General features: G+C 46.8%; 1 protein-coding gene across 1 annotated transcript; it reads left to right on the top strand.

The window, feature by feature from the left end:
* The first annotated feature begins 55,248 nt into the window (after nucleotides 1–55,248).
* On the top strand, nucleotides 55,249–58,637 carry LOC123074004 (F-box/FBD/LRR-repeat protein At5g53840). The gene is made up of 5 exons (XM_044496969.1): nucleotides 55,249–55,551; nucleotides 56,499–56,838; nucleotides 56,934–57,773; nucleotides 57,846–57,989; nucleotides 58,266–58,637. The coding sequence occupies exons 2-5, from the start codon at nucleotides 56,506–56,508 to the stop codon at nucleotides 58,575–58,577; spliced, it is 1,629 nt and encodes a 542-aa protein (XP_044352904.1). The 5' UTR covers nucleotides 55,249–55,551; nucleotides 56,499–56,505; the 3' UTR covers nucleotides 58,578–58,637.
* Nucleotides 58,638–72,089: the final 13,452 nt, after the last annotated feature.

Below are 72,089 nucleotides of genomic sequence, written 5' to 3'. Positions count from 1 at the left end.
AGTCATCCTTGTCCATGTCCCGCTTAAAGCAAGATATCAGATTCGGAGCAGCGAACTATGCACATAGAATGAATCGAGTGCGGGGAAACAAACAACCTGAATCTCAGGGACTCCGTCAACACACGCCAACCAATAGGGAGAAAAATGAAGAGCGAGGATTGATGCATCTAGAGACTCTAGACGACAAATGCTACTAGGGTTGATGCGCAGAGGCTCGCTAGCACCGGGGCAAGAGAGATGAGGCCGCAAAAGGAGGTCACGGGGAGAAGAGCGAACAGCGTCCTTTCCTTCGAGAGGCAAAGTGCAAGAGCATCATTTTAGTTACTCTCACTCTCAGTGGACGAGGGTATTTTGGGTAAGCAGCTGGAAGGATGTTGGGGCTTGTCCGCCACTTCCTCCTGAGATTTCCTTCCCCTCCCCGCCTTCAAGAGGCGAATGGAATAGGATTCTGGGATTTCCTTGACGCGAACCAAACAGGATTCTGAAATCTCCGGATTTTCCCCCCTCCCCTTCCTGCCAATTTGGTCATCTCGGGAGCTCGACGCGCGTAGCAGTTTGTCGTGCCACTGACGATGCCGGGCTGGAGTGAGCAAGATGCGGATTGATTCCCTCTCTGGATTGATTGCTAGTAAGGAGTCCTGGTTGTGAAAGCTCGAGGCTGGGTGGGTTGTTTGGTTCCATGGGGATTCGATTTCCCTCTAATCTTGGTAGGGAGGAACCCTTCCACCAGATGCTTGTTTCGATTGGGTTCTTCAGCGCTCATGGTTGATCTGACCTGACCAACTTTTCCCCCGGTTCATCGGGGAATTAGTTTTATGCCTACTTTCGTGGTGGTATGGTACTTGAATAGGTTCATAGAATTCTACTGTAGGATATAATCCTTAGCTGTTTGTTCCATAACCACACACATCTGGTCCCAAACTGAAATATTTCATACTTGAATCTCTGCATCAGCGGAATCTTGTTCAACCAGAAATTGACGGACACCTCCTAAAAATGATTTTTGACTCACACCTTACTTTCTAATAAAGGGGATGATGCGTTCAAACAAACAAACAAACATGACTCGTCACTCCTCAGATGTCTCTTTAGCTCTGGACAGTGTGCAGCAGAGACCCAAATGGGATGCGCATTCAGGAATTGGTCGCGATGAAAATGGTCATCACTAGAAGCATCCTTGTCCATGTCCCGCTTAAAGCAAGGTGTCAGATTCGGAGCAGCGGACTATGCACATAGAAAGAATCGAGTGCGGGGAAACAAACAATCTGAATCTAGGGGACTCCGTCAATACACGCCAACAAATAGGGAGAAAAATGAAGGGCGAGGATCGACACATCTAGAGATTTTGGACGACGAATGCTACTAGGGTTGATGCGAGAGAAGTGGTACCGTTGGTGCGCAGAGGCTCGCCGGTGTAGGGTGAGACGGCAGTGTGACCGCCGCCGCTGGCGCGAGTAAGTCGAAGCTGCAAAAGGAGGTCACGGGGAGAAGAGCGAATGACGCCCTTTCCTTCGAGAGGCAAAAGGAAAGATCGTCATTTTAGTTACTCTCACTCTTAGTTGACGAGGGTACGTAATTTGGGTAAGCAACTGGAACCTCCCCGCCTTTGAGAGGCGAACAGAATAGGATTCTGAGATTTCCTCGACCTGAACCAAACAGGATTCCTGAAATCTCCGCATTTTACCCCTCCCCTTCATGCCAATTTCGTCGTCTGCTACTTCATGAGCTTGCATTGGTTTTTCCCTTGAACAGGAAAAGGTGATGCAGCAAAGTAGAGTATTTCCCTCAGTTAGAGAACCAAGGTATCAATCCAGTAGGAGAAGAACGCACAAATCACCTAATACATGCACAAACAATCAAACACTTGCACCCAACGCGATAAAGGGGTTGTCAATCCCTTCACGATCAAGATTACTAAAACTTGAAAGCAAATAAAAGTAAATAAATTGCAGCAAGGTATTTTTAATACATAGATCTGAAAATATAATGAGAAAAATAGACCCGGGACCATAGGTTTCACTAGAGGATTCTCTCTTGAAGGAATATATCACGGTGGGTAAACAAATTACTGTCGAGCAATTGATAGAAAAGCGCAAAGTTATGACGATATCCAAGGCAATGATTATGCAATATAGGCATCACGCCCGTGTCAGGTAGACCGAAACAATTCTGCATCGACTACTATTACTCCACACATCGACCGACTCCTGCCTACATCTAGAGTATTAAGTTCATGAAGAACATAGTAAGGCATTAAGTAAGATGACATGATGTAGCGGGATAAACTCAAGCAATATGATGAAAACCCCATCTTGTTATCCTCGATGGCAACAAATCAATACGTGTCTCGCTACCCCTACTATGTCACTGGGTGAAATCACGCAAGTCTAAACCCAAAGCTATGCACCTCTCCCATTGCAAGAAAAACCAATCTGGTTGGTCAAACTAAACCAATAATTCGAAGAGAAATACAAAGATACCAAATCATGCATATAAGAATTCAGAGAAGATTCAAATAATATTCATAGATAAGCTGATCATAAATCCACCAATTCATCATATCTCGGCAAACACACCGCAAAAGAAGATTACATCGGATAGATCTCCAAGAACATCGAGGAGAACATGGTATTGAGAATCAAAGAGAGAGAAGAAGCCATCTAGCTACTAGCTATGGACCCGTAGGTCTGTGGTAAACTACTCACGCTTCATCGGAAGGGCAATAGGGTTGATGTAGAAGCCCTCCGTGATCGAATCCCCCTCCGGCAGGGTGCCGGAAAAGGCCCCAAGATGGGATCTCACGGGTACAGAAGGTTGCGGCGGTGAAAAAGTGTTTTCGTTGATCCCTCTGATGTTTCTGGAATATATGTGAATATATAGGAGGAAGATCTAGGTCAGGGGGTCACCGAGGGGCCCACAAGGTAGGGAGGCACGCCCTACCCCCCTGGGCGTGCCCTCCACCCTTCTGGCTGCCTTGTGGCTCTTCTGACTTGCACTCCAAGTCTCCTAGGTGTCTTCTGGTCCAAGAAAAATCATCAGGTTTTATTCCGTTTGGACTTCGTTTGGTATTCCTTTTCTGCGAAACTCAAAAACAAGGAAAAAATAGAAACTAGCAGTAGGCTCTAGGTTAATAGGTTAGTCCCAAAAATATTATAAAATAGCATATTAATGCATATAAAACATCCAAAACAGATAATATAATAGCATGGAACAATCAAAAATTATAGATACATTGGAGACGTATCAAGCATCCCCAAGCTTAATTTCTGCTCGTCCTCGAGTAGGTAAATGATAAAAACTTTATTTTTGATGTGGAATGCTACCTAACATATTTATCCATATAATTTTTCTTTATTGTGGCATGAATGTTCAGATCCATAAGATTCAACAAGCATACTAACAAGGCAATTATGTCTTCTCAAAATAACATGGCCAAAGAAAGCTTATCCCTACAAAATCACATAGTCTGGCTATGCTCCATCTTCATCACACAAAATATTCAAATCATACACAACCACGATGACAAGCCAAGCAATTGTTTCATACTTTTGTTGTTCTCAAACTTCTTCAACTTTCACGCAATACATGAGCATGAGCCATGGATATAGCACTATAGGTGGAATAGAATATGGTGGTTGTGGGGAAGACAAAAAGAAGGAGATAGTCTGACATCAACTAGGCGTATCAACGGCTATGGATATGCCCATCAATAGATATGAATGTGAGTGAGTAGGGATTGCCATGCAACGGATGCACTAAAGCTATAAGTTTATGAAAGCTCAAAAAGAAACTAAGTGGGTGTGCATCCAACTCGCTTGCTCACGAAGACCTAGGGCAATTTTGAGGAAGCCCATCATTGGAATATACGAACCAAGTTCTATAATGAAAAATTCCCACTAGTATATGAAAGTGACAACATAGGAGACTCTCTATCATGAAGATCATGGTGCTACTTTGAAGCACAATTGTGGTAAAAGGATAGTAATATTGCCCCTTCTCTCTTTTCTCTCATTTTTTATTGGTCCTTCTCTCTTTTTTTTCATCCGGAGTCTCATCCCGACTTGTGGGGGAATCATAGTCTCCATCATCCTTTCCTCACATCAGACAATGCTCTAATAATGAAGATCATCACACTTTTATTTACTTACAACTCAAGAATTACAACTCGATACTTAGAACAATATATGACTCTATATGAATGCCTCCGGTGGTGTACCGGGGTGTGCAATGAATCAAGACTTACATGTATGAAAGAATTATGAACGGTGGCTTTGCCACAAATACAATGTCAACTACATGATCATGCAAAGCAATATGACAATGATGAAGCATGTCATAATAAACGGAACGATGGAAAGTTGCATGGCAATATATCTCAGAATGCCTATGGAAATGCCATAATAGGTAGGTATGGTGGCTGTTTTGAGGAAGGTTTATGGTGGGTGTATGGTACCGGCGAAAGTTGCGCGGCACTAGAGAGGCTAGCAATGGTGGAAGGGTGAGAGTGCGTATAATCCATGGACTCAACATTAGTCATAAAGAACTCACATACTTATTGCAAAAATCTATTAGTTATTGAAACGAAGTACTATGCGCATGCTCCTATGGGGGTAGATTGGTAGGAAAAGACCATCGCTCATCCCCGCCCGCCACTCATAAGGAAGACAATCAATAAATAAATCATGCTCCGACTTCATCGCATAACGGTTCACCATACGTGCATGCTACGGGAATCACAAACTTTAACCCAAGTATTTCTACAATCCACAATTACTCACTAGCATGCATGACTCTAATATCACCATCTTTATATCTCAAAACAATCATAATGAATCAAACTTCTCATAGTATTCAATGCACTTTATATGAAAGTTTTTATTGTACCCCTCTTGGATATCTAGCATATTAGGACTAAATTTATAACCAAAGCAAATTACCATGCTATTTAGAGACTCTCAAAATAATACTCCCTCCGTTCCTTGATATAAAGTGTATAGATTTTTGAGAAAAAACCCAAAATATAAGGTATATTGCATTGCACCACTCGTTTGGATATTTTTTTAGGGATTTGATTACATTTCCCTATATCAGGCAAGCTCCTCTATTTTCTCATGTCAATTAGTTAGGTGTAATCTTGCCCAAAACATGTGAAATTTTCCCTCTACGCACGTTCTTTAATTTCTGTGCCAAAAACTATACACCCTATATTTAGGAACTGAGGGAGTATAAGTGAAGCATGAGAGTTCAATAATTTCTATAAAATAAAGCAACCGCCGTGCTCTAAAAAGATACTCCCTCCGTCTAGTAATACTTGTCGCAGAAATGGATCAATGGATGTATCTAGAACTAAAATACGTCTAGATACATCTATTTCCCAGACAAGTACTTCTGGATGGAGTAAGTATAAGTGAAGCACTAGAGCAAAAATGCCTAGCTCAAAAGATATAAGTGAAGCACATAGAGTATTCTAATAAACCACGATTCATCCGTGTCCCTCTCAAAAGGTGTGTACAGCAAGGATGATTGAGGCAAACTAAAAAGCAAAGACTCATATCATACAAGACGCTCCAAGCAAAACACATATCATGTGGTGAATAAAAATATAGCCTCAAGTGAAGTTACCGATAGACAAAGACGAAAGAGGGGATGCCTTCTGGGGCATCCCCAAGCTTAGGATCTTGGTTGTCCTTGAATATTACCTTGGGGTGCCTTGGGCATCCCCAAGCTTAGGCTCTTGCCACTCCTTATTCCATAGTCTATCAAATCCTTACCCAAAACTTGAAAACTACACAACACAAAACTCAACAGAAAACTCGTGAGATCCGTTAGTATAATAAAATAAATCACCACTTTTGGTACTGTTGTCAACTCATTCTTTACTTATATTGGTGTAATGTCTACTGTACTCCAACGTTTCCATGGTTCATATACCCCCTGATACTAGCCATAGATTCATCAAAATAAGCAAACAACACATAGAAAACAGAATCTGTCAAAAATAGAACAGTCTGTAGTAATCTGTAAACTTCGAATACTTCTGTAACTCTAAAAATTCTTAAAAATTAGGAAAACATAGGCAATTTGCATATAAATCTTATGTAAAAAATTCAGATTAATATCACACTTCTGCGAATAATTAAAATTATTTTACTGGGCGCAAAAGTCTCTGTTTTTCAGCAAGATCAAAACAACTATCACCATAAGTCATCCCAAATGTTTTAATTGGCTCAAACACTAATTAAAACACCAAAACACAATTATTACAGTAGCATAATTGTGGGAACAGAAGAAAACAGAAAGGAAAAATATTGGGTTGTCTCCCAACAAGCGCTTTTCTTTAAAGCCTTTTAGCTAGGCATTGAGATTTTAATGATGCTCACATGAAGGATAATGATTGAAGCACGAAGAGAGCATCATGAAACATGTGAAAAAAACACATCTAAGTCTAACATACTTCCTATACATAGGCATTTTGTAGACAAACAAATTATCAAGGCAAGCAAAAACTAGCATATGCAAGGAAGAAGAAAGAATAAAAAGCAATCTTAACATAACAAGAGGTACGTAATTTAATAACATGAAAATTTCTACCACAATATTTTCCTCTCTCATAATAATTACGTGTGGGATCATACTCAAATTCAACAATATAGCTATCACATAACATATTCTCTAGATGATCCACATGCATGCAAAGTTGACACTCTTCCAAGATAGTGAGATTAATATTAACTAAAGTCATGACCTCTCCAAACCCACTTTTGTCAAAAAAATTCATAAGATTGATCATTCTTCAAAGTAGTGGGATCATTATTACCTAGAGCTGACACTCTTCCAAACCCACTTTCAAAATTATTGCAAACATATTCATCATGAGGCTTAAATAAATTTTCTAGATCATAAGAAGTATCACCCCAATAATGATCATTACAATAAGTAGCGGACATGGCAAAACTAGCATCCCCAAGCTTAGGGTTTTGCATATTATTAGCACAATTGACATTAATAGAATTCATAATAACATCATTGCAATCATGCTTTTCATCCCAGGAGCTACCGTGAATCACTTCATGAATTTCTTCTTTTAACACTTCATCACAATTTTATGACGATATCCAAGGCAATGATTATGCAATATAGGCATCACGTCTGTGTCAAGTAGACCGAAACAATTCTGCATCTACTACTATTACTCCACACATACACCGACTCCTGCCTACATCTAGAGTACTAAGTTCATGAAGAACAGAGTAACACATTAAGTAAGATGACATGATGTAGCGGGATAAACTCAAGCAATATGATGAAAACTCCGTCTTGTTATCCTCGATGGCAACAAATCAATATGTGTCTCGCTACCCCTACTATGTCACTTGGTGAAATCACGCAAGTCTGAACCCAAAGCTATGCACCTCTCCCATTGCAAGAAAAATCAATCTAGTTGGCCAAACTAAACCAATAATTAGAAGAGAAATACAAAGATACCAAATCATGCATATAAGAATAAAGAGAAGATTCAAATAATATTCATAGATACGCTGATCATAAATCCACAATTCATCGGATCTCACCAAACACACCACAAAAGAAGATTACATCGGATAGATCTCCAAGAACATCAAGGAGAACATGGTATTGAGAATCAAAGAGAGAGAGAGAAGAAGCCATCTAGCTACTAGCTATGGACCCGTAGGTCTGTGGTAAACTACTCACGCTTCATCAGAAGGGCAATAGGGTTGATGTAGAAGCCCCTGTGATTGAATCCCCCTCCGGCAGGGTACCGGAAAAGGCCCCAAGATGGGATCTCACGGGTAGAGAAGGTTGCGGTGGAAAAGTGTTTTCGTGGATGCCTCTGATGTTTCTGGAATATATGTGAATATATAGGAGGAAGATCTAGGTCAGGGGGTCACCGAGGGGCCCACAAGGCAGGGGGCGCACCCTACCCTCCTGGGCGCACCCTCCGCCCATGTGGCCGCCTCGTGGCTCTTCTGACTTGCACTCTAAGTCTCCTGGGTGTCTTCTGGTCCAAGAAAAATCATCGTGAAGGTTTTATTCCGTCTGGACTCCGTTTGGTATTCCTTTTCTGCGAAACTCAAAAACAAGGAAAAATATAAACTGGCACTTGGCTCTAGGTTACTAGGTTAGTCCCAAAAAAATATAATAGCATATTAATGCATATAAAACATCCAAAACAGATAATATAATAGCATGGAACAATCAAAAATTATAGATACGTTGGAGACGTATCATCGTCTCACGAGCTCGACGCGCATAGCAGTTCGTCGTGCAGCCGACGATGATGGGGCTAGAGTGAGTCGGGCGCGGATTGATTGCTGGTAAGGAGTCCTGGTTGTGAAAGCTCGAGGCTGGGTGGGTTGTTTGGTTCCATGGGGATTCGATTTCCCTCTAATCTTGGTAGGGAGGAACCCTTCCGCTAGCTGTTTGTTTCAATTGGGTTCTTCAGCGCTCATGGTCGATCTGAACTGACCAACTTTGCCCCTAGTTCATCAGGGAATTAGTGTTATGCCTACTTTCGTGGTGGTATGGTACTTGAAGAGGTTCATAGGATTCTATTGTAGGATGTAATCATTAGCTGTTTGTTCCATAGCCACACACACACCTGGTCCCAAACTGAAATATTCTAGAGTTAGATCTCTGCATCAACAGAATCTTGTTCAACCAGAAATTGACTGACACCTCCTTCAATTTTTTTGACTTACACCTTACTTTCTAATAAAGGGGAGACGATGCATTGAGACAAACAAACAAACAGGACTCGTCACTCCTCAGATGTCTCTTCAGCTCCGCACGGTGTGCAGCAGAGACCCAAATGGGACGCGCATTCACGAATTGGGCGTGATGAAATCGTTCATCACTTGAGTCATCCTTGTCCATGTCCCGCTTAAAGCAAGCAATCAGATTCGAAGCAGCAGACTATGCGCATAGAACGAATCGAGTGCGGGGAAACACACAATCTGAATCTTGGGGACTCCGCCAACACACGCCAACAAATAGGGAGAAAAATGCAGAGCGAGGATCGATGCATCTAGAGATTCTGGACGATGAATGCTACTAGGGTTGATGCGACAGAAGCGGCACCGTCGGTGCGCAGAGGATCGCCGGCGTAGGGTCAGACGGTAGGGTGACCGCTGCTGCCGTCGTGAGTGAGACGAAGCTGCAAAAGGAGGTCACGGGGAGAAGAGCGAACGGCGCCCTTTCCTTCGAGAGGCAAAGGGCGAGAGCGTCATTTTAGTTACTCTCACTCTCAGTGGACGAGGGTATTTTGGGTAAGCAACTGGAATGATGTTGGGGCTGGTCCACCTCTTCCTCTTGAGATTTCCTTCCCCTCCCTGCCTTCGAGAGCTGAACGGAATAGGATTCCGGGATTTCTTCTACGCGGACCAAATAGGTGTTGGGGAACATAGCATGCAATTTCAAAAAAATTCCTATAATCCCGCAAGATCTATCTAGGAGATGCATAGCAACGAGAGGGGGAAAGTGTGTCCATGTACCCTCGTAGACCGAAAGTGGAAGTGGTAGCTTAACGCGGTTGATGTAGTCGAACATCTTCTCGATTCAACTGATCAAGCACCGAACGTACGGTACCTCCGAGTTCTGCACACGTTCAACTCGATGATGTCCCTCGAACTCTTGATCCAGTAGAGTGTTGAGGAAGTAGATGAGTTCCGTCAGCACGACAGTGTGGTGACAGTGATGATGAAGTTATCCGCGCAGGGCTTTGCCTAAGCACTACGAAAATATCAACGGAGGTGTAAACTGTGGAGGGGGGCGCGACACACGGCTTGGAACAATTGTGTGTCTAGGAGGCGCCCCCTCCCACGTATATAAAGGAGGGAGAGGGGAGGAGGCCGGCCAGGGCGCGCCCCAAGTGGGGAGGAGTCCTACTAGGCACTACTATGGAAAACCTTATACACAGAATATTACCAGCAGCGCGGTCTAAAATAAGGCGCTGCTGCTATTTAGCAGCAGCACGTGTAGAAAAACCGTGCTACTGCTATACAAGTAGCAGCAGCATGCTAGGGATAAAACGTGCTACCATTAAAAATGCCACGACGTTCCCACCATATTAGGTATAGTAGTAGCACCTGTTTTGCAGGCGTGCTACTGCTATTGAACTTAGCAGTAGCGCTTTATCATCTCTCGCGCTACTGCTAAGTTCAATTTACCTTCCCCAACCGGTCGCCCCCACTCTCCCTCTCCACTATCACTCCCCCGCACCCCCCGTCGTCCGCCGCCGCCGCCGTTCATCGACTACCGTCGTCGCCCGCTGCCGCCGATGCTGCTCCTCCTCCTCCACTGAGGTAATCTCTCCTCCTACCTCCTCATCCTCCTCCCTCCTCCCTACAGCACCCCTCCCTCCACCTCCGGCCGCCCCCTCCTCCCTCCTCCCTCCTCCTCCGGCCACCCCTCCTCCCTCCTCCTCCTCCCCCCTCCACTCCTCCTCCGATCGCCCCCTCCTCCCTCCTCCCTCCTCCTCCTCCCTCCTCCCACCTCCTCCTCCCTCCATCTCTCCTAAAACCTAAACTTTTTTGTACTGTTCTTATATAATGTAGTTTTTTACTATTTTTAGTAAGAAAATTAATTATTTTTATTTATAGTAAGTGCTTAGTTGAACTAGTTGAATTAATAGAACTAGTTTATTTTTAGTAAGAAAATTTAGGTATATGAGATTTGATGATCTAATTAAAATTTTACTATAGAACTAGTTTATTTTTAGTATGAAAATTAATAGAACTAGTTTATTTTTAGTAAGTGCTTAGTTTAACTAGTTGAATTAATAGAAGTAGTTGAATTTATGTCATTATCACTTTGTCATCAAAGAATGCTATATGAGATTTGATGATCTAATTAAAATTTTACTCAGTGGAATATGCAGGCTTTGTAGAATCGTGTCTCCTTGGAGTGATCGTCATCTGATAACCCACAAGTATAGGGGATCAATTGTAGCCTCTTTTGATAAGTAAGAGTGTCGAACCCAACGAGGAGCTAAAGGTAGAACAAATATTCCCTCAAGTTCTATCGACCATCGATACAACTCTACGCACGCTTGACGTTTGCTTTACCTAGAACAAGTATAAAACTAGAAGTACTTTGTAGGTGTAACGGGATAGGTTTGCAAGAATATAAATAGCACGTAAATAAATCTAGGGGCTGTTTAGATAAAGACGCAATAAAGTTAGTATAGCGAGTGTGGAAAAGTGGTGGTAGGAGTTGCGAAATTGTCCCTAAGCAATTGACTACTTTACTAGACCGATAGCAGGTTTTATGTGGGAGAGGCCACTGCTAGCATGTCATCCCTGACTTGGAATTCTATGCACTTATGATTGGAAATATTACCAAGCATCCCCAACTACTAACGTTCATTAAGGTAAAACCCAACCATAGCATTAAGATATATTGGTCCCCCTTCAATCCCGTATGCATCAATTTCTATGCTAGGTTGAAGCTTCTGTCACTCTTGCCCTCCAATACATAGTCCTATCAACATACAACTAACCCTATGGTGTGATCCACGCGCGTGCTCATATGATGGGCACCAAAGGACAGCAACGTAACCACAAGCAAATTAAACCAATCATAGCAATTCACCAATTACCGATAGGACAACGAAAATCTACTCAGACATCATAGGATGGCAACACATCATTGGATAATAATATGAAGCATAAAGCACCATGTTCAAGTAGAGGGTACAGCGGGTTGCGGGAGAGTGGACCGCTGTAGATAGATGGGGGAAGGTGATGAAGATGTTGGTGAAGATGGCGAAGGTGTTGGTGTATATTGCGGTGACGATGATGGCCCCCGCGACACTCCGGCGCCACCGGAAGAGAGGGGGAGAGAGCCCCCCTTCTTCTTCTTCTTCCTTGGCCTTCTCCCTAGGTGGGAGAAGGGTTCTCCCTCTGGTCCTTGGTCTCCATGGCATGGGAGGGGCGAGAGCCCCTTCGAGATTGGATCTGTCTCTCTGTCTCTCTCTGTTTCTGCGTTCCAGATTCTGGCCTTTCACCGTTTCTTATATTCCCGGAGATCCGTAACTCCGATTGGGCTGAAATTTTAACACGATTTCTATCCGGATATTGGCTTTCTTGCGGCGAAAGAAGGGCACCAACTGCCTTACGGGTGGCCCACGAGGGTCAGGGGCGCGCCCAGGGGGGCAGGGGCGCCCCCTGCCTCGTGGCCACCTCGGGCACCGTCTCGCGTGGATTTTTCTTCCGGAATTTTCCAAATATTCCAAAAATAAGCTCCATCCATTTTTATCCCATTTGGATTCCGTTTGATATGGATATTCTGCGAAACATAAAACATGCAACAAACAGGAACTGGCACTGGGCACTGGATCAATATGTTAGTCCCAAAAATAGTATAAAAAGTTGCCAAAAGTATATGAAAGTTGTAGAATATTGGCATGGAACAATCAAAAATTATAGATACGACGGAGACATATCATCATCCGAGCTACCTCTACTTCCTCTACACCCGAGTCGGTGAGCTAAAAGTCCATCTCCTCCTTCTCCACTCCTCGGTGTTGAATAAAGTAAAACTAGGGTATTTAGTTATGCTTCTTAACCAAATGAAGTGTTCGGGTTATAAGATATATTCAAAAATTTTGTCAATATTGAACCATTGAAATGCAATGAGCACCAGTTTATGCTCATGTGCGAAGTGTTGATTCATTTCTGAGTGGCCTATGTTTTGCTGGAGTGTTGATTCATTTCCGTTCCAGCAAATTTCAGGCGCTCGATATGTCCTATTTTAGCAAAGGTCATGCCGGATTGTTCCGTGAATTTAAGCATGACTTGTGCTAGAATATGTAGGAGTCGAGTGCCCCGGATTTGCTAGTAAGAGAATCAAACGACATTTCGAGTTGACTTTAAGTCTGTCGGGGCTCCATACATGACAGTCAAAAAATCAGTGCGGGAGAGTCTCCACCATATATGAGAGAATAAGAATGCCGACTATTGCCGTGGGGGTTGCTTCTCCTTCTTCTCTTTGTGCTAGACCTTTATTATGCACTAGGGGAAGAAGGAGTTGTGACCATCATTGATGGTCGAAAAATCGGTGACGGAGTGTCCACCATATATGAGAGAAGAAGAATGCCGACTGTTGTCATGGGGGTCGCTTCTCCTTCTTTTCCTTGTGCTAGATATTTGTAATGCACAAGGGAAAGGAGGAGTAGCGACCATCACCGACGGTCGCAATATCAGAGAGGGAGTGCCCACCATATACGTGAGATGAGAGTTTATGAAGGAAGACTCGACAGACGTAAAGTCAACCCGTTGCATTTGAGTAATAGTGATCTGTGTGTTGAGTTTCCTGCTTGTTGCCTTAGATCGATTTTCAATTAATGTTTCAATATGAACATAGGAAATGTCTGATGACGAAAGGGAATTCGTTATGTGCGAATACTGCGAAGATGAGCGCGGTCTGTGCAACAGGCCTCACCTAGTTGGTGGTAGGCGCTTCAGCATCGTGCTGGATGAGAACTTCGAATTTGATACAGTAAGTCACAACGACAAGTCTTTTTTCATAATTAAGCATGACTTCTGCTTCTTTTACTTCAACTTATAATTTTAATTTTTTACTATTCAACTAGCGTATCCCCTGCCATGCAAGAATTTATGTCTTGGATAAGATTGGTTTCAGTACTATGGAAAGTATGGAGGTAAAGAAAGTTAACTTGAGGACCGAGCATAGTTATACTTTTGCCGTAAAAATATACAATGTAGACACCTACACCTATATATTTTGAATGCAAAAATTGGAGAGCACTATGCAAGGCTTATGCATTTGAGCCTGAGATGCTTATCACCTTTGATATTAAAATTGAAGGTAATATCGACATCTGGGTCGATGTGCAGACGCCTCCAGTTCTACCATTATGTGAGTTTCTCAACCATATTTATTAAGTAATTTATATTGTTTATTTAAAAATAGTTGACAACTAATTTCTATTGACAACTTATTTTCAATTCAAGCAAACCTGTCTGGCACTTGGTAGACAGCACCTACTACTGTCCCGGGGCTGAACTAAACTGCGAGGAGATAGGTCATTATGTTTCATGGCTTGAGGATCTTGATACTGTCAAGACAGGTTATTTTCCTGGACATCGAGATATCAGTACTCAAAACATGCGACCACTAGTGTGCGTGTTGAACTACGGTCACATCTATTAAGGAAAGATGGTAAGATTTTCACTATTTGTCATCAGTGCATCTTTTGCATACATTATTTTTTAAGCTAAACTTCATTGCTAAGTATGTTACTACGATGTTCTTCAACAGGGAATCCCGATGAGTATTGTGCCTCGTTGGATCGAGCCTAAAGGTCGCATGAGAATGGTTAGCTTACGGCCAAGACATCCTACATTGCACATGAGTGCATCCAGGATTTCCGAAGCGAGGAAGTCTTAATAGTCAAAGACTGGAGCAAAATTGTGAAGGATTGCAGAGAAGTACTAGGGGGCAGCAATCAGAAGCGCAACCCACAATTAGGAGACAGGTTCGTCTGCATGCTCCAATATGATGAAGCAGAAGTGCTACACATGTTTTATGCTATTTTACCTGAGAGAGAGCACCAGGAGTGATTAGCTAGCTAGAATGAGTTCGAAGATGATGATGTGCTACACTATGACTATGATGATTAAATAGCTAGTGGTGGTGGTAATGAATATGATGATTATTATTAGCTAGTGTTGGTGGTGATTAAATAGATACCGTAGCTAGTGCTGGTGGTGATTAGCTAGCTAGAATGAGTTTGAAGATGATAATGTGCTACACTATGACTATGATGATTAAATAGCTAGTGTTGGTGGTAATGGCTATGATGATGATTAAATAGCTTGTGTTGGCGGATTAGATTCAAGTGGAGGCAACATGTGGTGCACATCGAAAGTATTACTAATCCAAACAAGATCAAGTTGGATTAGTAGTATAGTTTCGAGATGCACCACATGCTGCATCCACTTGAACCTAATCCACATTCATTTCACACATTGTTATGGACATAATGATATAACAACCTCATAATTGGTGTTGTACCAAAATTTGTATAACGGCGTATAAATACACTAAAAATAAAAAAAAATAAAAACAGTTTACTAGTAGCGCTGGACCGGAAACACGCTACTACTAGTTAGATTAGCAGTAGCGCTGGAAACAACACACGCTGCGGCTATGTGTCTTAGCAGTAGCATGTGTTGCAGGCGCTACTGCTAAGGAATAGTTGTAGCGCCTTACTAGTAGCGCGGTGACACGCGCTACTAGTAGGCTTTAAACCCGTGCTACTACTAGGCTTTTCCCTAGTAGTGAGGACTCCAAGTCCAATTCAGACCCCCCCCTTCCTTTTACCGGAGAGGGAAAGGGCAAGGGAGAGGGAGTAGGAGAACGAAAGGGGGGCCGCGCCCCCTCCCCTTGTCCAATTCGGACTCCTCAAGGGGGGGCCACCCCCTCGTGGGCTGCCTTGCCTCTCCCCTATGGCCCATGTGGCCCATTACTTCCCCCGGGGGGTTCCGGTAAACCCCCCCCCCCCCCCGGTACTCCGATAAGTACCCGAAACACTCCGGAACCATTCCGATGTCCAAATACGATCATCCAATATATCAATCTTTACTTCTCGATCATTTCGAGACTCCTCGTCATGTCCGTGATCTCATTCGGGACTCCAAACAATCTTCGGTCACCGAAACACACAACTCATAATACAAATTGTCATCGAACATTAAGCGTGCGGACCCTACGGGTTCGAGAACTATGTAGATATGACCGAGACATCTCTCCGGTAAATAACCAATAGCGGAACCTGGATGCTCATATTGGCTCCCACATATTCTACGAAAATCTTTATCGGTCAAACCGTCATGACAACATACGTTGTTCCCTTTGTCATTGGTATGTTACTTGCCCGAGATTCAATCGTCGGTATCTTCATACCTAGTTCCATCTCGTTAACGGCAAGTCTCTTTACTCATTCTGTAATACAACATCCTGCAACTAACTCATTAGTCACTTTGCTTGCAAGGCTTCATATGATGTGCATTACCGAGAGGACCCAGAGATACCTCTCCGATACTCAGAGTGACAAATCCTAATCTCGATCTATGCCAACCCAACAGACACCTTCGGAGATACCTGTAGAGCATCTTTATAATCACCCAGTTACATTGTGACGTTTGATAGCACACAAGGCATTCCTCCGGTGTCCGAGAGTTGCATAATCTCATAGTTGGAGGAACATTATTTGACATGAAGAAAGCAGTAGCAATAAAACTTAATGATCATTATTCTAAGCTAACGGATGGGTCTTGTCCATCACATCATTCTCCTAATGATGATCACATCATTCTCCTAATGATGTGATCCCGTTCATCAAATGACAACACATGTCTATGGTTAGGAAACCTAACCATCTTTGATTAACGAGCTAGTCTAGTAGAAGCATACTAGGGACATTGTGTTTTGTCTATGTATCCACACATGTATCAAGTTTCCAGTTAATACAATTCTAGCATGAATAATAAACATTTATCATGATATATAAGGAAATATAAATAACAACTTTATTATTGCCTCCAGGGCATATTTCCTTCAGTCTCCCACTTGCACTAGAGTCAATAATCTAGATTACATTGTCATGATTCTAACACCCATGGAGTCTTGGTGTTGATCATGTTTTGCTCGTGGATGAGGCTTAGTCAACGGGTCTGCCACATTCAGATTCGTATGTATTTTGCAAATCTCTATGTCTCCCTCCTTGACTTGATCGCGGATGGAGTTGAAGTGTCTCTTGATGTGTTTGGTTCTTTTGTGAAATCTGGATTCCTTCGCCAAGGCAATAGCTCCAGTATTGTCACAAAAGATTTTCATTGGACCCGATGCACTAGGTATTACATATAGATTGGATATGAACTCCTTCTCCAGACTCCTTCATTTGCTGCTTCCGAAGCAGCTATGTACTCCGCTTCACACGTAGATCCTGCCACGACGCTCTGCTTGGAACTGCACCAACTAACAGCTCCACCATTCAATATAAATATGTATCCGGTTTGTGACTTAGAGTCATCCGGATCAGTGTCAAAACTAGCATCAACGTAACCATTTATGATGAGCTCTTTGTCACCTCCATAAACGAGAAACATATCCTTAGTCCTCTTTAGGTATTTTAGGATGTTCTTGACCGTTGTCCAGTGATCCACTCCTGGATTACTTTGGTACCTCCCTGCTAGACTTATAGCAAGGCACACATCAGGTCTGGTACACAGCATAGCCTACATGATAGAACATATGGCTGAGGCATAGGGAATGACTTTCATTTTCTCTCTATCTTCTGCAGTGGTCGGGCATTGAGTCTGACTCAACTTCACATCTTGTAACACATGCAAGAACCCTTTCTTTGACTGATCCATTTTGAACTTCTTCAGAAATTTATCAAGGTATGTGCTTTGTGAAAGTCCAATTAAGAGTCTTGACCTATCTCTTTAGATCTTGATGCCCAATATATAAGCAGCTTCACCGAGGTCTTTCATTGAAAAACTCTTATTCAAGTATCCTTTTGTGCTATCCAGAAATTCTATATCATTTCCAATCAACAATATGTCAACCACATATAATATTAGAAATGCTACAGAGCTCCCACTCACTTTCTTGTAAATACAGGCTTCTCCAAAAGTTTGTATAAAACCATATGCTTTGATCACATTATCAAAGTGTATATTCCAACTCCGAGATGCTTGCACCAGTCCATAAATGGATCGTTGGAGCTTGCACACTTTGTTAGCACCTTTAGGATCAACAAAACCTTCTGGTCGCATCATATACAACTCTTCTTTGAGAAATCCATTAAGGAATGCAATTTTGACGTCCATTTGCCAGATTTCATAATCATAAAATGCGGCAATTGCTAACATGATTCGGACAGACTTAAGCATCGCTACAGGTGAGAAAGTCTCATCATAGTCAACTCCTTGAACTTGTCGAAAACCTTTTGTGACAAGTCGAGCTTTGTAGACAGTAACATTACCGTCAGTGTCAGTCTTCTTCTTGAAGATCCATTTATTCTCTATGGCTTGCCGATCATCGGGCAAGTCAACCAAAGTCCATACTTTGTTCTCATACATGGATCCCATCTCAAATTTCATGGCCTCAAGCCATTTTGCAGAATCTGGGCTCATCATCGCTTCCTCATAGTTCGTAGGTTCGTCATGGTCTAGTAACATGACTTCGAGAATAGGATTACCGTACCACTCTGGTGCGGAACGTGTTCTGGTTGACCTACGAGGTTCGGCAGTAACTTGATCCAAAGTTTCATGATCATTATCATTAGCTTCCTCACTAGTTGGTGTAGGCATCAAGGGAACGGTTTTCTGTGATATGCTACTTTCAAATTCAAGAGGAGGTACAACTACCTCATCAAGTTCTACTTTCCTCCCACTCACTTCTTTCGAGAGAAACTCCTTCTCTAAAAGGATCCATTCTTAGCAACAAATATCTTGCCTTCGGATCTGTGATAGAAGGTGTACCCAACAGTTTCTTTTGGGTATCCTATGAATACGCACTTCTCCGATTTGGGTTTGAGCTTATCAGGCTGAAGCTTTTTCACATAAGCATCGCAACCCCAAACTTTAAGAAACAGTATCTTAGGTTTCTTGCAACCACATTTCATACGGTGTCGTCTCAACGGATTTAGATGGTGCCCTGTTTAACATGAATGCAGCTGTCTCTAATGCATAACCCCAAAATGATAATGGTAAATCGGTAAGAGACATCATAGATCGCACCATATCTAATAAAGTACGGTTACGACGTTCGGTTACCAGGTGGCGTGAGTTGTGAAACTATTCCACTTTGTTTTAAATGAAGGCCAAACTCGTAACTCAAATATTCGCATCCGTGATCAGATCATACAAACTTTATTTTCTTGTTACGATGATTCTCCACTTCATTCTGAAATTCTTTGAACTTTTCAAATGTTTCAGACTTGTATTTCATTAAGTAGATATACCCATATCTGCTCAAATCATCTGTGAAGGATAGAAAATAACGATACCCACCGCGAGCCTCAACACTCATCGGACCGCATACATCGGTATGTATTATTTCCAATAAGTCAGTAGCTCGCTCCATTGTTCCGGAGAATGGAGTCTTAGTCATCTTGCCCATGAGGCATGGTTCGCAAGCATCAAATGATTCATAATCAAGTGATTCCAAAAGTCCATCTGCATGGAGTTTCTTCATGCGCTTTACACCAATATGACCTAAACGGCAGTGCCACAAATATGTTGCACTATCATTATCAGCTTTGCATCTTTTGGCATCAATATTATGAATATGTGTATCACGAGGATCGAGATTCGACAAAAATAGACCACTCATCAAGGGTGCATGACCACAAAAGGTATTACTCATATAAATAGAACAACCATTATTCTCTGATTTAAATAACCGTCTCGCATCAAACAAGATCCATATATAATGTTCGTGTGCTTAACGCTAGCACCAAATAACAATTATTCAGGTCTAAAACTAACCCCGAAGGTAGATGTAGAGATAGCGTGCCGACGGCGATCACATCGACCTTGGAACCATTCCCGACGCGCATCGTCACCTCGTCCTTAGCCAGTCTTCGTTTAATCTGTAGCCTCTGTTTCGAGTTGCAAATATGAGCAACAGAACCAGTATCAAATACCCAGGTGCTACTACAAGCATTAGTAAGGTACACATCAATAACATGTATATCAAATATACCTTTGTTCACTTTGCCATCCTTCTTATCCGCCAAATACTTGGGGTAGTTCCGCTTCCAGTGACCAGTCCCTTTGCAGTAGAAGCACTCAGTTTCAGGTTTGGGTCCAGACTTGGGCTTCTTCCCGGGAGTGACAGCTTGCTTGCCATTCTTCTTGAAGTTCCCCTTCTTTCCCTTGCCCTTTTCCTTGAAACTAGTGGTCTTATTAACCATCAACACTTGATGCTCTTTCTTGATTTCTACCTCCGCAGCTTTGAGCATAGCGAAGATCTCGGGAATTGTCTTATTCATCCCTTGCATATTATAGTTCATCACGAAGCCTTTGTAGCCTGCTGGCAGTGATTGAAGAACTCTATCAATAACACTATCATCCGGAAGATTAACTCCCAGCTGAGTCAAGTGGTTATGGTACCCATACATTCTGAGTATGTGTTCACTAATAGAACTGTTCTCCTCCATTTTGCAGCTATAGAACTTGTTGGAGACTTCATATCTCTCAACTCGGGCATTTGCTTGAAATATTAACTTCAATTCCTGGAACATCTCATATGCTTGTGACGCCCGCATACTTAGGCTACAGTAATCCCCCGTTAATGATGCCACGTCACCTCTATCACTGTAGTTAATCTCACGTTAGTTTAAAACCGATTTAAATTTGAATTTGAATTTAAGTCAAATAATAAAAGTTTCCAAACATTAAAACTAAAATGCTCTAAACGTGCCAGATAATTCATGAGTAATTATGATGAAGAAACCACACTTTTATAATATGTTTAAATAATCTAAAATAAATAAAACTTGGGCTAAATCAATTATTTATATGCTTTTAAAATAGTAAACAAATACAAGCTAATTAATTAATGTGCCAAATTAATTGTGACAGTGGAATGCTTGGAAACACTATTTTAGGTGCTACTGTGGCATTTTATAAAACTAAGGTTATTGGAACATAAACAGAAAATAGTAAAAGTAAATAAAAGAAAAAGGAGAAGAAAAAAAAGGAGACCCCTTGGCCAATTGGGCAAACAGGCCCAGCTGGCCACCCACGCGGCCCAGTCGGCCCGCCCCGTCCTCCCTTATCCCCCCACTCCCCCCCCCCACGATCTCCTCTCCTCCCGTCTGGATCGAGATCGAGGCAGCGAGCCCCGACGACCTCGCCGTCGCCCCTCGCCACCTCACAGGCGCCCGCCTCCCCGTCTCCTCCCGCACGGCGCGCCCCGACCCTGCGCCTGCCCCTGACGTCGCCGCCTCCCCGATTCCGTCGCCAGACTGCCCCGCCCCGCCTCTCCATCGTCGGTCGTCGCCTCGTCCTCGCCCCGCCGTTGCCGGACCACCCCAAGCCGCCTCGAGCCCACTGCCCCCTCCCTACAGCTTCGCGGTGAGCCGCCGCGCCGGTTGCGCCTCCCCTCTCCTCCCGCCCCCCCCGCCCCTCTGCTCCCGTACTCCTGCGTGCGCACCGCGCGACCCGGCCACGCTCGATGCGCACGCCCGCGCAACGTCGTCCCCGCCCTGGTGCCATGCCACTCCAGCGCCGCTCGCCCGATACCCCCCTGCTGCTGCTCCTTACAGCCCCCTGGCCGCGCCCACGCCCCCTCTGCTCTGCCCGCCACGGATCTGTTTGCCCCGTCGGTGCCCTTGCTCGCCCCGCGCGCCGTACCCCCATCGCCGGAGCTCCCTTGCCGCCCCGCAGCACCCGGTCGGGTGCGCCTCTATTCGGGCTGGCGCCCGTGCGCCCGCTGCCCGGCACCCGTGCACCCAGCGCCCGTTAAGGCCATGAGCCTATGACAAGTAGGCCCCGCCCCCCAGAACGTTAAAAGAAAAAAAGATTAAAAATATATATATAATAATAATAATTAATTAATTAATTAATTAAGTTAATTAATCATGTTTAATTAATCTAATTAACTAGTTAGTTTAATTAAATAGTAATTAGATTAGTTAAATGCTAATTAGATTAAACAGTCAATGAAGAGCGGGACCCACACGTCTGTTGACCCAGTCAACAAACGGTTGACTGATGACATCATGCTGACATCACGCTGACATCATAATTGCATTTTATAATTAATTTAATCCTGTTAATTACTGAAAATGAATTAAATCTTTAAAAATTAATATAAAATAATCTATAAGTCGGATGAAAATACTTTGTACATGAAAGTTGCTCAGAACGACGAGACGAATCCGAATACACAGACCGTTCGTCCGCCACACATCCCTAGCATAGCAAACACACAACTTTCCCCCTCTGGTTCATTTGTCCGAAAACTCGAAACACCGGGAATAACTTCCCGGATGTTTCCCCCCTTCGTCGGTATCACCTACTACCGCGTTAGGGCCCACCTAGCACCGCGTATTGCCATGTTACGCTTTGTGTTGCTTTGATTGCTCTGTTATTTATTGTGTTCCCCCTTCGTTACTTCTTTCCGGTAGACCCCGAGACTGCCGGCGACCCCCAGTTCGACTACGGAGTTGACGACCCCTCCTTCTTGCCAGAGCAATCAGGCAAGCCCCCCCCCCTTGATCACCAGATATCGCCTATTCTTCTTTATACTGCTTGCATTAGAGTAGTGTAGCATGTTACTGCTTTCGGTTAATCCTATTCTGATGCATAGCCTGTCATTGTTGCTACAGTTGTTACCCTTACCTGCTATCCTACTGCTTAGTATAGGATGCTAGTGTTCCATCAGTGGCCCTACACTCTTGTCCGTCTGCCATGCTATACTACTGGGCCGTGATCACTTCGGGAGGTGATCACGTGTATATACTATATACTTTATATGCATGACACATGTGGTGACTAAAGTCGGGTCAGCTCGTTGAGTACCCGCAAGTAATTCTGATGAGGGGGCTGAAAGGACAGGTGGCTCCATCCCGGTAGAGGTGGGCCTGGGTTCCTGACGGCCCCCGACTGTTACTTTGTGGCGGAGCGACAGGGCAGGTTGAGACCACCTAGGAGAGAGGTGGGCCTAGCCCTGGTCGGCGTCCACGGTACTTAAAAATAACACGCTTAACGAGATCTTGGTATTTGATCTGAGTCTGACCATTTGGTCTATACGCACTAACCAACTACGCGGGAACAGTTATGGGCACTCGACGTCGTGGTATCAGCCGAAGCCTTCGTGACGTCAGCGATGGAGCGGCGCGCGCCGGATTGGACTGGAATGGCTGCTAGGCTAGGTCTGCTTCCGGCCGCCCTCGCAACATGCAGGTGTGCAATGGGCGATGGGCCCAGACCCCTGCGCGCATAGGATTTAGACCGGCGTGCTGACCTCTCTGTTGGGCCTAGGTGCGGCTGCGACGTGTTGATCTTCCGAGGTCGGGCATGACCCAGGAAAGTGTGTCCGGCCAAATGGGATCAAGCGTGTTGGGTTATGTGGTGCACCCTTGCAGGGAAGTTTATCTATTCGAATAGCCGTGTCCCTCGGTAAAAGGACGACCCGGAGTTGTACCTTGACCTTATGACAACTAGAACCAGATACTTAATAAAACACACCCTTCCAAGTGCCAGATATAACCCGGTGATCGCTCTCTAACAGGGCGACGAGGAGGGGATCGCCGGGTAGGATTATGCTATGCGATGCTACTTGGCGAAGTTACCATCTACTCTCTCCTACATGCTGCAAGATGGAGGTGGCCAGAAGCGTAGTCTTCGACAGGATTAGCTATCCCCCTCTTATTCTGGCATTCTGCAGTTCAGTCCACTGATATGGCCCTTTACACATATAACCATGCATATGTAGTGTAGCTCCTTGCTTGCGAGTACTTTGGATCGGTACTCACGGTTGCTTTCCTTCCTCTTTTCCCCCTTTCCTTTCTACCTGGTTGTCGCAACCAGATGCTGGAGCCCAGGAGCCAGACGCCACCATCGACGACGACTCTTACTACACTGGAGGTGCCTACTACTACGTGCAGGCCGCTGACGACGACCAGGAGTAGTTAGGAGGTCCCAGGCAGGAGGCCTTGCCTTTTCGATCGTTGCTACTTTTGTGCTAGCCTTCTTAAGGCAAACTTGTTTAACTTATGTCTATACTCAGATATTGTTGCTTCCGCTGACTCGTCTATGATCGAGCACTTGTATTCGAGCCCTTGAGGCCCCTGGCTTGTATTATGATGCTTGTATGACTTATTTATGTTGTAGAGTTGTGTTGTGATATCTTCCCGTGAGTCCCTGATCTTGATCGTACACATTTGCGTGCATGATTAGTGTACGATTGAATCAAGGGAGTCACAAGTTGGTATCAGAGCCGACTGCCTGTAGGAATCCCCCTTCCACACTCCTTGGCCGAAGTTGAGTCTAGTCAGTGAAAACTGTTTTACTAACATGGCTGTGTGGCTTACGGGCCCACATCGCCATTGGGTGGTAATAGGATCTTTTACTCCTTGATCTTTACTCCGGGACCCTGAGCTCTCTTCTATTCGGGTTAAATGATTTTGCTAAAAACAAAACTAACTTTAGGTTCTCGAAAATACTTTCTCCCGGAGAGCCCCTCACTCCAGATGATCGCTTGCTGCACTAGAAGATTTCGAAGATACTCTCCGATATTATCCCAAGAACTTGTGCTCATTGCGTTTGCAATCCCCTACCCCCGATAACATCCCTATGGATAAATACTTACACCTGTCCTTCCTACTTTCATTCCCAGCTGCTCTTGTTATTACAAGATGCATCGAATTATTCTTCGACTTTTAAGAATCTCTTGAGCCACTGCCTTACAGATCTTTGCCGCATGAATACCCCTACAGATAATTCCTCATACTTATCGAGTATCCGTTCATCCACAGTTGATTCCTGTATTTCACAAAAGTCTTCTAAATACCATTCGTTCTTCTAAAAATCCTTAACATCCTAATGCTCTTGAAATTCTTGCTTACTAGCATTATGATTAATCCCATAAGTCTCATAATCTTATTGGCATTCTTTGTCATTATCATTTTGAGTCCATTGATTCAATATGTTGCGAATGCTCGCAATCCTCAATCAGATCCTAGAATTCATCCTTCCGGCTCAGACGCCATTTTTAACATGAGCTGGATCTCGACCAATCAAATCATCGTCGTTTGTACCCCTAAGGCTATTCAACTTATCCATCCCTAATCAGAGCATTGCTTCTCATCCCTTGTCTTGGAATTCATAATTCTTTTGCAAATGAGCTTTGAAGTAGTCAGTTGTTTCTATCATCTGATCTCCTTACATGCTTTTTTCTTCTGGTTGAGTACCGATGCTCACACCAGATCCCTTATGGACCATCAGAACCTTGTTGGATTTTATCCGACAACGTCCCTCATATTCAATCACTTTGGAAGTTCTTTCCCTGATACATAATGCCTTTGGTAAATCCTATTCCTTGATTTGGCCAACCATGCTCTGCTTTCGAGCTGGTGATATTTACTATTGAAGCTTGTGGTATATGTTTCCACGATGCCCCGATGGGTTGAACCTATGCCTTCCATAATATGTGTGAACTCGAAAGTTTTCATGAGTCATACTCTTCTGGTATTTTGCCAGATAAAATTTCAACACTACAACTTCTTTGAAAAATGAGAAGTGAATGAAAGGTTATGCATTGGAGAAGTGGGAGTCGACCTTGAACCTTTGTGTTCATGCCCATGGACACGATGTATATCCTATCATGGAAGCTTCTTATAATAATAACTATTTCCCTGGTATAATATCATCTGGTATCGGTGAATTGATCCTTTGCAATCGTGGTTCCGGCCATGTTCTCCTTTAAATACCATTTCCTATGCAAGTTTAAGCAATTGTCTTCTATAGAGCAATACCCCAGTCCACCCTTTACTTTGATCTGTCGTCGAGTATTACCCCCTGGTATCTCGAGATTATCACGGAACCGCATAACTTCTTATGAGTTCTTCATCAAGTACTACATTCTCACGGATTACTATTTTTCCTGGGTTTTGAGTGGTTAATCACTCGAGTACCCCGATAATTGAATCGAGTCCGCACTACGGTTCAACAACTTTTAGTAATGTTCCTTACTTACGAGTTTGTACCCGATCGCGTCATTCCTAGCCTGTTTGGCTATATCATTATCTTGATGGTTTTAATTGTGCTACCTAGTCCTTCTTCCCGGAGCAAAATTTTCGACGGTGAGCTAATCTTACGTCGATCTTCCTCGTCATAGCATTTGTCCTTGAATGACAAGTTTGATTTCGAGTTTGTGTCGTACCCTTGGTTCCAATAACCTTTCGCTTCATCATTCCCGTGACTTGATGTCCTCACCGGTTGATTACATCTTCATGAAATCTCTCAACAAATGTGTCATGATCATCATCAGCATTCTGAGATCTCATCATCAGCATTCTGAGATCTTCTAGGATATCAATTGAATTCATGATGAGAAATACCATCCTTGCCCTTGATGAATTTTATTATCATCGACCACTTTATTGCCTTCCCACCAACACAACTTGTTCGTGTTTGGTGTTATACCTTGAGTTCCCTGCCATCCAGCAATTGTTCTTCTTTACTCGGAACATTACCATCTCTTATGTCATCAATGTTGTGAGAATTACACCACCTCCTAAGAATTTGTGATACAGTGATGCTTCTCACCATCACCAACTTTAATATCTCCAGCAACCCTATTGCTTCAGAGTTATTGGACAATAATTCCAATTTAGTGTGTTGGTTGCTCAATCACCATTCCGACGTTGGGCGTGCAACCCAACCCACATTTCGGGTGCACCTTTCAACCCTTGTTTAATTGTGTATGTTTTCCTCGAGCATACTTCTTATATCATTTGATCTGACAAATGTTATCTCCTTGTTCACATAATTGTGGAAATCCATCTCTTGGAAATCCCAATGAATTGTCGCTGAGATCATTAGCCACCTCCTCATCCTCTCCTTGGTTTAATGATGAACACATGATTCAGAACTTGCTTCCATAGATCATTTCCTGAGAATCTTACAATGTCATCTCGACAATTTGTGTTGCACCTTTCCTCTCTGGCATCCCGAGTCTGAGTTATCCTGACACCAATCAGATCTGAATCTCGGTCAGATATGGTGGTTGGAACATATTTCCAAGAGTTATAACATTGGTCTCTACATAACCCGGTAAGGTGGTGTCTTTGCTTAGCACCCCTAGCCAGAGGACCTTTTGTTATAATTTCCTTTTTAGCAAGGTTAACCATTCTTCCATGAGGAAATTGAAAGACTTATTCTATATGTTGTTCCTGATGAATCCTTTTTGTTTCCAAGTCCGACCTTTGCTTGAAGACTGCTATCTCGAAGCATGTCTGTGGTACTCCGATTTTCAACAAGAACACTTATCCCAATGCTAATTGTTTCTTGCTCAATTATCCAAACACCGTTGTATGGCTAATTTCATGAAAATTTCTCTCCCCCTACCTAGAGGGTTTTCTACATTATATCCTATCACGGATATCATGCCTCGCTTGTCCTTGGGAAGGATATACCCTTGAAATATGTGTTTAAACACATTTTCCTTTCCATTGTTCTGTTTACTCTGATAATCATATTTTCCTTTCCATTGTTTTGTTTAACCTTTCTTGTAATCTGACTTAGTTGAGCAGAGATAATTCCCTGCTTAGTTGAGCACCTCGTTGTACCACTCTCTCAGTAGACCATGTTACTTTTGTTGATGACATTTCGGTAGCCACCGATGGATGAGAACTTTACCTATTGGTCCGCCTTGTTTCAACGAGCAGGAAAATGGGTCTCTTCGTCCCTCGCCCTTGGTACCAACGTGTTGCCGACATAACTGACAGGGTACTCTCTGACATGCCTTGCTATCATGACCGTGCAAGATGTCACTGCTCCTATAAAAAAACCCACATGGTGGGCCCATAACCCACAGTTCCACAGGATCGAAACCTGACTCTCCTATACACCCCCTGTTCCCAAAGTTATTCCTCACGCGTGGCCTCTTATGTAATTCACGGGCCACCTTCCTAGTGCTCTATTCTGGTATCAGACGCTATACTTACTCTTGCTGCTCTGAACCCCTTTCTCACTCTGGTTCAGACTTCGAGCAACTATCTATCTGCTAGGAACCTCTCATTGTACCTTCGTACCTCACTCTCGATGTAATTTATATGTTCAACCCGAGAGATTATATTATGCACATTCATGGGTTAACCCCAGATTGTTTCCCTCATAGGCATTCTGTCGTAGCCGAGCTGGCCCTTACCTATTCGTAAGTACGTTGGAGTTCCTGAAGAAAAGGACGACTTCACCATGATGACCTGAAGCAGAGAAATGAAGACTTCAATGCAAGCGAAAGACCTCTTCGAGAAGAGCAACCTAGGCCGAGAAGACTCGTTAGAATTTCGTAACCAGATCCTTTCCCCATTAGTCCCCCTCTTGAATCTCGGGACGAGATTTCTTGTAGTGGAGGAGAATTGTGACGCCCAGATACTTAGGCTACAATAATCTCCCGTTAATGATGCCACGTCACCTCTGTCACTGTAGTTAATCTCGCGTTAGTTTAAAACCGATTCAAATTCAAATTTGAATTTAAGTCAAATAATAAAAGTTTCCAAACATTAAAACTAAAATGCTCTAAACGTGCCACATAATTCATGAGTAATTATGATGAAGAAACCACACTTTTATAATATGTTTAAATAATCTAAAATGAATAAAACTTGGGCTAAATCAATTATTTATATGCTTTTAAAATAGTAAACAAATACAAGCTAATTAATTAATGTGCCAAATTAATTGTGACAGTGGAATGCTTGGAAACACTATTTTAGGTGCTACTGTGGCATTTTATAAAACTGAGTTTATTGGAACATAAACAGAAAACAATAAAAGAAAATAAAAGAAAAAGGAGAAAAAAATAAAAAATAAAAAAGGAGACCCCTTGGCCAATTGGGCCAACAGGCCCAGCTGGCCACCCACGCGGCCCAGTCGGCCCGCCCCGTCCTCCCTTATCCCCCCCTCGCCCCCAAAATATCTGCAGATCGCCCCACTCCCCCCCCCCCACGATCTCCTCTCCTCCCGTCTGGATCGAGATCGAGGCAGCGAGCCCCGACCACCTCGCCGTCGCCCCTCGCCACCTCACGGGCGCCCGCCTCCCCGTCTCCTCCCGCACGGCGCGCCCCGACCCTGCGCCTGCTCCTGACGTCGCCGCCTTCCCGATTCCGTCGCCAGACTGCCCCGCCCCGCCTCTCCATCGTCGGTCGTCGCCTCGTCCTCGCCCCGCCGTTGCCGGACCACCCCAAGCCGCCTTGAGCCCACTGCCCCCTCCCTACAGCTTCGCAGTGAGCCGCCGCGCCGGTTGCGCCTCCCCTCTCCTCCCCCCTCTCTGCTCCCGTACTCCACTGTGCGCAACGCGCGACCCGGCCACGCTGGATGCGCACGCCCGCGCAACGCTGTCCCCGCCCTGGTGCCGTGCCACTCCTGCGCCGCTCGCCCGAGACCCCCCTGCTGCTGCTCTGCATAGCCCCCTGGCCGCGCCCACGCCCCCTCTGCTCCGCCCGCCGCGGATCCGTTTGCCCCGTCGGTGCCCTCGCCCGCCCCGCGCGCCGTACCCCCCTCGCCGGAGCTCCCCTGCCGCCCCGCAGCGCCCGGTCGGGTGCGCCTCTGTTCGGGCTGGCGCCCGTGCGCCCGCTGCCCGGCACCCGTGCACCCAGCGCCCGTTAAGGCCATGAGCCTATGACAAGTAGGCCCCGCCCCCCAGAACGTTAAAAGACAAAAAGATTAAAATATATATATAATAAAAATAATTAAGTAATTAAGTTAATTAATCATGTTTAATTAATCTAATTAACTAGTTAGTTTAATTAAATAGCAATTAGATTAGTTAAATCCTAATTAGACTAAACAGTCAATGATGAGCGGGACCCACACGTCTGTTGACCCAGTCAACAGACGGTTGACTGATGACATCATGCTGACATCATAATTACCTTTTATAATTAATTTAATTCTGTTAATTACTGGAAATGAATTAAATCTTTAAAAATTAATATAAAATAATCTATAAGTCGGATGAAAATACTTTGTACATGAAAGTTGCTCAGAACGACGAGACGAATCCGAATACGCAGCCCGTTCGTCCGCCACACATCCCTAGCATAGCAAACACACAACTTTCCCCCTCCGGTTCATCTGTCCAAAAACGCGAAACACCGGGAATACCTTCCCGGATGTTTCCCCCCTTCGTCGGTATCACCTACTACCGCGTTAGGGCCCACCTAGCACCGCGTATTGCCATGTTACGCTTTGTGTTGCTTTGATTGCTCTGTTATTTATTGTGTTCCCCCTTCGTTACTTCTTTCCGGTAGACCTCGAGACTGCCGGCGACCCCCAGTTCGACTACGGAGTTGACGACCCATCCTTCTTGCCAGAGCAATCAGGCAAGCCCCCCCCCCCTTGATCACCAGATATCGCCTATTCTTCTTTATACTGCTTGCATTAGAGTAGTGTAGCATGTTACTGCTTTCGATTAATCCTATTCTGATGCATAGCCTGTCATTGTTGCTACAGTTGTTACCCTTACCTGCTATCCTGTTGCTTAGTATAGGATGCTAGTGTTCCATCAGTGGCCCTACACTCTTGTCCGTCTGCCATGCTATACTACTGGGCCGTGATCACTTCGGGAGGTGATCACGTGTATATACTATATACTTTATATACATGACACATGTGGTGACTAAAGTCGGGTCAGCTCGTTGAGTACCCGCAAGTGATTCTGATGAGGGGGCTGAAAGGACAGGTGGCTCCATCCCGGTAGAGGTGGGCCTGGGTTCCTGACGGCCCCCGACTGTTACTTTGTGGCGGAGCGACAGGGCAGGTTGAGACCACCTAGGAGAGAGGTGGGCCTGGCCCTGGTCGGCGTCCACGGATACTTAAAAATAACACGCTTAACGAGATCTTGGTATTTGATCTGAGTCTGACCATTTGGTCTATACGCACTAACCAACTACGCGGGAATAGTTATGGGCACTCGACGTCGTGGTATCAGCCGAAGCCTTCGTGACGTCAGCGATGGAGTGGCGCGGGCCGGATTGGACTGGAACGCCTGCTAGGCTAGGTCTGCTTCCGGCCGCCCTCGCAACATGCAGGTGTGCAATGGGCGATGGGCCCAGACCCCTGCGCGCATAGGATTTAGACCGGCGTGCTGACCTCTCTGTTGGGCCTAGGTGGGGCTGCGACGTGTTGATCTTCCGAGGCCGGGCATGACCCAAGAAAGTGTGTCTGGCCAAATGGGATCGAGGGTGTTGGGTTATGTGGTGCACCCCTGCAGGGAAGTTTATCTATTCGAATATCCGTGTCCCTCGGTAAAAGGATGACCCGGAGTTGTACCTTGACCTTATGACAACTAAAACCGGATACTTAACAAAACACACCCTTCCAAGTGCCAGATATAACCCAGTGATCGCTCTCTAACAGGGCGACGAGGAGGGGATCGCCGGGTAGGATTATGCTATGCGATGCTACTTGGTGAAGTTACCATCTACTCTCTCCTACATGCTGCAAGATGGAGGTGGCCAGAAGTGTAGTCTTCGACAGGATTAGCTATCCCCCTCTTATTCTGGCATTCTGCAGTTCAGTCCACTGATATGGCCCTTTACACATATAACCATGCATATGTAGTGTAGCTGGTTGCTTGCGAGTACTTTGGATGAGTACTCACGGTTGCTTTCCTTCCTCTTTTCCCCCTTTCCTTTCTACCTGGTTGTCGCAACTAGATGCTGGAGCCCAGGAGCCAGACGCCACCATCGACGATGACTCTTACTACACTGGAGGTGCCTACTACTACGTGCAGGCCGCTGACGACGACCAGGAGTAGTTAGGAGGTCCCAGGCAGGTGGCCTTGCCTTTTCAATCGTTGCTACTTTTGTGCTAGCCTTCTTAAGGCAAACTTGTTTAACTTATGTCTGTACTCAGATATTGTTGCTTCCGCTGACTCGTCTATGATCGATCACTTGTATTCGAGCCCTTGAGGCCCCTGGCTTGTATTATGATGCTTGTATGACTTATTTATGTTGTAGAGTTGTGTTTTGATATCTTCCCGTGAGTCCCTGATCTTGATCGTACACATTTGCGTGCATGATTAGTGTACGATTGAATCGGGGGCGTCACAATGCTCCATGATGTTCAAAACGTCTTTGAAGTCTCGATTCTAAGCCGTAGAGCATGGCACACTGAACTATAGAGTAGTCATCATACCACGTCTGCCAGACGTTAGCGTCTACATTAGCGGGAGGGGGCTTTTAACCTAGCGGTGCATGAAGGACATAATTCTTCTGTCCAGCAATGAGGATAATCCTCAAGTTACGGACCCAGTCCGTGTAGTTGCTACCATCATCTTTCAACTTAGCCTTCTCTAGGAACGCATTAAAATTCAAGGGAACGGTAGCACAGGCCATTGATCTACAACATAGATATGCAAAAACTATCAGGACTAAGTTCATGATAAATTAAGTTCAATTAATCATATTATTTAAGAACTCCCACTTAGATAGACATCCCTCGAGTCATCTAAATGATCACGTGATCCATATCAACTAAACCATGTCCGATCATCACGTGAGATGGAGTAGTTTTCAATGGTGAACATCTCTATGTTGATCATATCTACTATATGATTCACGTTCGACCTTTCGGTCTCCAATGTTCCGAGGCCATGTTTGTACATGCTAGGCTCGTCAAGTTTAACCCCAAGTATTCCACACGTGCAAAACTATCTTGCACCCGTTGTATGTGAACGTAGAGCTTATCACACCCGATCATCACGTGGTGTCTCGGCATGACGAACTGTCACAACGGTGCATACTCAGGGAGAACACTCATACCTTGAAATTTTTAGTGAGGGATCATCTTATAATGCTACCGTCGTACTAAGCAAAACAAGATGCATAAAAGATAAACATCACATGCAATTAGAATATGTGATATGATATGGCCATCATCATCTTGTGCCTTTGATCTCCATCTCCAAAGCACCGTCATGATCTCAATCGTCACTGGCTTGACACCTTGATCTCCATCGTAGCGTCGTGGTCGTCTCGCCAACTATTGCTTCTACGACTATCGCTACTACATAGTGATAAAGTAAAGCAATTACATGGCAATCGCAATTCATACAATAAAAAAACTGTTGGGGATCATTGCAGAAATTAAAAAATTTCTACGCATCACCAAGATCAATCTATGGAGTTTACTAGCAACGAGAGGGGAGTGCATCTTCATACCTCTGAAGATCGCGATGCGGAAGCGTTGCTAGAACGCGGTTGGAGGAGTCGTACACGTAGCGATTCGGATCGCGGCAGAATCCGATCCAAGCACCGAACAACGGTGCCTCCGTGTTCAACACACGTGCAGCCCGGTGACGTCTCCCGCGCCTTGATCCAGCAAGGAGGAGGGAGAGGTTGAGGAAGAAGGCTCCAACAGCAGCACGACGGCGTGGTGGTGGTGGAGTGGCACTTCTCCGACAGGGCTTCGCCAAGCTCACGCGGAGGAGGAGAGGTGTTGGGGACGGGAGGGGCTGCGCCTTGGATGTTGTTCTGCAGCCCTCCCTCCACCCCTCTATTTATAGGGAGAAGGGGGAAGGGGGCCGGCCCCTCTAGATGAGATCTAGAGGGGGCGGCGGCCAAGGGGGAGGGGGCTTGCCCCCCAAGCAAGGGGGGCGCCCCCTTTAGGGTTCCCCCCCCCCAACCCTAGGCGCATGGGCCCTAGGGGGGATGGCGCCCAGCCCACTTAGGGGCTGGTTCCCTTCCACCTACAGCCCATAAGGCCCTCCGGGGCAGGTGGACCCTCCCGGTGGACCCCCAGAACCCCTCCGGTGGTCCCGGTACAATGCCGGTATACCCCCAACTATTTCCGGTGACCGTATGATGGCTTCCCATATATAAATCTTCACCTCCGGACCATTCCAGAACTCATCATGACGTCCGGGAACTCATCCGGGACTCCGAACGACATTCGGTAATCACATACAAATCTTCCTTATAACCCTAGCGTCATCGAACCTTAAGTGTGTAGACCCTACGGGTTCGGGAATCATGCAGACATGACGGAGACAGCTCTCTAGCCAATAACCAATAGTGGGATCTGGATACCCATGTTGGCTCCCACACGTTCCATGATGATCTCATCGGATGAACCACGATGCCAAGGATTCAAGCAATCCCGTATACAATTCCCTTTGTTAATCGCTACGTTACTTGCCCGAGATTCGATCGTGGGTATCCCAATACCTCGTTCAATCTCGTTACCGGCAAGTCACTTTACTCGTTCCGTAATGCATGATCCCGTGACTAACTACTTAGTCACATTGAGCTCATTATGATGATGCATTAACGAGTGGGCCCAGAGATACCTCTCCGTCATACGGAGTGACAAATCCCAGTCTCGATCCGTGCCAACCCAACAGACACTTTCGGAGATACCTGCAGTGCACCTTTATAGCCACCAGTTACGTTGTGACGTTTGGTACACCCAAAGCATTCCTACGGCATCCGGGAGTTGCATGATCTCATGGTCTAAGGAAATGATACTTGACATTAGAAAAGCTTTAGCAAACGGACTACACGATCTAGTGCTATGCTTAGAATTGGGTCTTGTCCATCACATCATTCTCCTAATGATGTGATCCCGTTATCAATGACATCCAATGTCCATGGTCAGGAAACCGTAACCATCTATTGATCAACGAGCTAGTCAACTAGAGGCTCACTAGGGACATGTTATGGTCCATGTGTTCACACATGTATTACGATTTCCGGACAACACAATTATAGCATGAACAATAGACAATTATCATGAATAAGGAAATATAATAATAACCATTTTATTATTGCCTCTAGGGCATATTTCCAACAGTCTCCCACTTGCACTAGAGTCAATAATCTAGTTACATTGTGATGAATCATACACCCATAGAGTTCTGGTGTTGATCATGTTTCGCTCGTGGAAGAGGTTTAGTCAACGGATCTGTGACATTCAAATCTGTATGCACTTTACAAATATCTATGTCTCCATTTTGAACATTTTCACGAATGGAGTTGAAGCGACGCTTGATGTGCCTGGTCTTCTCGTGAAACCTGGGCTCCTTGGCAAGGGCAATAGCTCCAGTGTTGTCACAGAAGAGAGTCATCGGCCCCGATGCATTGGGAATAACTCCTAGGTCGGCAATGAACTCCTTCATCCAGATTGCTTCATGTGTTGCCTCCGAGGCTGCCATGTACTCCGCTTCACATGTAGATCCCGCCACGACGCTTTGCTTGCAACTGCACCAGCTGACTGCCCCACCATTCAAAATATACACGTATCCGGTTTGTGACTTAGAGTCATCCAGATCTGTGTCGAAGCTAGCGTCGACGTAACCCTTTACGTCGAGCTCTTTGTCACCTCCATAAACGAGAAACATATCCTTAGTCCTTTTAAGGTACTTCAGAATATTCTTGACCGTTGTCTAGTGTTCCATGCCGGGATTACTTTGGTACCTTCCTACCAAACTTACAGCAAGGTTTACATCAGGTCTGGTACACAGCATGGCATACATAATAGACCCTATGGCCGAGGCATAGGGGATGACACTCATCTTTTCTCTATCTTCTGCTGTGGTCGGGCATTGAGTCGTGCTCAATCTCACACCTTGCAATACAGGCAAGAACCCCTTCTTGGACTGATCCATATTGAACTTCTTCAGTATCTTATCAAGGTATGTGCTTTGTGAAAGACCTATGAGGCGTCTCGATCTATCTCTATAGATCTTGATGCCTAATATGTAAGCAGCTTCTCCAAGGTCCTTCGTTGAAAAACACTTATTCAAGTAGGCCTTAATGCTTTCCAAGAATTCTATATCATTTCCCATCAATAGTATGTCATCCACATATAATACGAGAAATGCTACGGAGCTCCCACTCACTTTCTTGTAAACACAGGCTTCTCCATAAGTCTGTGTAAACCCAAACGCTTTGATCATCTCATCAAAGCGAATGTTCCAACTCCGAGATGCCTGCACCAGCCCATAGATTGAGCGCTGGAGCTTGCATACCTTGTCAGCATTCTTAGGATCGACAAAACCTTTCGGCTGCATCATATACAATTCTTCCTTAAGGAAGCCGTTAAGGAATGCCGTTTTGACGTCCATTTGCCATATTTCATAATCGTAGAATGCGGCAATTGCTAACATGATTTGGACGGACTTCAGCTTCGCTACGGGTGAGAAGGTCCCATCGTAGTCAACTCCTTGAACTTGTCGATAACCCTTAGCGACAAGTCAAGCTTTATAGATGGTAACATTTCCATCCGCGTCCGTCTTCTTCTTAAAGATCCATTTATTTTCTATCGCTCGCCGATCATCAGGCAAGTCTGTCAAAGTCCATACTTTGTTTTCATACATGGATCCTATCTTGGATTGCCTGGCTTCAAGCCATTTGTTGGAATCTGGGACCGCCATTGCTTCTTCATAGTTCGAAGGTTCACCGTTGTCCAACAACATGATTTCCATGACAGGGTTGCCGTACCACTCTGGTGCGGAACGTGTCCTTGTGGACCTACGAAGTTTAGTGGTAACTTGATCATGATCGTCATCATTAACTTCCTCTCTAGTCGGTGCAGGCACCACAGAAACATTTTCTTGTGCTGCGCTACTTTTTGGTTCGAGAGGGGTCATCTCATCAAGTTCCACTTTCCTCCCACTTACTTCTTTCGAGAGAAACTCTTTCTCCAGAAAGGACCCGTTCTTGGCAACGAAGATCTTGCCTTCGGATCTGAGGTAGAAGGTATACCCAATGGTTTCCTTAGGGTATCCTATGAAGACGCATTTTTCCGACTTGGGTTCGAGCTTTTCAGGTTGAAGTTTCTTGACATAAGCATCGCATCCCCAAACTTTAAGAAACGACAGCTTAGGTTTCTTTCCAAACCATAATTCATACGGTGTCGTCTCAACGAATTTCGACGGAGCCCTATTTAAAGTGAATGCGGCAGTCTCTAAAGCATAACCCCAAAATGATAGCGGTAGATCGGTAAGAGACATCATAGATCGCACCATATCTAATAGAGTGCGATTACGACGTTCAGACACACCATTACGCTGAGGTGTTCCAGGCGGCGTGAGTTGTGAAACAATTCCACATTTCCTTAAGTGTGTGCCAAATTCGTGACTCAAATATTCCCCTCCACGATCTGATCGTAAGAACTTTATTTTCCTGTCACGTTGATTCTCAGCCTCACTCTAAAATTCCTTGAACTTTTCAAAGGTCTCAGACTTGTGTTTCATTAGGTAGACATACCCATATCTACTTAAGTCATCAGTGAGGGTGAGAACATAACGATAGCCACCGCGAGCCTCAACGCTCATTGGACCGCACACATCAGTATGTATGATTTCCAATAAGTTGGTTGCTCACTCCATTGTTCCGGAGAACGGAGTCTTGGTCATTTTGCCCATGAGGCATGGTTCGCACGTGTCAAATGATTCATAATCAAGAGACTCCAAAAGTCCATCTGCATGGAGTTTCTTCATGCGTTTGACACCAATGTGACCAAGGCGGCAGTGCCACAAGTATGTGGGACTATCATTATGAACCTTACATTTCTTGGCATTCACACTATGAATATGTGTAACATCACATTCGAGATTCATTAAGAATAAACCATTGACCAGCGGGGCATGACCATAAAACATATCTCTCATATAAATAGAACAACCATTATTCTCGGATTTAAATGAGTAGCCATCTCGCATCAAACGAGATCCAGATACAATGTTCATGCTCAAAGCTGGCACTAAATAACAATTATTGAGGTTTAAAACTAATCCCGTAGGTAAATGTAGAGGTAGTGTGCCGACGGCGATCACATCGACCTTGGAACCATTCCCGACGCGCATCGTCACCTCGTCCTTCGCCAGTGTTCGCTTATTCCGCAGCTCCTGCTTTGAGTTACAAATATGAGCAACCACACCGGTATCAAATACCCAGGAGCTACTACGAGCGCTGGTTAGGTACACATCAATAACATGTATTCACATATACCTTTGGTATTGCCGGCCTTCTTATCCGCTAAGTACTTGGGGCAGTTCCGCTTCCAGTGACCGTTTCCCTTGCAATAAAGCACTCAGTCTCAGGCTTGGGTCCATTCTTTGTCTTCTTCCCGGCAGCTTGCTTACCGGGCGCGGCAACTCCCTTGCCGTCTTTCTTGAAGTTATTCTTACCCTTGCCTTTCTTGAACTTAGTGGTTTTATTCACCATCAACACTTGATGTTCCTTTTTGATCTCCACCTCCGCTGATTTCAGCATTGAATATACCTCAGGAATGGTCTTTTCCATCCCCTGCATATTGAAGTTCATCACAAAGCTCTTGTAGCTAGGTGGGAGTGACTGAAGGATTCTGTCAACGACCGCGTCATCCGGGAGATTAACTCCCAGCTGAGACAAGCGGTTGTGCAACCCAGACATTTTGAGTATGTGTTCGCTGACGGAACTATTCTCCTCCATCTTACAACTGTAGAACTTGTCGGAGACTTCATATCTCTCGACCCGGGCATGAGCTTGCAAAACCATTTTCAGCTCTTGGAACATCTCATATGCTCTGTGCTGCTCGAAACGCTTTTGGAGCCCCCGTTCTAAGCTGTAAAGCATGCCGCACTGAACCAGGGAGTAATCATCAACACGTGTTTGCCAGGCGTTCATAACGTCTTGGATTGCTGGGACGGGTGCTTCACCTAGCGGTGCTTCAAGGACATATGCTTTCTTGGCAGCTATGAGGATGATCCTCAAGTTCCGGACCCAGTCCGTATAGTTGCTACCAACGTCTTTCAGCTTGGTTTTCTCTAGGAACGCGTTGAAGTTGAGGTTGACATTAGCGTGGGCCATTTGATCTACAAGACATATTGTCAAGATTTTAGTCTAAGTTCATGATAATTAAGTTCATCTAATCAAATTATTAATGAACTCCCACTCAGACAGACATCCCTCTAGTCATCTAAGTGATGATCCGAGTCAACTAGGCCGTGTCCGATCATCACGTGAGACGGACTAGTCATCATCGGTGAACATCTTCTTGTTGATCGTATCTGCTATACGACTCATGTTCGACCTTTCGGTCTTCTGTGTTCCGAGGCCATGTCTGTACATGCTAGGCTCGTCAAGTCAACCTAAGTGTATTGCGTGTGTAAATCTGGCTTACACCCGTTGTATGCGAACGTTAGGACCTATCACACCCGATCATCACATGGCGCTTCGGAACAACGGACTTTAGCAACGGTGCACAGTTAGGGGGAACACAATTCTTGAAATTTTAGTGAGAGATCATCTTATTTAGGCTACCGTCGTTCTAAGCAAATAAGATGTAAAACATGATAAACATCACATGCAATCAAATAGTGACATGATATGGCCAATATCATTTTGCTCCTTTTGATCTCTATCTTCGGGGCGCCATGATCATCATCGTCACCGGCATGACACCATGATCTCCATCATCATGATCTCTATCATCGTGTCTTCATGAAGTTGTCTCGCCAACTATTACTTCTACTACTATGGCTAATGGTTAGCAATAAAGTAAAGTAATTACATGACGTTTCAGTTGACACGCAGGTCATAAATAAATTAAGACAACTCCTATGGCTCCTGCCGGTTGTCATACTCATCGACATGCAAGTCGTGATTCCTATTACAAGAACATGATCAATCTCATACATCACATATATCATTCATCACATCCTTCTGGCCATATCACATCACATGACACTTGCTGCAAAAACAAGTTAGACGTCCTCTAATTGGTGTTGCAAATTTTTACGTGGCTGCTATAGGTTTCTAGCAAGAACGTTTCTTACCTACGCCAAAACCACAACGTGATATGCCAATTTCTATTTACCCTTCATAAGGACCCTTTTCATCGAATCCGATCCGACTAAAGAGGGAGAGACAGACACCCGCTAGCCACCTTATGCAACTAGTGCATGTCAGTCGGTGGAACCTATCTCACGTAAGCGTACATGTAAGGTCGGTCCGGGCCGCTTCATCCCACGATGCCGCCGAATCAAGATAAGACTAGTAACGGCAAGTAAATTGACAGAGTCGACGCCCACAACAACTTGTGTTCTACTCGTGCATAGAAACTACGCATAGACCTAGCTCATGATGCCACTGTTGGGGATCGTTGCAGAAATTAAAAAATTTATACACATCACCAAGATCAATCTATGGAGTTTACTAGCAACGAGAGGGGAGTGCATCTTCATACCTTTGAAGATCGCGATGCAGAAGCGTTGCTAGAATGCAGTTGCAGGAGTCGTACACGTAGCGATTCAGATCGCGTCAGAATCTGATCCAAGCACCGAACAACGGTGCCTCCGTGTTCAACACACATGCAGCCCGGTGACGTCTCCCGCGCCTTGATCCAGCAAGGAGGAGGGAGAGGTTGAGGAAGAAGGCTCCAACAGCAGCACGACGGCGTGGTGGTGGTGGAGTGGCAGTTCTCCGGCAGGGCTTCGCCAAGCTCACGCAGAGGAGGAGAGGTGTTGGGGAGGGGAGGGGCTGCGCCTTGGATGTGGTTCTGCAGCCCTCCCTCCACCCCTCTATTTATAGGGAGAAGGGGGAAGGGGGCCGGCCCCTCTAGATGAGATCTAGAGGGGGCGGCAGCCAAGGGGGAGGGGGCTTGCCCCCCAAGCAAGGGGGGCGCCCCCCTTTAGGGTTCCCCACAACCCTAGGCGCATGGGCCCTAGGGGGGATGGCGCCCAGCCCACTTAGGGGCTGGTTCCCTTCCACCTACAGCCCATAAGGCCCTCCGGGGCAGGTGGACCCTCCCGGTGGACCCCCGGAACCCCTCCGGTGGTCCCGGTAAAATACCGGTATACCCCCGAATATTTCCGGTGACCGTATGATGACTTCCCATATATAAATCTTCACCTCCGGACCATTCCGGAATTCCTCGTGACGTCCGGGATCTCATCCAGGACTCCGAACGACATTCGGTAATCACATACAAATCTTCCTTATAACCCTAGCGTCATCGAACTTTAAGTGTGTAGACCCTACGGGTTCGGGAATCATGCAGACATGACCGAGACAGCTCTCTAGCCAATAACCAACAGCGGGGTCTGGATACCCATGTTGGCTCCCACACGTTGCACGATGATCTCATCGGATGAACCATGATGTCGAGGATTCAAGCAATCCCGCATACAATTCCCTTTGTCAAACGGTACGTTACTTGCCCGAGATTCGATCGTCGGTATCCCAATACCTCGTTCAATCTCGTTACCGGCAAGTCACTTTACTCGTTCCGTAATGCATGATCCCGTGACTAACTACTTAGTCACATTGAGCTCATTATGATGATGCATTACCCAGTGGGCCCAGAGATACCTCTCCGTCATACGGAGTGACAAATCCCAGTCTCAATCCGTGCCAACCCAACAGACACTTTCGGAGATACCTGCAGTGCACCTTTATAGCCACCCAGTTACGTTGTGACGTTTGGTACACCCAAAGCATTCCTACGGTATCCGGGAGTTACACGATCTCATGGTCTAAGGAAATGATACTTGACATTAGAAAAGCTTTAGCAAACGAACTACACAATCTAGTGCTATGCTTAGAATTGGGTCTTGTCCATCACATCATTCTCCTAATGATGTGATCCCGTTATCAATGACATCCAATGTCCATGGTCAGGAAACCGTAACCATCTATTGATCAACGAGCTAGTCAACTAGAGGCTCACTAGGGACATGTTATGGTCCATGTGTTCACACATGTATTACGATTTCCGGACAACACAATTATAGCATGAACAATAGACAATTATCATGAACAAGGAAATATAATAATAGCCATTTTATTATTGCCTCTAGGGCATATTTCCATCAAAAACAACCATATGGCTCCCGCAGATTGCCGATAACTTACAAAACATGATCATATCATACAACAATGTATATCACATCATGCCTTGACCATATCACATCACAACATGGCCTGCAAAAACAAGTTAGACGTCCTTTACTTTATTGTTGCAAGTTTTACGTGGCTGCTACGGGCTTCTAGTAAGAATTGTTCTTACCTACAAATCAAAACCATAACGATGTTTCGTCAAGTTTGTTGTTTTAACCTTCAACGAGGATCGGCCGTAGTCAAATTCGATTCAACTAAAGTTGGAGAAACAGACACCCGCCATCCACCTTTATGCAAAACAAATTGCATGTCTGTCGGTGGAACCGGTCTCATGAACGCGGTCATGTAAATTTTTGGTCCGGGTCGCTTCATCCAACAATACCGCCAAATCAAAATAAGACGTTTGGTGGTAAGCAGTATGACTATCATCGTCGACAACTCTTTGTGTTCTACTCATGCATATCATCTACGCATAGACCTGGCTCTGATACCACTGTTGTAGAACGTAGCATGCAATTTCAAAAAAAATCCTACGATCACGCAAGATCTATCTAGGAGATGCATAGCAACGAGAGGGGGAGAGTGTGTCCACGTACCCTCGTAGACCGAAAGCGGAAGCGTTAGCTTAACACGGTTGATGTAGTCGAACGTCTTCTCGATTCAACCGATCAAGCACCGAACGTACGGCACCTTCGAGTTCTGCACAAGTTCAACTCGATGACGTCCCTCGAACTCTTGATCCAGTAGAGCGTTGAGGAAGTAGATGAGTTCCGTCAGCATGACGGTGTGGTGATGGTGATGATGAAGTTATCCGCCCAGGGCTTCGCCTAAGCACTACGAAAATATCAACGGAGGTGTAAACTGTGGAGGGGGGCGCCGCACACGGCTTGGAACAATTGTGTGTCTAGGAGGCTCCCCCTCACACGTATATAAAGGAGGCAGAGGGGAGGAGGCCAGCCAGGGCACGCCCCAAGTGGGGGGAGTCCTACTAGGACTCCAAGTCCAATTTGAACCGCCCCTTCCTTTTACCGGAGAGGGAAAGGGGAAGGGAGAGGGAGTAGGAGAAGGAAGGGGGGCCGCGCCCCCTCCCCTTGTCCAATTCGGACTCCCCAAGGGGGGCGCCACCCCTCGTGGGCTGCCTTGCCTCTCCCCTATGGCCCATGTGCCCCATTACTTCCCCAGGGGGGTTCCGGTAACCCCCCCCCCCCCCCGTACTCCGATAAGTACCCGAAACACTCCGGAACCATTCCGGTGTCTGAATACTATCGTCCAATATATCAATCCTTACTTCTCGATCATTTCGAGACTCCTCGTCATGTCCGTGATCTCATCCGGGACTTTCGAACAATCTTCGGTCACCAAAACACATAACTCATAATACAAATTGTCATCGAACATTAAGTGTGCGGACCCTACGGGTTCGAGAACTATGTAGACATGACCGAGACATCTCTCCAGTCAATAACCAATAGCGGAACCTGGATGCTCATATTGGCTCCCACATATTCTACAAAGATCTTTATCGGTCAAACCATAATGACAACATACGTTGTTCCCTTTGTCATCGGTATGTTACTTGCCCGAGATTCGATCGTCAGTATCTTCATACCTAGTTCAATCTCATTACCGACAAGTCTCTTAACTCGTTCCGTAATACAATATCCCGCAACTAACTCATTAGTCACTTTGCCTGCAAGGCTTCATATGGTGTGCATTACCAAGAGGGCCCAGAGATATCTCTCCGATACTCGGAGTGACAAATCCTAATCTCGATCTATGCCAACCCAATAGACACCTTCGGAGATACCTGTAGAGCATCTTTATAATCACCCAAGTTACGTTGTGATGCTTGATAGCACACAAGGCATTCCTCCGGTGTCCGGGAGTTGCATAATCTCATAGTCGGAGGAACATGTATTTGACATGAAGAAAGCAGTCTGCCGAGGTTCATAGTGCCGTCAACAACTGTACAGGAACTAGGGCTCGGGAGGCACCTCTGCGGTGGCATGCAGATCTTTGTCAAGATCATAAACACACAAGATCAAATGAGGACCAGAAGATGACGACCCTCGGTAAGATCCTTGCCGAGGAAAGCCACAAGACCCCCAGCAAGATCCTTGCCGGGGACGACTGCAACACCACGGCAAGACCCTTGCCGGGCCCCCGGCAAGGCCCTCGCCGAGGACATCAGCGGGGCCACAGCCAGGCCCGCGTTGACCAAGACTCCACCGCCGTCCCCAAGCAGCTGCTAGCTCAACCAGCTGGGCAGGCACCTGCGTGGCGACGGGCGGCTTCCGAGCCAACTCAGCAAGCACCTGCGTGGTGGCATGCAGGTCTTCGTGAAGACCCTACCACCGCGCCACCTCAGCTGCCTGCCTGCCTACATGGCGCCGCATGCACTGCTGGCCTGGGCGCGTGTCGAAGCGAGGCGCGGCGGCAACGGACGGGATGGGCCTCGCCCCCGTCCCCGATAAAGCTAAGGGACACCTAAGCGATGCATTAAATGCGTCTTGTCCTGTAATGCGGGCGATAAGCTCGCAGCACTGTAGACCTTTCCACCTCCTGTGTGCCACTATGGCAGCCCCTTTCGACTATAAAAGGAGGCCCATGGCGTACTGGAGGGGGATTCGGCTCTTTTTGGCAAGTGACACCCCGTAGCTAGCTCAAGAACACAAGAACACTCAATACATCCACCAAAGCAGGACTAGGGTATTACGCATCCTCGCGGCCCGAACCTGGGTAAACGATCCGTGTGCTTCCTGTTAGACCTGCTCTTCTCACGACCCTGCACCCCGCCAACCGTAGTAGGGATTCTTGTGATCCCATAGGTGTCGTTCCCACCGACATCTTTGGCGCGCCAGGTAGGGGGCGCAGTCGTGAGAATCTAATCTAGCAGTTAGTCTAGCGGTTCTTCATCGCCATGGCTCCCAAGAAGAAGACGATCACGGCGGTCGGCTCGTCGGGAGCCGAACGGCCCGTGCCAGTGCGGGCAAGCACCGGACCAGTCGCGGACAGAACCCGAGCTGCGGTCTGCGAGCACCAGCATCGCCCCAGCAGTCAGAGCCTGGCGAGCGGCGTCGTTCGTGCGCCAGACGACGAGCCGCACGCCGCCAGATCCAAAGACGGGGCTGGGGCCCCCGCAGGCGGCGCGGGGCCCTCCAGAGGCGTCGTTGCGCCCCCTACAGGCGGCACGGCGACCTCCAAGACGCCCACCCCGACGCTCACAGCGCGCCGGGGGAAGAGCCCTGTGCATCGTCCGCGGGACGAAGGAGTCCAGCATGCCCGCCGAAGTGCTGGCGAAAATGGCACACAGCCGCTGGGCCGTGATAGAGCTCCTTCTAACATGGTTAGAAGTCAAAGCGCGCCACGGTCCACGCAGCTGTCGCCGCCACCCACGCCAGTAGAAGCTTTGGCGCGCGCGCAGCTGCTCCTCGACTTCCCTCCTGCTGCGGAGAAGCTCGACGAGTGGAGGGCCACCATCGGGAGCCTCGTCGCCGTCGCCAATAAAGACGACCCGCGACCGGCGGGGCCCTCAGGCTGGCGCTCCGTCGAGCCACCACATGCCAGCGGAGCGAGGACCGGGGGAGCTGCGGCCACGGTGCACTCTCCTCCTCCATGCCAGCCACCGCGGGTGTCGATCCATCATGACGACGCATGTGATAACATTTCCATAGCGTCGTCCGACCCACGGACCCACCGCGACCAGCGCCAAGTCCTTCGGGAACGAGCGCACAAAGATGCTCAAACCACTATCGAGCGCCGGCGTGATACACGCCACCAGTCGGATAAGCGGGCGGGACCCGCTATGGACCACCCAGCACTGGGGGGCTCCGGCGGCCTACCTTACGAGGTGGGTTGCCCAGCCTTTACCCGTGAGCTGCGGCAGTTCCAGTGGTCGTCCCACCGCACGTTCAAGCCCGACATCGGCAAGAAGTACAACGGCAAGACCCATCAGTCGGAGTTCCTAGCATCTACACCATCGCGATGCAAGCTGCCGGAGCTCGCGACGACAAGGTGCTTGCCAATTACTTCCCGTTGGCACTCAACCCCAACGTCATGTCTTGGTTGATGCACTTGCCAGCGGATTCCATTTCTTCTTGGTCGGATCTGTGCCATGAGTTCGTTGGTGCCTTCACCGGAGGCCACCAAGCTCATGGCCAGGCCAATGGTTTGCATATCATTCCCCAGAAGGAAGGGGAAACCCTGCGCAAGTACATCCAGAGGTTTAGCCGGGTGCAGTACAACATCCCAGATGTTCATCCCGCCGCCGTGATTAGCGCGTTCCATCAGAACATGCGCAACCGCAAGATGCACGAAGAGCTGGCGATGAACAAGGTTAAGGATGTGGCCAAACTTTAAGTTCTGTCCGATAGATGCGCCCGAGCTGAGGAGGGAAGGAAGTACCCCGGCGAGGACGCCGGCGTGGAAACCGACTCTACCGACGAAGACACCGCCGCCCCGACGAAGAAGGGTCGGCGTCGCAACAGGAAACACAAGGGCAAGACCATGCTTGCCGTCGAGGGATCCGACAGCACCGGCGCCGCCAAGAAGGCTAAGGCAGACGACCCCAGCAAGGAAATTGTCGGGTATGCCGCTTGCAGGGCCTTGGCGGCTGCCAACAAGCCAGGGGGCTCCGACAAGCAGTATTGCAAGATCCATCGCACCAAGGGCCACGACCTCCAGAACTGCCGGCAAGTCGAGCTGCTTGCTGAAAAGCAAAAAGCTGAGTACGAGAGGCGGGACAAAGAGAAGGGCCACGATGGTGCCGAGGGATCCGGCAAGAAGCGTGGCGGCCAAGGAGGTCGCCGCGGCAAGGATAACCAACAAGAGAGGCCCGCTCGGGGTCGCGACAAGAAGCAAGAAGATGATGATCATGACGAGGACGACGAGTCCGGCGAGCAAGAGTTCCAGAAGGCTACAAAGGCCATGTGCGTCGATGGTGGCGCCTCGCTGCATACTTCTCACCGCCAGCTCAAACTGTGGGCGTGTGAGATTACGGCAGCGGAGCCCTCGTTCGACACTCAGAAGCCGCTGAAGTGGTCCAGCACGCCCCTCATCTTTGACACCGAGGACCACCCTGACTGCACAACTGTGGTCGAGTGTTTACCATTGTTAGTCTCACCAACGATACGCAACCTCAAGGTGAACAAGATGCTGGTTAACGGCGGGGCCGGTCTGAACTTGATCTCACCCGTTGTGATCAAAAGGCTGCAAATTCCTGATGGAGACCTCGAGGAAACAGGCACGTTTCAAGGGGTTAACCCGGGAAGGAGCCAGCTGAAGGGGAAGGTCACGTTGCTTGTGATGTTTGGAGGCGAGCTGAACTACAGGACGGAGAGGATTGTCTTCGATGTAGCCGATATCCCCTTGCCCTACAACGGGATCCTCGGCCGCCCGGCACTGGCCAAGTTCATGGCGGCGTCGCACTACGCCTACAACACGCTGAAGATGCCTGGGCCGATGAACATCATCACCGTCCCCTCCGACAAGAAGGACGCGCTGATGTGCGCCAACCTAATCTACCAGGAAGCAGTTGCAGTAGCTGCCGCCAAGGTACTTGCTCCTGCCGTGAAGCCCCGGGAGGGAAGAAGAAGACCGGCAAAACCTCTCGCACCCACTCCGGCAAGCGCACCTCTTCGGAGTGTGGTGCTACCGTCGAGGACGTGCCAGAGAGCTCCACCGGCAAGAGCAAGAAATCCAGAGCTGCGCCACCAGAGACCAAGAAGGTGTCCGTCAGGGAGGATGGCACGGGAGGGGCTTTCACCATAAGCTCCACCCTCGACAACAAATAGGAAAGCGCGCTTGTCACTTTCCTGCAGGCGAATGTCGATGTGTTTGCATGGCAAGCATCTGACATCCCCGGCGTTCCCAGGGAAGTGATTGAGCGCCACCTTGCTGTCTGTCCCCATGCGCGACCCGTCAAGCAGAAGGTCAGGAAGCAAGCTTTGGAACGGCAGGAGTTCATTACAAAGGACATCAGGAAGTTGGAAGCAGCAGGCTTGGTGAGAGGACTGATCCATCCGACGTGGTTGGCCAATCCGGTGGTGGTGCGCAAGGCAAACGGGAAGTGGAGGCTGTGTATTGACTACACAGAAATCAATAAGGCTTGTCCTAAGGACCCCTTCCCGTTGCCGCGCATCGACCAGATTGTTGACTCCACGGCCGGGTGTGATCTGTTATCATTCCTCGACGCCTACTCGGGCTACCACCAGATCTTCATGACAAGAGAAGAATAAGAGAAGACAGCATTCATCACCCCATGTGGGAGATGTCCACCAACAACACTGCTGAGTATGAGGGGTTGCTTGCCGGTCTCAGGATCGCGGCAGACCTTGGAGTTAAAAAGCTCATCATCAGGGGTGATTCGCAGCTTGTCGTCAGACAAGTCAACAAATATTATCAGAGCCCATTGATGGAGGCCTACGTAGATGAGGTGAGGAAGCTGGAGGAGCGCTTTGACGGTATACAGGAGGAGCACGTTCCCCAAGCGGAGAACAACATCGCCGATTACCTGTCGAAGCGCGCTGCGTTCAAGCTACCTGTGGAACCAGGTACCTTTTTGCTTCGGTTAACTCAACCATCCGTCGAACCATCAACGGGGCAGAACAAGCGGAGGAAATCAGGCCCCGGCTGTTGGGGAACGTAGCAATAATTCAAAATTTTCCTACGTGTCACCAAGATCAATCTAGGAGATGCTACCAACGAGAGAGAGGGAGTGCATCTTCATACCCTTGAAGATCGCTAAGCGGAAGCGTTACAAGAACACGGTTGATGGAGTCGTACTCGCGGCGATTCAAATCGCGGAAGATCCGATCTAGCGCCGAACGGACGGCGCCTCCGCGTTCAACACACATACAGCCCGGGGACGTCTCCTCCTTCTTGATCCAGCAAGGGGAGAGGAGGAGTTGAGGGAGAACTCCAGCAGCACGATGGCATGGTGGCAATGGAGCTCGTGGTTCTCCGGCAGGGCTTCGCCAAGCACTACGGAGGAGGAGGAGATGTATGAGGAGGAAGGGGCTGCGCCAAGGGAAGGGTCTGGCTGCCCTCCCACCCCCTCACTATATATAGGGGCAAGGGGAGAGGGGGCCGGCCCCTCTAGATGGATCTAGAGGAGGAGGCGGCGGCCAGGGGAAACCCTAGATGGATTTGGGCGCCCCCACCCCCTAGGAAACTTGCCCCCCCAAGCCGGGAGGGGCGGCTGCCCTAGGGGTGGCGCCCCCACCTCTCCTGGTTATGTGAGAGGGGTTGGGAGGGGCGCACAGCCCCTTAGTGGGCTGGTTTGCCCCTTCCCCTTGGCCCATAAGGCCCCCCAACGCTTGTCGGGGCCTCCGAAACCCCTTTCGGACATGCTGGCCATAGCCTGGTACCCCCGGAACAATTCCGGACTCCAATACCCTTCGTCCAATATACCGATCTTCACCTCCGGACCATTTCGGAGCTCCTCGTCACGTCCGGGATCTCATCCAGGACTCCGAACAACCTTCGGTAACCACATACTATTTCCCATAACAACTCTAGCGTCACCGAACCTTAAGTGTGTAGACCCTACGGGTTCGGGAACCATGCAGACATGACCGAGACACCTCTCCGGCCAATAACCAATAGCGGGATCTGGATACCCATATTGGCTCCCACATGTTCCACGATAATCTCATCGGATGAACCACGATGTCGGGGATTCAATCAATCCCATATACAATTCCCTTTGTCTATCGGTATGTTACTTGCCCGAGATTCGATCGTCGGTACCCCAATACCTCGTTCAATCTCGTTACCGGCAAGTCTCTTTACTCGTTCCGTAACGAATGATCCCGTGGCTAACTCATTAGTCACATTGAGCTCATTATGATGATGCATTACCGAGTGGGCCCAGAGATACCTCTCCGTCATATGGAGTGACAAATCCCAGTCTCGATTCGCGCCAACCCAACAGAAACTTTCGGAGATACCTGTAGTGCACCTTTATAGCCACCCACCTACGTTGTGACGCTTGGTACACCCAAAGCATTCCTACGGTATCCAGGAGTTGCACAATCTCATGGTCTAAGGAAATGATACTTGACATTAGGAAAGCTCTTAGCAAACGAACTACACGATCTTGTGCTATGCTTAGGATTGGGTCTTGTCTATCACATCATTCTCCTAATGATGTGATCCCGTTATCAATGACATCCAATGTCCATGGTTAGGAAACCATAACCATCTATTGATCAACGAGCTAGTCAACTAGAGGCTTACTAGGGACATGTTGTGGTCTATGTATTCACACATGTATTACGGTTTCCAGTTAATACAATTATAGCATGAACAATAGACAATTATCATGAACAAGGAAATACAATAATAACCATTTTATTATTGCCTCTAGGGCATATTTCCAACACCAGCAAGTACTTTCCCGCTGAGCCCCCAGGGGCCGCCGGCAAGGGTGTTGTCGTGGACCCTGAGCCTGCCAAGGAGTGCTACCTCTTGAGCATTGTGTTGGTTTTTCCCTTGAAGAGGAAAGGGTGATGCAGTAAAGTAGCGTAAGTATTTCCCTCAGTTTTTGAGAACCAAGGTATCAATCCAGTAGGAGACCACGCTCGAGTCCCACGCACCTACACAAACAAATAAGAACCTCGCAACCAACACGATAAAGGGGTTGTCAATCCCTTCACGGTCACTTACGAGAGTGAGATCTGATAGATATGATAAGATAATAATTTTGGTATTTTTATAATAAAGAGAAATAAAGATGCAAAGTAAAATAAACGGCAATAGAAATAACTAAGTGTTGGAAGATTAATATGATGGAAAATAGACCCGGGGCCCATAGGTTTCACTAGTGGCTTCTCTCAAGAGCATAAGTATTACGGTGGGTGAACAAATACTGTCGAGCAATTGATAGAATTGAGCATAGTTATGAGAATATCTAGGTATGATCATGTATATAGGCATCACGTCCGCGACAAGTAGACCGAAACGATTCTGCATCTACTACTATTACTCCACACATCGACCGCTATCCAGCATGCATCTAGAGTATTAAGTTCATAAGAACGGAGTAACGCTTCAAGTAAGATGACATGATGTAGAGGGATAAACTCATGCGATATGATATAAACCCCATCTTGTTATCCTCGATGGCAACAATACAATACGTGTCGTTTCCCTTTCTGTCACTGGGATCGAGCACCGCAAGATTGAACCCAAAGCTAAGCACTTCTCCTATTGCAAGAAAGATCAATCTAGTAGGCCAAACCAAACTGATAATTCGAAGAGACTTGCAAAGATAACCAATCATACATAAAAGAATTCAGAGGAGATTCAAATATTGTTCATAGATAAACTTGATCATAAACCCACAATTCATTGGTCTCGACAAACACAGCGCAAAAGAAGATTACATCGAATAGATCTCCAAGAGAATCGAGGAGAACTTTGTATTGAGATCCAAAGAGAGAGAAGAAGCCATCTAGCTAATAACTATGGACCCGAAGGTCTGAGGTAAACTACTCACACATCATCGGAGAGGCTACGGTGTTGATGTAGAAGCCCTCCGTGATCAATGCCCCCTCCGGCGGAGCGCCGGAAAAGGCCCCAAGATGGGATCTCACAGGTACAGAAGGTTGCGGCGGTGGAATTAGGTTTTCGTGGATGCCTCTGATGGTTTGGGGGTACGTAGGTATATATAGGAGGAAGAAGTACGTCAGTGGAGCAATGTGGGCCTCACGCGGGTGGAGGGCGCGCCTGGGGGGTAGGCGCGCCCCCCTGCCTCGTGCTCTCCTCGTTGATTTCTTTACGTGGACTCCAAGTCCTCTGGATCACGTTTGTTCCGAAAATCACGTTCCCGAAGGTTTCATTCCGTTTGGACTCTGTTTGATATTCTTTTTCTGCGAAACACTGAAATAGGCAAAAAACAGCAATTTGGGCTGGGCCTCCGGTTAATAGGTTAGTCCCAAAAATAATATAAAAGTGTATAATAAAGCCCATTAAACATCCAAAACAGAATATAATATAGCATGGAACAATCAAAAATTATAGATACGTTGGAGACGTATCAAGGAGCGACCGACTCCGGCAGGACGTCAAGCCCTGGCCGTAGAGACGGCCGCTCCCATGGCAGAAGAGATGCCCTTGGTCCTTGTCGTCGAGCGCCAGGCTCCGGCATGGGCACAGCACACCGTCCGATTCCTCCAAACAGGGGAGCTTCCTGAGGAGCAGGAAGAAGCGGAAAAAGTAGCCCGTCGGTCTGCCTTGTACCAGTTCGTCGATGACGTCCTGTACAGAAAGAGGCCGAACGGTGTGAAATTGAAGTGCATTCCCCGGGAGGAAGGACTGGAGCTGTTGGCGGAGATACACGGAGGCATATGTGGCTCCCACATAGGGTCAAGGGCCCTTGCCGGCAAGGCGTTCCGGCAAGGTTTCTTCTGGCCCACTGCCCTCTAGGATGCGACGGCACTAGTAACCAAGTGTGAAGCGTGTCAGTTCCATTCAAAGAAGCGTCATCAACCAGCTCAATCCCTTCAAACAATCCCTCTCTCCTGGCCATTTTCGGTCTGGGGGCTCGACATACTGGGCCCCTTCCCCCGTGCTGTCGGGGGCTTTGAGTACTTGTATGTTGCAATTGACAAGTTCACGAAGTGGCCGGAGGTGGAAGCAGTGAGGAAGGTGACAGCACAGTCAGCCGTCAAGTTCTTCAAGGGATGCTACTAGGGTGGATGCGAGAAAAGCAGTACTGTTGGTGCGCAGAGGCTCCCCAGCGGAGGAGGAGATAGCAGGGCGACCGCGGCTGCCGGCACGAGCGAGGTGAAGCTGCAAAAGGAGGTCACGGGTAGAAGAGCGAATGACGTCCTTACCTTCGAGAGGCAAAGGGCAAGAGCATCATTTTAGTTACTCTCACTCTCAGTGGACGAGGCTATTTTGGGTAAGCAGCTGGAACGATGATGGGGCTAGTCCGCCTCTTCTTCCTGAGATTTCCTTTCCCTCCCCACCTTCGAGGGGCAAACGGAATAGGATTCTGAGATTTCCTCGACACGGACCAAATATGATTCCTGAAATCTCCGGATTTTGCCCCCTCCAGTCATGCCAATTTTGTCGTCTCACGAGGTCGATGCGCATAGAAGTTCATCGTGCTGCTGGCGACGACGGGGCTGGAGTGAGCCGGGCACGGATTGAATCCCTCTCCGGATTGATTGTTGGTAAGGAGACCTGGTTGTGAAAGCTCGAGGCTGGGTGGGTTGTTTGGTTCCATGCGGATTCGATTTCCCTCTAATCTTAGTAGGGAGGAACCCTTCCGCCACCTGTTTGTTTGGACTGGGTTCTTCAGCGCTCATGGTCGATCTGACCTGACCAACTTATCCCCTGGTTCATCGGGGAGTTAGTGTTATGCCTACTTTCATGGTGGTATGGTACTTGAAGAGGTTCATAGATTCTACTGTAGGATGTAATCCTTAGCTATTTGTTCCATAGCCACACACACTTGGTCCCAAACTGAAATATTTAAGAGTTAGATCTCAGCATCAACAGAATCTTGTTCAACTAGAAATTGACTGACACCTCCTCAAAAAAATTGACTGGCACCTTACTTTCTAATAAAGGGAAGACGATGTGTTGAAACAAACAAACAAACATACATGACTCGACACTCCTCAGATGTCTCTTCAACTCCGCATAGTGTGCAGCTGAGACCAAAATGGGATGCGCATTCAGGAATTGGGTGCGATGGAATCGGTCATTACGGGAGTCATCCTTGTCCACGTCCCGCTTAAAGCAAGGAATCAGATTCGGAGCAGCAGACTATGAACATAGAACAAATCGAGTGCGGGGAAACAAACAATCTGAATCTCGGGGACTCCGTCAACACACGCCTACCAATAGGGAGAAAAATGAAGAGCGGGGATCAATGCATCTAGAGATTCTGGACGACAAATGCTACTAGGGTTGATGCGAGAGAAGCGGTAATGTTGGTGCGCAGAGGCTCGCCGCCGCCGGCGCGAGAGAGGCGAGGCTGCAAAGGAGGTCTCGGAGAAGAGCGAACGACTTCCTTTCCTTCGAGAGGCAAAGGGCAAGAGCATCGTTTGAGTTACTCTCACTCTCAATGGAAAAGGGTATTTTGGGTAAGCAGCTGGAACGATGTTGGGGCTGGTCCGCCTCTTCCTCCCGAGATTTCCTTCCCCTCCTCGCCTTCGAGAGGCGAATGAAATAGGATTTCGGGATTTCCTCGACGCAGACCAAACAAGATTCCTGAAATTCCGGATTTTCCCCCTCCCCTTCCTGCCAATTTCGACGTCTCAGGAGCTCGACGAGCGCGTCAGTTCATTGTGCCGCCGCCGCCAACGGGGCTGGAGTGAGCCGGGCGCGGATTGATTCCCTCTCCGGATTGATTGCTGGTAAGGATTCCTGGTTGTGAAAGCTCGAGGCTGGGTGGGTTGTTTGGTTCCATGGGGATTCAATTTCCCTCTAATCTTGGTAGGAGGAACCCTTCCGCCAGCTGTTTGATTCGATTGGGTTCTTCAGCGCTCATGGTCGATCTGACCTGACCAACTTTTCCCCCGGTTCATCGGGGAATTAGTGTTATGCCTACTTTCGTGGTGGTATGGTACTTGAAGAGGTTCATAGGATTCTAGGATATAATCCTTAGTTGTTTGTTCCATAGCCACACACACCTGGTCCCAAACCAAAATATTTCAGAGTTAGATCTCTGCATCAGCAGAATCTTGTTCAACCAGAAATTGACTGACACCTCCTAAAAAAATTGACTTGCACCTTACTTTCTAATAAAGGGGAGGCGATGTGTTGAAACAATGGTTGCGCGCATCTCATATTCAGAGGCCGAGGGTTGAACTCTTGTGTGATTATATCGGCTTCGTATGATGGAAAGAATCTATAACGAAAACAATAATGTTGGCATGAATTAAGCTATTTGATTGGATACCCTGAGGCCCATGGGCGGAGACAGGCCCCAGGCAGCCGAGGCGGCGGCCTGGGGCTTGCGGCCCATCTCCTTCATGCAGTAACAAGAAAGATGTATAGTTTTCACCCCCAAATCCCCCTCAATGTCTCCATAACCCCCCAAATTCAAATTTGGTTTGAGTTTAACCCTGAAAATGTCAAAACCATTTTAATCAAACCCTGAGTGGTTTAGTGTCACATCAGAAGCGGTTTTGCTGTTGGCAGTAGATGGATGAAATAACTGCTCGCTATGTTCTCGTTTTCCCCGTTTTAATCCCCATATTCCCCGCAGCCAGCCGCAGAAGAGAAAGCGCCGCAGCCAGCCACCGTCGTTGCTGTCGGCCACCATCGACTTCGCATGGGATAAAGCAAACGTGCTGCATGCAGCCCGTAGCACTACTTATTTCTAAAATTTGCTAATTTCTCTGCAAGTCTTCTACTACTGATGCGTCCTTGAATTGCATCGCATTCACAAACAACCTCATGCCCATCTCCAGTCAACTACCTATGCCATGCAAGCTTCAGCCTGGATGTGAGGTTCTTCAATTGTATCTTCCCTTTTTTCGTTATACTTTTTTTCGGGGGTACACTGGGGTGGATTTGAGTATGAAAACTATATTTTTTTTCCTGTAACAAATGTAGATTGGAACCAAGGCGGCCTGGGGCCTGGCCCAATTCGCCTGGGGCGTAAGGCACTGAGCCCCATCCGTTCGCTTTGCTTCGTTGCCTGCCTGCCTCGCGTCCGCTGTGCCCGACTTGGACGAACGAACCCGCCGCCCCTTCCCCCGACTTGGACGAGCCCTAGGCGTGGCAGCGGGACCTGCACGGCGGCGCGCCCGCCGCCCGCCGCCCCTTCCCCCGACTTGGACGAGCCCTAGGCGTGGCAGCGGGACCTGCACGGCGGCGCGCCCGCCGCCGCCTACGAGTCGCGCAAGCGCAACCCACCCCATCGGCCTTTGTCCTCAGCCGAGCCGCAGCACAGAGCAGACAACAGCAGAGGAAAGGTAGCTATTTCCAAATCCAATTTTTTGCTTCCAGAGCAAAGGTAGCTCTTCCAGGAGTAGAATGTATTACTAGTGGGCTGGAAGCAAGTAACTAGCGGTCTGTTAATAATCTGGAGGTGCAGTAGCCTCATAGGTCAATGCATCTGCAGCAGTTTCTGCATAAATTTAGTCATATAGCTTGCAGTTTCTGTAAAAATGTTGATAATGATTTACTGTAATGCACTGTTAGATAAAGATGGAAGATGGCAGCGTAGTCCAATTTTGACTAATTTGAATGGGTTCGCTTTTATCAAAGAGGAGCATGTCTTCTACACAGTACTTCCTATGTTAATCATTCTTCCAAGTTTATTTAGAGAGGTAGCAGAAACAGGCCAATGGGTCATTACAACCGATCCAGCTAATCTACTAGCTCCAAATCTTTGCGGTACTGATCTGGATGCCACTGTTTGATGATGATTTTTGTTGCTAGATGCCGCCGTTGATATTGAATCAGACCATGGTAAGAGAATAGTAATTGAGGATTTGAATTTCAAGATTTATCATTGAAGATTTATCTTCTTCTGCTATTGAAGATGCAGTCATGGGAGGCTCAGATCAACCAATTCTTTCATTTGAATCAATCTTTTGTATTATCTATATATATGCTACCTATTGTCCTTTGATTTGTCTTGCTTTATTAGTTAACCCGTCATGGAACAAATGTTGCCACTGAATATTATGTTTAGTTTCTTATTAGTTATGCAACATAGATTCACTTTTGTATGCCTTGAAACTAGAGTTTTTTAGGGGTAGTTTTTAGCTCTTAAGTTTCTCGCCTGGGGCGTCAGCCAATCCTGGCTCCGCCACACCCTGTACCTCTCATTCTTTCAGTTCTTCCCCGCTGCCCACTTGTCTCGTTACCATAATAATGCTAGATCATATGTAAATGCTTTTCTCCTTCATTGTAGCATCAGAATGGGGAACATTCTGAATCTCATGCGTGGAACAGGAGATGATCAGTTTGAACCGTGGCCCATTCTGGGTTTCAGGGCTATATCAGGCCAAGCCAGATGGAAAGCAATCCATCAAAAAGTAATAGCAAATGGCCGGTTTCAACTGTTGAGCATGGCGATCTGCATAGCGGCGTCAGAACGCATTCACGGCAGACCAATCTATAAGAAGGGGATACCGGGTGGTCGATTTACACTGTTTAGCATTCTGACTTGTGGTCTTGTATCCGACTATATCTGTCACAGGTTAACCTCTGGAAAGGGGATACCAAGTGATCCGTTCGAGAGCCTTCCAGAGGTATGTCGAAAACTTGAAACCTACGTTCAGGCCTTCACATGGTTACAACTTAATCATTTGAATGTGTGTGCTCCTATGATGTATCTTTGCTGCAGGATGTGCTATGTACAATTTTATCAAAGTTACCTCTGGATGAGGCTGTAAGGACCAGTGCCGTGTCAAGGAAATGGAGATTCTTGTGGACAGTTTGTCCAAACCTGAGTTTTGAAGGAATTACAATGTGTGGGAAAGAACAAGATGTTCAGAAGTTCATCGATAATGTTAATGCAGTCTTGGCACAGTGCCACGGCAGTGTTTTTGATGAGCTTGCCATCAAATTTGATTTTGACACCATGCTAGTTGACCATCTCAATAATTGGGCTCGCTTTGTGGTATCCTCACGGATAAAGTTCCTAACTTTTGATTTGGCACCAGAAAATTTTGGAGGTCGTTATGAACGGTACTTATTTCCGTTCCAACTTTTAGATAGTGGAAGTACATCTCGTCTACAGAAAATCCATCTTAGCTTTGGATATCTCCAGCCACCAACTGGGTTCAGTGGTTTCCCTAACCTACGGAAGCTTGATCTGAACTTAGTGAATGTCACTGGAAAAGATCTTCAAGACATGTTATCAAATTGCTGTAACCTAGAGTGGTTAAGTATTATTAGATGTCATCTCTATGATGAACTAAAGGTCAACGGTCCACTGCCTCACCTGCTATACTTGCATTTTTCATTCTGCGAGATAACGAAGATTGCACTGCGTGCTGTGAAACTTACAAATTTTGTGTACAAGGGAAAGTCAGTATGTATCGACCTCGGCAAATCTTCAAGACTTGAAAGTGCAGATATTAGTTTTTATGGAGTAACTCTTGAGGATGCTGCCACCCAACTTGCTAATGTGTTTACACATGTTCAATTTCTGACTTTTGATACTTCCTACGAACCACCACAGGTTTGCTAGTTAACCATCCCGAAATTATAATAAACATTTTGTCATCTTGATCTTTGATTGTGTGTCTTTCAGATACCCTGCCTGATGCGTAAGCCATGCAAGTTTTTCGAGCTGAGGCATTTGAAACTGATGCTCCTATTTGAAAGCGATGTCGACACTCCGCATTTGGTCTCCTTTCTGATGTCTGCTCCTTTCATCGAAATTTTGGAGATGGATGTAAGCATTCTTATGGTTTCCTCTCTGGTAATTTGTGCACTTCCCCACATTATTGCATCAATACTCTTACAAGTTAGTACCAGATCCAGCATTTCTCTCTTTCATCATAACTTGGATATAGCAAACCAGCCAGTTGAAATGGTGCCATCTCTCCTCCTGTATGCTTACATCTGTATCAGCTAACTTTTCTAGTTTATCACATTCTTCTAATGCATTAGCAGGACCCCTGCTTAGCTTTTGAAAATTGTACCTTAGGTTTCTTATTCCAACTTGCAGTTAATTGTTTCTCCGTCCCCATACACGGGACATGTGTCGATGGAGGGACTTCTGGACCGTCCATATAAACATCTGAAGAATGTGTGCATGTCGGCATTCCGAGGATCCAGAGGCCAGCTTGAATTTCTTTTGCACATAGTGGAAAATGCCCCTGCTTTGGGATTTTTAACTATAGACCATACATATAAACAGGTGAAGCGTGTGTGGAAAGATGCTGCAAAGGAAGCGAAATTTGTGGATTCAGTTCATCGAACCGCTAGAGGATATCTCAAAGGAAAGATCTCTCCCCAGTGTTCTCTGAGATTAGTTTAAGTAGGCAGGGTTTAAGTGAGATAAATATACAATGATTGAAGCTTTGTTTGTGTTGTTGAATTGCGCCATGCTAAACTTATTATATAATCTATCAGGGGTAAAAAAAAGGAGTCACGGAAGTAGGAAAATGTTGGTCAACCAGGTGATAAAAGAGGGGGGGCGACAGAGATCAGGTGACTTGCCCATGGCAAGTCACGCTGCAACTTGCGGCTATGCATCAGCCACTCAAATGCCATCCAACGGACAGCAGCCATTCAAAACAAAAATAAATAAACAAGAACTACGGGCGGCTAGGAATTGAAGTTGAAACCACGCACAGTTAAAAGGCTATGCTAACCACTTCACTCAACGTAAGAGTTGTTTACCATATGCATCGCTAGGCTTTATTAACCAGCATGAGCTCATGGACTTGAATGGGCTGCTCTCAGGCCCATTTTTCACATGATACTTTTTGTTTATTAGAAATTACATAAATGATTCTCGAAAAAAATATTTACATAAATATTCAAGTATAGTATATAAAGTGTTCATGCTTTTAGGCCATGTATTTCTTGTTTTAAAACGTTCACGTATTTTAATAAAGTTTATGTGTTTTTCAAAAGATATATTTTCAAATAAAAATAAATGTAAAACTATTTATGGAAAAAATAATGTCCTAGTGTGCCCCCAGGATCATAGATCCTCCAATGAACACTTTTAGATTCTACATACATTTTTATAATTAAAAATGGACGTAAATATTTGTGAAAATTACATTTAACATTTTTAGAACTAAGCTATTTTTTGTCTGCATATTATTTATAGGACAAGAACATTCGAAATTTATTTTTAGTACTATTAAAATAATTTACATTCTTTTTACAAATTTCAAAAAAATAAGAAAACTCACATGTGGGAGGGCCACATAAAAAATCCTAACATTCTAAAAAAGGACCATGTGAATATTATTGGAAAATGTTAAGATTGTTAAAATTAATTTAACATTTTGGAAATATTAAAATTATTTTATTAAAGATGTGAATGCTTTAAAAATAATAAAACATTATAATAATTCTTAAATATTTTTTGTGAATATTTAAAACTAATATTTATTTACTATTGTTATTATAGTTTAAATATTTTTATAATTTCCAAAAAAGGAAAAACAGCTAACATCTGAATAATGGTCCGGTCCAGATCCCGTGCGTGGCTTGTTTTAGCAGTAGTTTAGGGCTAGCGTGCTTAGGTTTTCTGCCGGCCATGGCGTCTACTCCGGTGGTGGCTGTGACGGCAGTGAATAAATTTCCTCTGGATTCCTCTTCGAGGTGCTCCTCTTTGTCATCGGAACTGGATCTGGTTGGGCTGGTGGTCAAGCCTGGTTGGTGCAGCGGCAACAGCAACTCGGTGGAGGCCCTATGTGCTTTGATCCCGTCGCCGCGATGGTGCTTGCTCCGGCGCCCTGGTGGGGACTGGGGGCCTCATTCCGGATGCAGCGGGGTCGTTGGTGTTATCTCCTTCGAGAATGACGATGACGATCTGATCTGGAAGATAGCTGGTTCAGCACGAGAAAGCCGGGTGCAGGATAACGGCTTTGGGTCTTCTCTCCAATATTGTTGGATGAGTGTATACCTGGCCATGGGCCGGGCCGGGCCAGGCTTGGGCTGGGCCTAAAAAAGCCTACGGCAGAAAACTAAGGCCCAGGCCCTCCCAAGCCCTACCACCGGGCCTACTTTTCAAGCCCAAGCCCGGCCCATCTGGTAAAAAAGCCCTGAAAAGCCCTCGGGGCTTAGGGCCGTGGGCCGGGCCTCTTCCTTAAAATGCCAATACGCCAAGCCCAAGCCCGTCCAGGCCCTGCTGGTGGGCTCCAAACTCAGGCCCAAGCCCGGCCCACGGGCAAGCCCATCGGGCCTAGGCCCTGAGTTTTAGGGCCGGGCCTGGGTGGGCCGACAGGGCCGGGCCGAAGATGGCCAGGACTAGATGAGTGTAGCGAAGCCATGGATAGAAGATTGTGGGGATGATCCCGGTCGACGAGCCACAAGGTCTCAGGCCGCACGGCGGCTTGCTTCATCGGCTCACAACACGGCTTTGTTTGGTATGGCGCTATATTCTATCCTGGGCAAGTGATGCGGAGCATCCTACGATCATCCCCATGGACACTACTTCGACTACACAAGCTCCAAGTGGACCCATGACAAGAGCTCGAGCACGTGCTATTCAATCCGAGGTTAACTCTCTCCTTGTTGAACTTCCCTTTGACCCACTTGAGACATGGCTACTACCTCAAACAGAGATGTTTTGTGTGTTTAGGTACCAAGGAACCAGCCTAGAAGAAGCTACGGTACAAGATGGACGTCGAGAGCAAGAGGAGAAGCTGCTCAGCCTGGAACGGGCGGCACTACCGCCCTACATCCGCCCTCCTACCGCCGAACCCGACAAACTCCTGGGATCGAACGGCTCTAGAGCGGTACTACCGCCCCATCACAGCGGTACTACCGCTTAAGCTCTACAAGCGGTACTACCGCCCTGCCTGCGCGCAGCGTATCTGGGCCGAGGACCATGTACTCGTTTTGACCCTCTCGTACCCCTTCGAAGGCTTAGACTATAAATAGACCTTCCCCTCGTCCTGTCTAGGGTTAGCATTGGTTTAGCTCATATGTGAGATAGAGCATTGCTCATCCATACGGATCTACTCCACAAGAGAGACCGCGGCCCCTCTACGGAGACGATCCACGTTGGATTCAAGACCTCCTCACGGAGAAGACCCCCCATCAAGACCTCCTTTCGGAGAAGAACCGGTTACCTCTTGTATCGTCCTTTGTTGGATTTGAATCTTGTATCTTACCTTTGTGTTCATCGATCTAGCGCATGTGTGATCTATTCTTGTTGGTTGAGTGATTTTCTCTCGTGTTTCCCCTCGTGTTCATCACGTTCTTCGTAGGGATCCGCTCCTTTCGTGAAAGATCGGCCATCTAGGGTTCCACCCTACATCATCTTGGTATCATGAGCCACGTTGATCACGATTTCGGAGCCTCCCCTCTTCGTTTTCTAGCTTGATTTTATTGTGTTCTTACCTAATTCGAAAATCCCCCACAAAAATAGCCCCAAATTTTTTTTTGTGATTTGTTGGTGTGATGAAATTTTGTTGGATTTGGTCCATGGATTTGCTTGGTTTCGAGTGGATCTAGCATCTCCCCAAGTTTCCCCACCTTCCATCCACGAAATCCATCCAATTTTGCCCCGAAATCATCCTTTTCCGCCCCAAACTCGCCCCGATTTTTGATCTGCGAATTTTCCCGACACGAGCGGTACTACCGCCCCAAGCGTTACTATCGCTTAGCACCTCAAGCGGTACTACCGCCCTGTCCAACGATACTACCGCCCAGCCCTGTTTCAGCCGCAACCCCACCATATCTTCCGCATACCACCATAGTTTCCCCGTTAACAAACTCCAACGATTTGGACACCCCTTTGGTCTTTGAGATTTTGAGTTGTGGTTCCCGTGTCCTATTGTGTTTCGGCTATCTAGGTACGGTTCGACATCGTCATCACCACCGCTCATCTTCGCAAAGGACTCATCATCGCCAAGGACGGTAACCTCGACGACATCTTTGTCATACCTTGCAATTGCTTTGATAACCCCATGGCCTTTCATTTGCGTAGCTTACCCATCGAGACTAGCCATTGAGTATTGCCGGCAACGTGAATTGTGCACATTAGTGTTCATACTTCCCATAGCATACATACCATCATCGTGTTGCATATCTTGGTATCATCTCTTGTGTCACAAAGTTGTCTTCGCATACACAATTGCTATCTTGGTTCGTGAAGCATTGCATGAAAAAAAAGAACTCAAACAACAAAGAGCCAAACAAGCTTTTAAGCAAAAGGGAAGGATAAGCAAAGAAGTTATTAGCAAGAACCATAGCATCATACAACATTAAGATTGTCATACTCGACCATCTTGGATCATATCACCGACACATCATACATATAGCATACTTGGGATAGAAGTCGTTGCATTTTTGCTTAGTAGGTTGTGGAAAAGTTCGTATCCACCTATTGTGCAATCGTGCTAGCGTCTCTCTAGTGTTGTGCAACAAGAGCATCTTGGTGGATTCCACATTTTGGCTCATCCTTGGTTGCCCAACCCCACTTATCTATTTGCGTGTGTGTTTCTGTGTACCATATCTTGCTATTGGTCTACTTGTTACATTTGCAAATTTGTGAATCTTTTCCAACATTATTGAGTCTCACTTACAATTGCATCAAATTTTGTGCCACCATCCTAACCAAGATCCACCATAAGCTTTTACTTGGGTAGGTGTGAGAACCGACAAGAATTGGTACCAATTGTGCTATTTCATTGCTACACATTGGATTGATCTTTGATCCATTTTCAACATCGGTCAAGGTACATTTGGTATTGGTTCTTCTCTTCCTCCCACTCACATATCTTTGTTTGGAATGATGGATAGGCCAAGTACTTCTACCAACCCACTCTTCTTGGAGCAAGACGACGACATGTCATCCTACGTCACCAAGACTCAACTATTTGGTGCACACCGAGCTTTGCATCAAGAACAACTTGCTTTGGGCGACCGCATCGACAATCTCGCCACCGACCTACGACAATCCGAGCAACGTACAAGAGACTACTTCGACACATCCATGAGTTCCCTCAAAGAAGATATCTGAACCATGATGGTCCGCTCATCTACAACTTCGTCCGCGTCAAGACGGAGCCGCTCACGTCGACACTCCGACGACACTACCTCCGGTTCAAGTACACCGACATAGAACACTCTTCGTCGTGCCGCGCGTCAAGACCCTCAAGCTAACCGCAATCCTCTACACGACACCGACTCTCAAGAGCATCGACATCGTCAAAACCAAGCTGCTTTCGCACAAGCACAAGAACGGCAACGCCAACGACAACAAGAACAAGAGGACCGAGCGCGACAACATCAAGATGCACAAGACGCCGAGGCGCAACGTCAAGAACAACAACTACGTGAAGCTCAAGCACTTGAGGCACAACGTGCCCTTCAATATTCAAGTCATGCCGTAGCCAATCGAGGCCGACAAGCTCGACTACATCAAGAAGCACTTCATGACGAAGCTCAAGAAAGGATTTACCAAGCACGTGTGCATCGTCAAGCTCCTCGTCAAGATCGACAAGCTCCTCACCAAGAGCAACATGAGGAAGACAACCCTCCTCGCCAAGAGCAACATGAGGTCGACCACCCTCCTCGCCAAGAGCAACATGAGGAAGACAACCCTCCTCGCCAAGAGCAACATGAGATTGCCAATCCTCACCGACATGGGCGTCATCATCCCCGACCCCAACACAATGAAGAGCAACAATATGGCAAGCTAAAGTTCACCATGCCCAAGTTTACCGGAAGCAACGACCCCGAAGAATACATATCATGGGCATTGAAGGTTGACAAAATCTTCCGCTTGCACAACTACGAAGAAGAGAAGAAGATCGCAATGGCATCCCTTGAATTCCAAGACTACGTCCTCATTTGGTGGGAACAAGTCATTGAGCGCCGAGAGGCCAGAGGTGAACCACCCATCACCACTTGGGCACAAATGAAGGATGTCATGAGAGCACGATTTGTGCCAAACTACTACAACCGCGACCTCTTCAAGAAACTCCAACAACTCAAGGAAGGAACCAAGAGCGTTGAAGAGTACTACAAGGAAATGGAGATTGCCATGATACGAGCCAATGTCAAAGAAGATGATGAGCAAACTATGGCACGTTTCTTGAATGGACTCAATCACCCTATCAAGAAGATTGCCGACTTCCAACCATACTCGAACCTCATCGAGCTAGTGCATCAAGCTACCAAAGCAGAACGGCAAGTACAAGACGACTTCAAGTATGCCAAGTTCTCATCCAAGTCATATGGCCTCTCCAACAATCAAGCTTCGACGACTCCAACACCTTCAACCAAGAAATCTACAAGCAACGGTGACAAGTCAAGTTACAAGAAAGCTTCGACAAGCTCACGTCGTCCTCCTACTACAAGCAACTTCAAGTCAAAAACTTCATCATCATCTACTCCAACCGATGAGACCATCAAGACAAGTTCCATCAAATGTTTCACATGTGGAGGCCGAGGCCACAAGTCCTTCGAGTGCACAAACAAGCGCACCATGATCCTCAACGATGACGGAACCTACGACTCCATGAGTGAAGGAGAAATGGAAGCCCTTGAGCAAGTGGCCATGCACCGACAAGTGAACAACGAAGACGACGATGATCAAGTCTTTTGTGATGAAGACTCAAGTCCCGCTCTTGTTGTCTCCAAGGTCTTGACTCTTCAACATCAACAAGACGAAGATTAAAGATGCCATATCTTCCACACAAAGGCTGGCATCAATGGACGGTCCGTCAAGGTCATCATCGATGGAGGAAGTTGCCATAACTTAGCAAGTGAAGAACTATGCTCCAAACTCCAATTGGTCAAGATGAAGCACCCTCACCCCTACAAGGTTCAATGGCTAAGCGACACAGGCACCATCCAAGTCGAGCATAGGGTACAAGTCTCTTTCAAGATCGGCGCCTATGAAGACACTTTGGAGTGTGATGTCCTTCCGATGACCGTGTGCCACCTCCTTCTTGGACGGCCATGGCAATTTGACCGAGGTGTCATTCACAATGGGCGTACAAACCACTATAGCTTCAAGATGAAAGGGAAAGAGTTTGTGCTACGTCCTATGTCTCCAAGCCAAGTGCTCGCCGACAAGCAAAACACCCATCGTGGAGAGAATAGTGAGAGAGCGAACCACCAACAAGAGAGTGAGCGCCACAAGCCCAAATTGAGTGCCTCCACGATGAGCGACAAGAAAAACTTAGTCCTATTTGCCACCAAACGTGAGATGAGAGAAGTGTGTGAGAACCCATCAAGTGTCCTACACTATGTACTATTGTGCAAGGACGAGGCACCAAAAACTAACAACTCTCACGATCTACCTTTGGTGTTATCTTCCTTATTGCAGGAATTCCAAGATGTTTTCCCCGATGAGCTACCTCCGGGTCTACCTCCACTACGAGGCATTGAGCACCGAATCGATCTCATCCCCGGAGCGCCGCTTCCAAACAAAGCTCCCTACCGCGTCAACCCCGAAGAAACCAAAGAAATACAAAGGCAAGTAAAGCATCTCCTAGATCATGGACTTGAGTCCTTGTGCCGTACCGGTCATGCTTGTGCCAAAACGAGACGGTAGTTTTCGCATGTGTTCCGATTGTAGACCTATCAATGCTATCACCGTTCGATATAGGTACCCCATTCCACGCCTTGATGATATGCTTGATGAACTTAGCGGTGCCACTATCTTTTCCAAAATTGATCTTAAAAGTGGTTACTATCAAATCCACATACAAGAGGGTGATGAATGGAAAACCGCTTTCAAAACAAAGTTTGGTCTATATGAGTGGTTAGTCATGCCTATGGGTTTATCGGAAGCACCCGGTACTTTCATGCGCCTTATGCATTATGTGTTTCGCCCTTACATTGGTGAATTTGTTGTTGTCTACTTTGATGATATCCTTGTGTTTAGCAAATCTATCAAAGAACATGTCACCCACCTTCGCACCGTGCTACAAACTCTTCGAAAAGAGCAACTTTATGCTAATATGGAAAAATGCCTATTTGGTGTTGATAAGCTTGTTTTCTTGGGTTTCGTAGTATCTTCTAAGGGTGTTCATGTTGATGAATCTAAGATCAATGCTATTAAAACTTGGCCCCAACCAACCAATTTGCAACAAGTGCATAGTTTTCTTGGTTTAGCCGGTTTCTACCGTAGATTTGTGAAGGATTTTAGTACCATTGCTTCACCTTTGCATGCTTTGAGTAAGAAAAATGCACCGTTTGTTTGGGGAACATCCCAAGATATCGCTTTCAATGAACTTAAGAATTTGCTTACTCATGCTCCCGTGCTTGCATTACCCAACTTTGACAAACCTTTTGAAATTCATTGCGATGCTAGTGGTAATGGCATAGGCGGTGTGTTAACGCAAGAGAAGCGCCCCATTGCATACTTTAGTGAGAAACTATCCAGAGTGCAACTCAATTACCCCATCTATGACAAAGAGCTATATGCTTTAGTGCGAGTTTTGCATGAATGGGAACATTACCTACGCCCTCATGAGTTCATCATCCATACCGACCATGAAACGCTTAAATACCTTAAGGGTCAAAGTAAGTTGAACAAGCGTCATGCTAAGTGGAGTGAATTTATTGAGTCATTTCCTTATGTCATCAAGTACGTTAAAGGTAAGGAAAATGTTGTGGCGGATGCACTTTCCCGTATATGCATGCTTGTTACTCAACTTGAGCTAAATGTCATTGGCTTTGAGCATATAAAAGACTTGTATGAGCATGATCCTACATTTGCTATTCCTTATGCCAAGTGTTTGACGCATACTTCTTGGAATCGATACTACATCAAAGATGGATATCTTATGAGAGCTAACAAACTTTGCATCCCCGAGTCCTCTCTTCGCTTGTTGCTTTTGCAGGAATCTCATGGAGGCGGACTCATGGGACACTTTGGACGCGACAAGACATTTGCTACGCTCTCCAAGAACTACTTTTGGCCCAAGATGTTTCGCGATGTCAATCACTTCACCAACCGATGCTCTACATGTCGCAAAGCTAAGTCTAAAGCCCAATCTCATGGCCTCTATATGCCACTTCCAATTCCATATCACCCATGGGAAGATATTAGCATGGATTTTGTGCTTGGTTTGCCTAGAACTAGAAATGGCAAGGATTCCGTTTTTGTTGTTGTGGACCGATTCTCCAAAATGGCACATTTCACTCCTTGCAACAAGATAGACGATGCTTCACATGTTGCAAATTTATTTTGTAGGGAAATCTTGCGCCTTCATGGAGTGCCAAAGACGATTGTCTCGGACCGCGACGTCGAGTTCTTGAGTTACTTTTGGAAGACCTTGTGCGCCAAGCTCGGAATCAAACTTTTGTTCTCTTCGGCATACCATCCACAATCCGACGGCCAAACGGAGGTGACGAACCGCACGCTCTCCACTCTACTACGCGTGTTGATTAAAGAAGAACATCAAGGAGTGGGAGGAGTGCCTACCTATCGCCGAGTACGCCTACAATCGTGCAAGACATTCGACTACCGGCAAGTCCCCCTTCGAGGTCGTCTATGGCTTCAACCCATTGTCACCATTGGACATTCTACCTCTACCGCTACAAGAGCGCACAAACATGGACGCGAGTGCCCGAGTAAACTACCTCAAGAAGATGCATGAAGATACAAGGCACACCATTGAGCGCCAAGTACAACAACTAGCGACCAAACTCAACGTCAACAAGAATCTCATGATCTTCAACATTGGCGATCTCGTGTGGATACACCTTCGCAAGGACCGCTTCCTCAACGAACGCAAGTCCAAGCTTCTACCTCGAGCCGATGGACCATTCAAGGTGCTAGCACGCTACAACAACAACGCTTACAAGATCGACCTCCCACGCGACAAATACTCCGTGAGCGACATCTTCAACATCCAAGACCTCTCCCCGTACCATGGTGATGAGGATTTCGATCCGAGTCGGATCTTTCCCAAGGGAGGGGAGATGATGCGGAGCATCCTACGATCATCCCCATGGACACTACTTCGACTACACAAGCTCCAAGTGGACCCATGGCAAGAGCTCGAGCACGTGCTATTCAATCCGAGGTTAACTCTCTCCTTATTGAACTTTCCTTTGACCCACTTGAGACATGGCTACTACCTTAAACGGAGATGTTTTGTGTGTTTAGGTACCAAGGAACCAGCCTAGAAGAAGCTACGGTACAAGATGGACGTCGAGAGCAAGAGGAGAAGCTGCTCCGCCTGGAACGGGCGGCACTACCGCCCTACATCCGCCCTCCTACCGCCGAACCCGACAAACTCCTGGGATCGAACGGCTCCAGAGCGGTACTACCGCCCCATCACAGCGGTACTACCGCTTAAGCTCTACCGCTTAAGCTCTACAAGCGGTACTACCGCCCGAAGGACCGGTACAACCGCCCTGCCTGCGCGCAGCGTATCTGGGCCGAGGACCATGTACTCGTTTTGACCCTCTCGTACCCCTTCGAAGGCTTAGACTATAAATAGACCTTCCCCTCGTCCTGTCTAGGGTTAGCATTGGTTTAGCTCATATGTGAGATAGAGCATTGCTCATCCATACGGATCTACTCCACAAGAGAGACCGCGGCCCCTCTACGGAGACGATCCACGTTGGATTCAAGACCTCCTCACGGAGAAGACCCCCCATCAAGACCTCCTTTCGGAGAAGAACCGGTTACCTCTTGTATCGTCCTTTGTTGGATTTGGATCTTGTATCTTACCTTTGTGTTCATCGATCTAGCGCATGTGTGATCTATTCTTGTTGGTTGAGTGATTTCTCTCGTGTTTCCCCTCGTGTTCATCACGTTCTTCGTAGGGATCCGTTTCTTTCGTGAAAGATCGGCCATTTAGGGTTCCACCCTACATCAGCAAGTTGGCGTCTCCCCTCTATCCGATGAAGCTTTTGCGACGACGGCATATGGCGGCGACATCTGATTGCTTTGCTTTTAGGATCCCAAGTGTTTCTTTGCAAATTTTCCACGGGTTTCTTCTTGCAAAGTGTTGTACCGTGTGTGTTCTGAATTCCTCTTGATTGTGGCTGCGTGTGGTTTTGTAATTCTGCGCATGAATAAATGACACGAGGTATACCTAAAAAAAGGTCTGCACTGAGTGCAGCCCATTTAACTGCATGGGCATATTAGTGATGATAAAGGTTACCGATGCATAGAGGATAGCAATTTACCTGGACAACGTGGTTACCATAAGTCTTGTCCTGCTCGAAGTCTTTGGTTCGAGTCCCGGGCGTACCTTGTTTTCTTCTTGTTTTTTTCCCGGTGAGCACTGACAGATGGGACCAAACGGTCATATAGACGTACACACTGCAAGTCTGTCTGTCCCAACATATCAGGTGGGCCCCCGCCATGCTGACATGTCTATTCAACTACATATATATCTATACGTGATATGAACCGTATTTGAACCATACTGTCAAGTTTTAGAACCAGTTCGATGTATTTTTTAATTTTAGACATCAAAATGAACATCCATGACAAATTTAAGCACCACTGATGTTATTACATCTAGTATAAAAGATTCTTAAGTTTTTCGAGGGTACTAAAAGATTCTTAAGTTAGGACTACAACCTTAACTTGGACTCTTGAGTAATGCATCCAGTTGGAATCCCCGTGATTGTTCAAAAATAAAATTTCCAGAAATACATGCAAAAAATAAAATAAAATAAAGAGTGTAGCTACCACGTGATACATGTGTTAGAGCATCTCCAACAGCCGCGCCTAAAGACGCGCGCACGCGGTAAAATGCTCCAGCGGAGGCGGGAAACAAGCGCGCGCGGTAAACGTTTGCATGCGCGGGGGAGAAAGCTGGCGCTCGCGCGGTAGATTTGGCGCCCTGCTTCGGGCGCGCCTATAAATTGCGGCGCTCGCCACGCGGCTATCCACACTGCCACACGCGCTCTCCCCCGCTTCCTCGCCGCTTCCTCTGCTTCCTCGCCGCTTCAGCGCCCTGTCATCGACGCGCCACCACCGCGCCACCATGCCGCCGGTCATCTTCGGGCTACCGCGGCGTCCGCGAGCGCCCCTCCGGCTTGTACTACGCTGAGATCCGGTCCGGCGACGTCCGCCTCGGCCTTGGCACGTTCGAGACCCCGCACGAGGCCGCCCACGCGTACGATGCGGCAGCGTGGCGCCTAGAGAGGCCTCGCTCGCAGATGAACTTCCGCGATGTCTACACGCGCGAGCAGGCACAGGCTGTCGCCCCTCCTCCTCGTCTTATCACGGACCTGGACCATCGCCAAGGAGGACGAGCGAGCCATGGCGGAGTGGCGCCGGCGCCACCCGGAGGACGTCGCCAACGAGCGCGCCTTCTGGGCGGAGAGGACGGCAAGGCGTCGCGCGGAGCGGGCGGACCGGTGTCGGTGGAAGGCACTGGCTATATCGCAGTGCGATCTCGTCAACGCCGGTGGGAAGTCGTTCTTCACGTCAGATGATGAACGTTGGGATGACGTGTGGATCTCTACCTCGGACAACACCGACGAGAGTGATGATGAGGACGACTCGGAGTAGTTCTAGTTGCATCGTAGTTTAATTATTATGTAGTTGCACCCAGTGGCCAATCTAGCAGGACATTGGAGGGTAGGCTTAAAACATAAATTTCCTAAGTCTAATTAGCAAATGCAGTGCAATTGTTGCATGTAAAGCACCAGAATATATTTGTCAAGTTGTATGTTTAGCTTAAATATGATTTTGGAGGGTAGGCTTAAGCCTATTGAAGCCTCCCTAATGGAATCGTCACTGGTTGCACCATAGTTTTTTTTATCTATCTCTGCTATGAACAATGTAAAATATCTTTGTATCGTTTTTATCTATGCAACTATGTATGGTTCATCTATCTATGCTAGTTCAAAGTGTTTGTGCGAGAGCGCGCGCTGCATTTTAGCGCGCCTGCTGAAGCGACGCGCGGGCGCTACATTTTACCGCGGTTGCTGGAGCCAGCGCTCCCCGCCGCACCAAAGCAGACGATCGGCACGCTGCAAACTCATTTTTAGCGCGCCGCGCGTTGGACGACAGTTGAAGATGCTCTTAAGCAATCTAAACTATTCAAACGAATGGTCTAGCTGGACTCAGGTGCATATGCATGGCACCATGATATTCACAGCAAATTAATCAAAAAAATTATAATTTGATAAAATTAGCCCTCAAACGCGAGAGGAATTATATATGCAAAAACTCAAATATATAGAGCTGGTCCCTGCAGGGCAGTGAAAATAAACCATGCACGTATGGAACTCAATGCCACGATACATAATATCACCTAGCTACTGATTGTAATTTCCTAACGAGATAAACTTATTTAGGGCAACTGATCGAGTCACATGATTGAGCAGGAATTGCCGGGGACGCTGTCGTCAAAGATGCTCGACGTAGAGCCATACGGGTGCGGCGGCGGCGGCGTGGACCAGTGCTGGTACGGGTGGTGGTAGGCCCCGGAGAAGCCGCCGGCGTAGGGGGAGCTGTCCCAGGCGTAGGGCGGCGGATGCGGCGCGCAGTGCGTGGGCGCCATGTGCCTGATCCCCTCGTAGTGCAGCATCGACTCCCGGCCGCCGTCGCTGAGGACGGTGACGGGCCTCCCCATGGCCCGCTGCAGGAGCCACCGCAGCATCGTGGCGTCCACGTCGCCGCCGTGCACCACCACCATCCCCGTCTGGTGCGACGCGGAGACCCTGTCCACACCTGCAACATATGCATGCATACTGTCTCAGATCGATGGATCGATCGTAGCACCAATCAACTATAGTAAGTACTTAGATCGGTCCATCCATGATCCATGCATGAATGGTCCATTGCATGGCGCCTGCATGCATGCGTACGTACCGAACATGTCCCTGATGGACTTGCGGATCTTCTTGGCGCACTGCCGGCAGT

The sequence above is a fragment of the Triticum aestivum genome, chromosome 3D (genome assembly GCF_018294505.1).
Source record: "Triticum aestivum cultivar Chinese Spring chromosome 3D, IWGSC CS RefSeq v2.1, whole genome shotgun sequence".
Classification (NCBI taxonomy): Eukaryota; Viridiplantae; Streptophyta; class Magnoliopsida; order Poales; family Poaceae; genus Triticum; species Triticum aestivum.
Note: the sequence above shows the minus strand (reverse complement) of the source record. Positions and strands in the feature narration are given on the sequence as shown.

Bases quoted from the DNA above. Each gene is read 5' to 3' on its own strand.
- LOC123074004 (XM_044496969.1), top strand. From the start codon at position 56,506: ATGGGGAACATTCTGAATCTCATGCGTGGAACAGGAGATGATCAGTTT. The intron at 56,839-56,933 runs GTATGTCGAAAA...TCTTTGCTGCAG, and splicing joins CGTTCGAGAGCCTTCCAGAG to GATGTGCTATGTACAATTTT. The intron at 57,990-58,265 runs GTAAGCATTCTT...TCCAACTTGCAG, and splicing joins TCGAAATTTTGGAGATGGAT to TTAATTGTTTCTCCGTCCCC.